Source organism: Salmo salar, chromosome ssa07 (genome assembly GCF_905237065.1).
Source record: "Salmo salar chromosome ssa07, Ssal_v3.1, whole genome shotgun sequence".
NCBI lineage: Eukaryota > Metazoa > Chordata > Actinopteri > Salmoniformes > Salmonidae > Salmo > Salmo salar.
Genome location: NC_059448.1, coordinates 28295619 through 28367707, shown reverse-complemented (window position 1 = coordinate 28367707; position 72089 = coordinate 28295619). Strand labels below are relative to the sequence as shown.

At 43.3% G+C, this 72089-nt stretch overlaps 2 protein-coding genes across 3 annotated transcripts; both read left to right on the top strand.

Moving 5' to 3' along the window:
* Window positions 1-6074: 6074 nt before the first annotated feature.
* On the top strand, window positions 6075-14714 carry LOC106608944 (uncharacterized). The gene is made up of 7 exons (XM_014207187.2): window positions 6075-6405; window positions 7928-8101; window positions 8290-8475; window positions 8808-8964; window positions 10725-10779; window positions 13198-13422; window positions 13640-14714. The coding sequence occupies exons 1-7, from the start codon at window positions 6339-6341 to the stop codon at window positions 13943-13945; spliced, it is 1170 nt and encodes a 389-aa protein (XP_014062662.2). The 5' UTR covers window positions 6075-6338; the 3' UTR covers window positions 13946-14714.
* A 6888-nt stretch (window positions 14715-21602) lies between these two features.
* nat16l (N-acetyltransferase 16, like) lies at window positions 21603-42619 on the top strand. 2 transcript variants are annotated; one of them, XM_014207188.2, is made up of 5 exons: window positions 21603-21697; window positions 27253-27451; window positions 27625-27734; window positions 27899-28022; window positions 41540-42619. In XM_014207188.2, exons 2-5 carry the CDS (start codon window positions 27263-27265, stop codon window positions 42119-42121), a joined length of 1005 nt encoding a protein of 334 aa, XP_014062663.1. In that variant the 5' UTR covers window positions 21603-21697; window positions 27253-27262; the 3' UTR covers window positions 42122-42619. The 2 variants fall into 2 exon arrangements, with proteins under 2 accessions (XP_014062663.1, XP_045577803.1); XM_045721847.1 differs by lacking the exon at window positions 21603-21697 and adding an exon at window positions 23645-23693.
* Window positions 42620-72089: the final 29470 nt, after the last annotated feature.

Here is a 72089-nt window from a genome sequence, read left to right as displayed (position 1 = left end):
CGTGCGTTTGGTAAAGTAGTAGACACTGCAGTAAATAAAACCTAACATAAACATCTGTCTTGTTCAGGACCAGAGTCTACGCAGACCGGCGCGCCATAGAAAATCAGAGCTACAGTAAGCCTATATGCTACTAAGCTATTTGCCACACTGGCCTGCCACCATTCACTTTGAACAGAACTGTGTGTTTACAGGCAGTAGCAACAGCGCGACTTTAGATCATTAGAACGCATTCGCCAAAAGCCACGAAATGGATTTCTGCAAATATGTTAATACCACGGGAGTCATCTTACATTTGGGAACTTCAGAGTCCTATTGATCAAATAACCATGAAAAGGTAGACTATCTCTCCCTCAATTGCCTATGCACATCGACAACAAGGTCAACAACTAATGCTAGCCAGAGTGAGATGAGCTAAAAATCTAACGAGGGAACATTAGATAAACCCTAGATAAACTTTTCCAGCTAGTTGGATATTAAAATTGCACTGATAAACAATGGGGAATGGTAGCCTGCGTGTCCTTCTGCAGCTTGCCTGCCAATGCATGCTTTTCCCAACCCACGTTTCGACAACTGAAGGGGAACAAGCTAGCTAGCAAAATGATTGACATTTCTTGCTAGCTAACCAAATGACACCTGCATCTCTAGCTGTAGCTACCGAAAAAACGATGTGAGGGTAAAAAGTCCGTAAAAAGTTAGAAAAAATATGGCCCTTCATAATGTACACTTATGTACATAGGATGCTGTATATTAACATGTTAACATATTAAAACAAAAGAAGAGATAAACAATGTGTCCAGCCTTTGCTGCTCGCAGATGTGCATAATATGCTGCGACCCTAATTAAAAAGTATTTAATAACTCGAAATAACAAAGACGTAGCTACGTGTTGTTGTAATACTGAACCTCTTAAACTTTTTTTGCACTGATGCAGGTGAACGCAGTATTTCTGTATGGTGTACTCAAAATGCATTGTAGTTGAGTAGCCAGCCTAGGCCACTGCTCAAATATGACTTTGATAGGCCTACATGTTTCTCCTTTACATGGTGTTTTGTTGCAGGTTTAGTTTTTTGGTTATTCATTGTCAAGCTTTAAAAATCGAAGCCAGACTGCAACATTTTAGTAGCCTAGCTAGGACTGTGGCATGTGTCTATACACTTTCCCTCCACTGCCGCGGGAACACGGAAGCAGTGCAATTGAAGTTGAATTCACAGATGCCAGCGCATCAGGCTGTAATTTCATGAATTAGATGACTCAACTGTTGACTCATTTATACTCTTTTGTGTGTCCTGTAATAGACCAATAAGAAAGAGAGTTCCGAGCAATAACAACTAATTCTCATTTTCCCCCTCCCCACTCAGACCATTCTAAGACAGTCCTAGCAGAATTCTTGCTTGAGAAATTGCTCTTTGCAAAGAAGCTATTTTTGTTTATTTTTTGTCATTTTTTGAATACCGACTGGGCACGTGCCCGGTCGGTATTCAACCATGATTACTAAAAGTTTAGAAAGCTGGATAGACTAGCTACCGAATGAAATTTGAATGAATGAATGAACTTATATTTTCGTGTCAAATTGACAATTGGCAACCCATCCCTTATGGGATTAATTGACTCATTAACAAACATTACAATAATTCACTATGGTAATTAAATGATAATAATTCTTCCGGCGTTCTCTGCATTGCGCATCACATAAAGAGTGAAAAAAATTCAATACATCATTACATAATAGTCAATAAGGTTATCCAAACAATAATTACATCCCTAAAGCAGTACAATAATACACATACATGTATACATACATACACACTGCATATATACACATACATACACACTGCATATATACAAATACATACATACACTACCGTTCAAAAGTTTGCGGTCACTGAGAAATGTCCTTGTTTTCCATGAAAACATACATGAAATGAGTTGCAAAATGAATAGGAAACATAGTCAAGACCTTGACAAGGTTATAAATATTGATTTATAATTGAAATAACAATTGTGTCCTTCAAACTTTGCTTTCGTCAAAGAATCCTCCATTTGCAGAAATTACAGCCTTGCAGACCTTTGGCATTCTAGTTGGCAATTTGTTGAGGTAACCTGAAGAGATTTCACCCCATGCTTCCTGAAGCACCTCCCACAAGTTGGATTGGCTTGATGGGCACGTCTTACGTACCATACAGTCAAGCTGCTCCCACAACAGCTCAATAGGGTTGAGATCCAGTGACTGTGCTGGCCACACCATTATAGACAAAATGCCAGCTGACTGTTTCTTCCCTAAATAGTTCTTGCATAGTTTGGAGCTGTTCTTAGGGTCATTGTCCTGTTGTAGGAGAAAATTAGCTCCAATTAAGCGTCGTCCACAGGGTATGGAATGACGTTGCAAAATGGAGTGATAGTCTTCCTTCTTCAAGATCCCTTTCACCTTGTATAAATCTCCCACTTTACCACCACCAAAGCACCCCGAGACCATCACATTGTCTCCACCATGCTTGACAGATGGCATCATACACTCCTCCAGCATCTTTTCATTTTTTCTGCGACTCATGATGTTCTTCTTTGTGATCCGAACACCACAAACTTAGATTTGTCTGTCCATAACACTTTTTTCCAATTTCCTCTGTCCAGTGTCTGTGTTCCTTAGCCCATCTTAATCTTTTATTTTTATTGACCAGTCTGAGATATGGCTTTTTCTTTGCAACTCTACCAAGTAGGCCAGCAGAGTCGCCTCTTCACTGTTGACGTTGAGACTGGTGTTTTAATGAATTTAATGAAGCTGCCAGTTGAGGACTTGTGAGGCATCTGTTTCTCAAACTAGACACTCTACTGTACTTGTCCTCTTTCTCAGTTGTGCACCGGGGCCTCCCACTCCTCTTTCTATTCTGGTTAGAGCCAGTTTGTGCTGTTCTGTGAAGGGAGTAGTACACAGCGTTGTACAAGATCTTCAGTTTCTTGGCAATTTCTCGCATGGAATAGCCATCATTTCTCAGAACAAGAATAGACTGATGAGTTTCAGAAAAATATCTTTGTTTCTGGCCATTTTGAGCCTGTAATCGAACCCACAAATGCTGATGCTCCAGATACTCAACTAGTCTAAAGAAGGCCAGTTTTACTGCTTCTTTAATCAGAACAACAGTTTTCAGCTGTGCTAACATAATTGCAAAAGGTTTTTCTAATGATCAATTAGCCTTTTCAAATTATAAACTTGGATTAGCTAACACAACGTGCCATTGGAACACAGGAGTGATGGTTGCTGATAAGGGCATCTGTACGCCTATGTAGATACTCCATAAAAAATCAGCCATTTCCAGCTACAATAGTCATTTACAACATTACAACATTAACAATGTCTGTATTTCTGATCAATTTGATATTATTTTAATGGACACAATTTATTTATTATTTTCTTTTCTTTCAAAAACAAGGACCTTTCTAAGTGACCCCAAACTTTTGAACGGTAGTATACATACGTACATACGTACACACGTACACACGTACATACGTACATACATACATACCATAATGTCACGACTTCTGCCGAAGTCGGTCCCTCTCCTTGTTCGGGCGCAGTTCGGCGGGCGACGTCACCGGCCTTCTAGCCATCGCCGATCCACTTTTTATTTTCCATTTGTTTTGTCTTTGTCTTACACACCTGGTTTCAATCCCCCAATTACTTGTTCATTATTTAACCCTCTGTTCCCCCATGTTTGTTTGTGAGTAATTGTTTATTGTATTGCGGTCCGTATGTGAGGCCTTGTATTTATACAACGTGTATTGTGAATTATTTGAGGCCCTGTTCACTCACGTATTCTGGCACTACGGGGTGTCTGAGAACATAGTCTCTGATCGGGGTCCCCAGTTCACGTCCAGGGTCTGGGGAGCGTTCATGGAACGTCTGGGGGTCTCGGTCAGCCTCACCTCAGGTTTTCACCCCAAGAGTAACGGGCAGGTGGAGAGAGTAAAACAGGATGTGGGTAGGTTTCTGCAGTCATATTGCCAGGACCGGCCGAGGGAGTGGGCGGCGTTCATCCCCTGGGCAGAGATGGCCCAAAACTCACTCCGCCACTCCTCCACTAACCTCTCTCCCTTCCAGTGCGTACTGGGGTATCAGCCGGTTCTGGCACCTTGGCATCAGAGCCAGATCAAAGCTCCTGCGGTGGACGAATGGTTTAAGCGCTCGGAGGAGACCTGGGACGCTGCCCATGTGCACCTGAGGCAGCAGAAGGCGAGCGCCGACCGCCACCGCAATGAGGCCCCGGTGTTCGCACCGGGGGACTGGCTCTGGCTCTCGACCCGAAACCTGCCCCTCCGCCTGCCCTGCCGGAAGCTGGGTCCACGGTTTGTGGGGCCATTCAAAGTCCTGAGGAGACTGAACGAGGTATGCTACAGGTTACAGCTTCCCCCAGATTACCGTATTAATCCCTCGTTCCATGTGTCTCTCCTCAGGCCGGTGGTGGCTGGTCCACTCCAGGAGTCTGAGGTGCGGGAGGTTCCTCCGCCCCCTCTGGATATCGACGGGGCCCCGGCATATGCTGTTCGAGCCATCCTGGACTCGAGGTGTCGGGCGAGGGGCCTTCAGTACCTCGTGGAGTGGGAGGGGTACGGTCCGGAGGAGAGATGCTTGGTGCCGGTGGAGGACGTCTTGGACCCTTCGTTGCTGCGGGAGTTCCACCGTCTCCATCCGCATCGCCCTGCGCCTCGTCCTCCGGGTCATCCCCGAGGTCGGTGTCGTCAAGGCGGGGGTACTGTCACGACTTCCTCCGAAGTCAGTCCCTCTCCTTGTTCGGGCGGCGTTCGGCGGTCGACGTCACCGGCCTTCTAGCCATCGCCGATCCACTTTTCATTTTCCATTTGTTTTGTCTTTGTCTTACACACCTGGTTTCAATCCCCCAATTACTTGTTCATTATTTAACCCTCTGTTCCCCCATGTTTGTTTGTGAGTAATTGTTTATTGTATTGCGGTCCGTATGTGAGGCCTTGTATTTATACGACGTGTATTGTGAATTATTTGAGTAAAATTGCTTTCATTACCCATATCTGCTGTCCTGCGCCTGACTCATCTCACCAGCTACACACAGACGCTTTACACATAAACAGACAAATAAATACAGAAAAAAATGTATAAATACAAATTAAATAAATAAAGACACAAGAAAATAATAAATGATTTTTTTTTTTTTTTGACAGAAGTCATTTGAGCCCAGTCTGACACAATTGTGTGCAGACAAGCCTGCACACAATCTATATACACACACCATTTACCAGAAAGAAGATAAATATTTTTACTATTTAATTATAGGAAGCCCTTTTTCTTTTATTCCATGCTTTATGTAAATATTCCGCAAACGTAAATATACAATGGACAAAAAAACATTTCAACTTCTCCTCATCACTAAGCCACATAATGCCAGGGTATATCTGGTGTGCTCTCTGGAATAAGAGCAAGCGTATATCGCGGTAGAAAGGGCAATAGAGGATAAAATGAGTTTCGTTCTCTATTTCTTCGAGGTCACAATATAAAAATGATTAGCTGGCCTGTTTTATTGAGTGACTGTCAGTGACAGACATAACAAGAGAAAAACTGCTGATGCACAACCCAATTTCAAAATTGTACCTGGTGAATTCTAATATTCTTACTCTGAATAGAAAGTTGAAACCCCGACTGAGTTCCCCCCCCAAAATGATGTTGTTTATGCTTGGAACTGGCCCTGTATGTATCATAATTGAAATGACCATGAACAGGAAATATCCCAGATTGGGCCTTATAACTGCTGTCCAAACCACATCAAGAGATCCCAAGCTGCATCCTAATATTAGTGATAGGATATGTTATTGGTTTCGTTTTTTTTTAGGATACTGTCTTTTTAGCCACACAAACCTCATGGTTCTATAATGTCTGTGTTTCAGGCTTCATTGAGTCAGTGTGTGCGAGTGTGCACGTGTGTGTGTGTAGTTAAAATGAAAGCAGAATGGGAAAACCGAACCCATGAACATGTCAGAAGCTGTATCGTGACTCTGTTCACTTCACTTCCTCTTCCTTTCAAGTGAGTGAGTGAGTGAGAGAGATACAGAGATACATACAGTGAAATCATATGAAAGGTGCTAAGGCCGGAAGTGTTCGGAAAGAGGAAGTTGAGAGTTGGGGGTCAGAGACAAAAAATTGGTGTGAAGACAGAGATACACTCAGAGAAACAAGGAATGAACAAATTAGAATAAGTATGGTGGAGTGGAAAAAAGGACGTCGGTAAAAAACAAAAAAACACGGATGACGCTGAACTGGAAAACACAACAAAAAGACAGCAAGTGAAGAGGAAAAGAGAAGACTGAACATTGTGACAGATGACAGAGTCAGATATGAGAAAACGCTGTGTCTGCACTCTTCTGGTCCTCATGCTGATACAGACAGGTTGGTTAGACTAACTCATCTAGAATAAGATTCAAGTTTTAGTTTAGCGAAAACTGAATTAATATAATAATTGAGGATGTAAAAAAAAATACATATTTCCGTTGTGGTCTTCAAAAACCCAAGGTTTCATTACATTGCATTGTTATGGTTATGCAGTACTAAAACCTATTTTAACAGTTGAATGTAGGGTAATACACATCCAGCTGATTTAAAAAAGTGCAAGGTTTCGACAAAAAGAAAAGTATGTTGCAGGTTTTGACCTTTGTGTGTGTGCGTTTGTGTGTGTGTGTGCATGCATGTCTGAATGCAGTTGTGGAAAAAGCACTCAATTGTCATACTTGAGTAAAAGTAAAGATACCTTAATAGAAAATGACTCAAGTAAAAATGAAAGTCACCCAATAAAATACTACTTGAGTAAAAGTCTAAAAGTATCTAGTTTTAAATGTAGTTAAGTACAGAGGTGGAGAAAGTACTCAACTGTCATAATTGAGTAAAAGTACAAAGTAAAAGTAAATGCTATACATCAAATTCCTTATATTACGCTAACCAGACGGCACACTTTTCTACAAATGTTTTATTTTATTTACAGACACACCAACACTCAGACATAATTTACAAACGCAGCATTTGTGTTTATTGAGTCCGCCAGATCAGTGGCATTATGGATAACAACGCGTTAAACTGATAGGTGTGTGAATTGGGCCATATTGCTGTCCTGCCTGAGCATTCGAAATGTAACAAGTACTTTTGGGTGCCAAGGAAAATGTATGGAAGTAAAAAGTACATACACTGAGTGTACAAAACATTATGGATACATACTCTTTACATGACATACTGTAGACTGGCCAGGCAAATCCAGGTGAAAGCTATGATCCCTTATTTATGTCACTTGTTAAATCCACTTCAATCAGTGTAGATGAAGGGGAGGAGACAGGTTAAAGAAGGATTTTTAAGCCTTGAGACAATTGAGACATGAATTGTGTATGTGTGCCATTCAGAGGGTGAATGGGCAAGACAAAAGATTGAAGTGCCTTTGAACAGGATATTGTAGTAGGTGGTAGGCACACCGGTTTGTGTCAACAACTGCAACACTGCAGTTCAACAGTTTCCCGTGTGTATCAAGAACGGTCCACCACCCAAAGGACATCCAGCCAACTTGACACAACCATGGAAAGCATTGGAATCAACATGGGCTAGCCTCCCTGTGGCACGCTTTCAATATTATGAAGGTGTTCTTAATGTTTTGTATACTCAGTGTATTTTTGGGAAAGTAGTGGAGTAAAGGTAAAAGTTGTCAAAAATATAAATAGTAAAGTACAGATACCCCAAAAAACGACTTAAGCAGTACTTAAGTATTTTTACCTAAGTACTTTACACCACTGTCTGAATACGTGTTCTAGTGTCTTTGGTGTACGATCCACAAAAACATGGTTTCAGCATTATTTCACTGGAAGTGGCTGTCGTTTTTACTAGCACCTACACAACTTTGCCGCCAAAACGTCTACTTTGTTACTTCCCACAGGCATGACAGACAGTGGGATTTCTGTATCTCACAAATGGGATGGAGATCACCTATCTATCACCTGTCGTCTCATGGGGGACAACAACACTGTTTCTCAGATCAACTGGGAGATGACCAGCAGTTCAAACCACACCACCACCAGATTGAAGCTGGGCACCTTCCATCCCGTGTTCGGTACTTAATATAATAATACATATTAATACATTATAATACATATTTTTTACTTTGACTATTGATTATTGGTCCCAGTTTATAAAAAAAACTGAAGAAAGGCAGAATTTACATAACACAAAATGCCGTAAGAATAACACACTTAGATATATAATATAATATATATGAATAATATAACATATGCCATTAAGGTACGTACGTGGTCCCGGAGTACAACGATACTGTGGAGATCCAGGGTAACGCCTCCAGCGGTAATTACACGCTCAGGCTGAGACGTAGCACTGTGTTGGAGGAGAGTCAGTTCTGCTGTAAATTCATTACCTTTCCCTCTGGAGTGCTGGAGCAGTGTACATATACCAGGATTAATGAAAGCCCAGGTACTCCCTCTCTCTCTCTCTCTCTCTCTCTCTCTCTCTCTCTACCTTTATCTTGTTTGTCTGTCTCTCTCTGTTTCTCTCTCTCCTATCCCACACATCCTGGTATTTCCCCTCTTTCATTTCCTCTCCCCTCTCTGCTTCCTGTTCTTTATTGATCACAACTATCCACAAAAAAAAAACATTAAAATAATGTTATTTCACAACATTCACCAAAACACAAGTTCAAACTTGCCATTACAACCCACTTGGGTTAGGTAGTGCTTGTATGCACAATTGTGTGTGAATTTATGTGAGTATGTTTAAATGTGTGTCTATCTATGGTCTACTCACAGAGGAGGCCCAGGAGTCAGAAGGCCCACAGGGTTTACTAGGGGAGAGACAAGTGGAACAGTGGGCTCTGCTAGTAGTGGGGTCTACCATCTGTCTCCTCAGTGTCGCCATCTCTCTCTACTACTGCTGGAAGTATTGCTGCAGACACTGCTGCCGCAGGTACCTACTCGTCAACCAAACCCATTCTCTCTCTCTCTCTCTCTCTCTCTCTCTCTCTCTCTCTCTCTCTCTCTCTCTCTCTCTCTCTCTCTCCCCATCTCTGTCACTCTCTCTCTCTAGCTCTCTCTCTCTCTCTCTCTCTCTCTCTCTCTCTCTCTCTCTCTCTCTCTCTCTCTCTCTCTCTCTCTCTAGCTCTCTCTCTCTCTCTCAAAAGTTTGGACACACCTACTCATTCCAGGCGTGCCTTGTTAAAAGGTAATTTGCGGAATTTCTTTCCTTCTTAATGCGTTTGAGTCTATCATTTGTGTTGTGACAAGGTAGGGGTGGTATACAGAAGACAGCCATATTTGGTAAAAGACCCAAGTCCACATTATGGCAAGAACAGCTCAAATAAGCAATGAGAAACAGCAGTCCATCATTACTTTAAGACATGAAGGTCAGTCAATACTGAACATTTCAAGAACTTTGAAAGTGTCTTTAAGTGCAGTCGCAAAAACCATCAAGCGCTATGATGAAACTGGCTCTCATGAGGACCGCCACAGGAAACTGAAGACCCAGAGTTTCCTCTGCACACCTCTAGGCTGTGTAAGGGCTATTTGACCAAGAAGGAGAGTGATGGAGCGCTGCATCAGATGACCTGGCCTCCACAATCATCCGACCTCAACTCAATTGAGATGGTTTGGGATGAGTTGGACTACAGAGTGAAGGAAAAGCAGCCAAAAAGTGCTCAGCAGATGTGGGAACTCCTTCAAGGCTGTTGGAAAAGCATTCCAGGTGAAGCTGGTTGAGAGAATGCCAAGAGTGTGCAAAGCTGTCATCAAGGCAAAGGGTGGCTACTTTTCAGAATATAAAATATATTTTGATTTGCTTAACACTTTTTTGGTTACTTTATGATTGCATATGTGCTATTTCATCGTTTTGATGTCTTCACTATTATTCCACAATGTAGCAAATAGTACCAATAAAGAAAAACCCTTATATAAGTAGGTGTGACCAAACTTTTGATTGGTATATAAATATATACACTGAGTGTACAAAACATTAGGTGAAAAACATACTATTTTCATGACACAGAATGACCAGGTGAATCCAGGTGAAAGCTATGATCCCTTATTGCTTGAAGTGGCTTTGAATGGGGTATGGTAGTAAGTGCCAGGCGCACAGGTTTGAGTGCGTCAAGAACTGCAACCCTGCTGGGTTTTTCACACTCAACAGTTTCCTGTGTGTATCAAGAATGGTCCACCACCCAAAGGACATCCTGTCAACTTGACACAACTGTGGGAAGCATTGGAGTCAGCATGGGCCAGCATTCCTGTGGAACGCTTTTGACACCTTGTAGAGTCCATGCCTTAACGAATTGAGGCTGTTCTGAGGGCAAAAGGGGGCGGCAACTCAATATTAGTTTTGTACACTCAGTGTGTATATATATATATATATATATATATATATATATATATATATATATATATATATCTCAATATCGTTCATCTCTGTATCTCTCTCCTCTTTGTGTCTCTTTATCATTATAACTCTCTCGCAATCCATCTCTCTCTTTTCCTTTCAAAAAAATCTCTATCTCACTCCCTCTTTCTACACTCTTTGCTTTATCTTCCTCTCTATCTTCTTTTTCGCTTTCATTTCTCTCACACTCACATGGAAAGACGGGCCTCTCTCTCTCTATCAGTAAAGTTTCCAGTAGCACTGACTATAACACCAAAAGTCATCAGCTCTCAGCTATCTGCTGTTATATATCTTTCCAGGAGGCGAGTGTTCGAGGTGGAGACTTATCTGACAGATCAACACACAGACTCGGAGGTAAAGTTATTCTGTCAGCTATTCTTCCAGCACAACATCCCCTACATACATTTTTGACACAATGGAAAATAAATGAAGTATTGCAAGGCAATTCTAACCTAAAGCCCACTGAAAACGTCATTGATGTCACTGAAAGTAGGCTACCTTGGACCATTGCCAAAATACATTGGCCTAACTTCATCTAATGTAGGCTCCCTAATCACAAGCCTTTCCAGAGTCATAGAGATAAGAGAAGCATTTCCTCTCTCTATGGCTAGAGTGACCTCTGTAACTATAGCAACCTACGTTACCATGAAAACCCACAGGGCACTGTCACCACGGTTATCGCCATGGTTTCCTGTTGTTCACTGTGAATGACGTACATGTGGTTAGACGTCTCGGTCATCGCTCAGCCGTTTCTCTCTCTCACACACACACATACAAATACACACTGGTAAATGCGGTTTGATGTCTCAGCCATTGCTCATAAGTTTCTCACACTTTCTATTTTTTCACCTTTATTTAACAAGGCAAGCCAGTTGAGAACAAGTTCTCATTTACAACTGCGACCTGGTCAAGATAAAGCAAAGCAGTGCGACACAAACAACAACACAGAGTTACACATGGTATAAACAAACATACAGTCAATAACACAATAGAAAAGTCTATATACAGTGTGTGCAAAGGAAGTAAGATTAGGGAGGTAGGCAATAAATAGGCCGTAGTGGCAAAATAATTACAATTTAGCAAATAAACACTGGAGTGATAGATGTGCAGAAGATGAATGTGCAAGTAGAGATACTGGGGTCCAAAGGAGAAAATAAAATATATCTAAATAAAATAAATAACAATATGGGGATGAGGTAGTTAGATTGGCTATTTACAGATGGGCTATGTACAGGTGCAATGATCTGTAAGCTGCTCTGATAGCTGATGCTTAAAGTTAGTGAGGGAGATATGAGTCTCCAGCTTCAGTGATTTTTGCAAATGGTTCCAGTCATTGGCAGCAGAGAACTGGAAGGAAAGTCGGCAAAAGGACGAATTGGCTTTGGGGGTGACCAGTGAAATATACCTGCTGGAGCGCGTGCTACGGGTGGGTGCTGCTATCGTGACCAGTGAGCTGAGATAAGGCGGGGCTTTACCTAGCAAAGACTTATAGATGACCTGGAGCCAGTAGGTTTGGCGATGAATATGAAGCGAGGGCCAGCCAATGAGAGCATACAGGTCGCAGTGGTGGGTAGTATATGGGGCTTTCGTGACGAAACGGATGGCACTGTGATAGACTGCATCCAATTTTCTGAGTAGAGTGTTGGAGGCTATTTTGTAAATGGCATCGCCGAAGTCAAGGATCGGTAGGATAGTCAGTTTTACGAGGGTATGTATGGCAGCATGAGTGAAGGATGCTTTGTTGTGAAATAGGAAGCCAATTCTAGATTTAATTTTGGATTGGAGATGCTTAATATGAGTCTGGAAGGAGAGTTTACAGTCTAACCAGACACCTAGGTATTTGTAGTTGTCCACATATTCTAAGTCAGAACCGTCCAGAGTATTGATGCTAGGTAGGCGGGCATGTGCGGGCAGCGATCGGTTGAAGAGCGTGCATTTAGTTTTACTTGCATTTAAGAGCAGTTGGAGGCCATGGAAGGAGTGTTGTATGGCATTGAAGCTCGTCTGGAGTTTAGTTAATTAACACAGTGTCCAAAGAAGGGCCAGAAGTATACAGAACGGTGTCGTCTGCGTAGAGGTGGATCAGAGAATCACCAGCCGCAAGAGCGACATCATTGATGTATACAGAGAAAAGAGTCGGCCCGAGAATTGAACCCTGTGGCACCCCCATAGAGACTGCCAGAGGTCCGGACAACAGGCCCCCCGATTTGACACACTGAACTCTGTCTGAGAAGTAGTTGGTGAATCAAGCGAGGCAGTCATTTGAGAAACCAAGACTGTTGAGTCTGCCGATAAGAATGCGGTGATTGACAGAGTCGAAAGCCTTGGCCAGTATTGTATTGTCTTTTGTCGATGGAGGTTATGATATCGTTTAAGGCCTTGAGCATGGCTGAGGTGCACCCATGACCAGCTCGGAAACCAGATTGCATAGTGGAGAAGGTACGGTGGGATTCGAAATGTTCGGTGATCTGTTTGATAAATTGACTTATCGAGAGAGTTGTACGGTTGAGAGATTTGCATTAATTACACTTCTATTACATTGAAATGATATTTATATGATAGAACATGATTCGGCCTACATGATGATCCAACAACTGATACAAGCTCCATTACATAGAGTATCATTTAGTTACCAATTATTTTGAATAGTGTTTACACATGATAGAATAGGATAAAAGGACAACTGAAACATTAGTTACCAATTATTTTCAAAACAACATGCATATCACCTAGTCTCTCTTGCCCCACCTCCTCTCTCTCTATACCATCCAGGGGGTCACAGAGGAGCCACCCCATCAACCCACCCTTCCCTCACCCCCAAACCACCAGCTCCAGGGTTTTGACCCCTCTAAGCTGTACACTAAGATCAAGCAGGACCTGCTGTATGGACGGCTGTGGAAGGCCTACCAGGGGACGGCTAAGGCCTGGGGCCCCACAACACAGCAGGGACCACAGCAGCAAGGGCCACAACAAGGGGCAGAACTAGGGCCACAAAAGGTATGTCTTTCTTTAGATATATTTTTTTTATTAGTATGTCTATGCATAAGGAAACCTTGCCTTACAAAACAGTCAATTGAAAAGAAAGAAATTGAAAAAGATGATACAACGTGAATACAAAGCAAAAATAATGTTTGTTGAAGCCTGTGGGTCATGCGAAATAACACAGAACTCACACATACTGTAGAGTATTTGATAAAGTCATTATCGTCATCAGGTCTATTTTCTTCTGGGGGATCATCGGGCGTCACAGAGAGAGGAACCAGAAGAACCGGAACTAGAACCTAATCTAGAACAAGAACAAGACCCTCAACCAACCCTTGAAGGAACCGTGGAACCACAGACTGAGCTTGAACCTATCCATCCATTAGCCCTGGAACCTGGAACACAGATGGAGGTTCAAGAACCAGAATGTCATTTAGAACTAGAACCCAACTTCCCATTAACCCTTCCTGCACAGAGGAAGGAACTGGAACCAGACATGGGAACAGAGAAGGAGGAAACTGAAGAAACCAGAGACTAACCCTTCAGCGAGGAGGTTCATGAAGGGAGGGTGTGTTGTGTTGTTGTGTGTGTCTGTGTGTGTGCGGACCGTGCGTGTGTACGTGTGTGTTGGGAGGAATAATGTACTGTTGACATTGGGTGAATAACCCTGACCTCCTAAGGTTAGCTGTCAATCAATACGATTAATACTTATTGCCCCAGTGGGAAATTTAGAGTGAAATTTAAACTCACAGGTAATCGCCATGGTTTTTTGTTCACTGTGAACAACGTACATGTGGTTAGACGTCTCGGCCATCACTCAGACGTTTCTCTCTCTCACACACAGACAGACAGACAGACAGACAGACAGACAGACAGACAGACAGACAGACAGACAGACAGACAGACAGACAGACTGGTAAATGGGGTTTGACGTCTCGGCCATCGCTCAGCTGTTTCTCACATTTGAGCTCACAACAGTGTGGCATACAGTTACTGGTATACTGTTAACAGACAGAAGAAGCAGGGGAATGTCTTTCAAGCAGAGCTTTTTTATAACATTTCCTGTATGGTCAAATTTAGTGTGAGATGTGAATAGAACACTTTGCGTTTAAATATAGTAATGGGTTGCATGACCTTTAGATTCTAAGAAGAGCTGTTATAGCCAACTGATCTGTTATTGTAAGGAGCAAGACAGTGAGGGATTTTTATTTTGTGTATCTGGTTTTGTGATTGCAATTTCTGTATATAATATAGGTCTATAATAATGTTTATACTTTTGTTTCAATTAAAAATCGGACTTGCAAAAGTGTTTGAGTCCTTCACTTGACATCTAGAATATGCCAGCTTTTTTTTTGGCCACTGGGGGACGACACAAGACCATTTATTCACTAACCTCGTTCCCAGGAAATTTAGCACAGTGCGCACATCAATGATTCAAAGTTGGCCTTAGTGGGAGTGACCATAGAATTCTATGGGAGTGACCTAATCAAATGTATTTATATAGCCCTTCTTACATCAACTGATATCCCTAACTGGGTAAAGTTTGGATAGTTCTTACCACAGGGGGTTAGTGGTACCTTAATTGGGGAGAACAGGCTTGTGGTAATGGCTGGAGCGGAATCAGTGGAATGGTATCAAATACATCAAACATTGTCTCCAGGTGTTTGATACCATTCCATTCGCACTGTTCCAGACATTATTATACGTTTTTCTCCCCTCAGCAGGCTCATGTAGTTCTAACAGACTAATGAATGTAAAATAATGTGCTATGAGGCAAAGAATATTAATTATGGATACTAGATACAGTAGCTCTTCCACAAACCGTTTGAAAATAAGTCAAACAAATAGGCTAGCCTAAATTGGGAATAGCAGTAGGCTACAATGGCATATGTGGCGCTTGTTACAATGACCTATATTGCAGTACAGGTTTCTGACATTTCCAGTCCAAGTCCAGGTGAAAAGTCAACTTTTATAACTGTTACACAGAAGGCCCCAAATGGGACTAAAGTTCAATCTCTTCCTGGTGTTATTAGGCAGCCTGGTCTCACAGACAAGACATAACATACTAAATGAAAAGCTGGGACACTCAAACTACTAGGGGCCGATGAGATGTTACATTTGGTATGGTTACATAAGACAGATGGTTACTTAAGGCAAGTAACGCGAATGTCAAGCAACCCAAATGTTGGGTGTTCAACTCTCTTCACGGAAAACTTGAGCATTTTAGCTAATTAGCAACTTTGCAATTACTTACTACTTTTTAGCTACTTTGCAATAATTTTGCATGTTAGCTAACCCTTCCCCTAACCCTAACCTTAACCCTTTAACCTAACTCATAACCTTAACCTTAACCCCAATGCCTAGTTTAGCTAACCCCCTAACCCTAACCATAAATCCCTTTAACCCAGAGTTCCAAAACTGGTGGCCTGCCAAAGGCTTAAAAACACCAGCAAAGATGTAAAAACACCAGCAAATCAGCTCCAAGTGATTTCAAATTAGGAAGCATTCCCACGCATAGAGAGCTATACAGTACAAGTCAAAAGTTTGGACACACCTACTCATTCAATGTTTTTTTTTTATTTGTACTATTTTCTACATTGTAGAATAATAGTGAAGACATCACAAATATCAAATAACACATGGAATCATGTATCAACCAAAAAAGTGTTAAACAAATCAAAGTATATTTTATATTTTATATTCTTCAAAGTAGCCAATCTTTGCCTTGATGACAGCTTTGCACACTCTTGGCATTCTCTCAACCAGCTTTACGAGGTAATCACCTGGAAAACATTTCAATTAACAGGTGGGCCTTCACTATTATTATACAATGTAGAAAATAGTAAAAATAGAAAAGAATCCTGGAATGAGTCGGTATCCAAACTTTTGACTTGTACTGTATGTGATTGTACACAAATGTAAGCAAGGTTGGAAATGATTATGTTTTAGTCAAATATTATGCCTGTTTGGGCTCATTGCGGTAAATTTGCAGTTTATTTATTATTTGTAATAACGGTCCGGCACCCTGACCATCCACTCAAGAAAAAAATCAGCCGGCGGCTGTATCTAGTTAACCTAACTCCTAAGCTTAACATTAACCCTAACCTCAGCCCTAACCTTAACCCCTAACCCTAACCTAACCCTAACTTCAAACCCTAACCCATAGCCCAGCTTACGTTAGTACTTAGCTAACGTTAGTGTTAGGCACCTAGCCACCTAGCTAACATTAGCAACAACAAATTGGAATTTGTAACATATCATATGAATGGCAAATTCGTAACGTATTGTACGAATTGCTATTCGTAACATATTATACGAATCATAATTCAGAACAAATCATATAAATTGTTATTCGTAACATACAGTTGAAGTCTGAAGTTTACATACACTTAGGTTGGAGTCATTAAAACTCGTTTTTCAACCACCCCACAAATTTCTTGTTAACAAACTATAGTTTTGGAAAGTCGGTTAGGACATCTACTTTGTGCATGACACAAGTCATTTTCCCAACAATTGTTTACAGACAGATTATTTCATTAATAATTCACTGTATCTCAATTCCAGTGGGTCAGAAGTTTACATACACTAAGTTGACTGTGCCTTTAAACAGCTTGGAAAATTCCAGAAAATTCTGTCATGGCTTTAGAACCTTCTGATAGGCTAATTGACATTATTTGAGTCAATTGGAGGTGTAACCGTGGATGTATTTCAAGGCCTACCTTCAAACTCAGTGCCTCTTTTCTTGACATCATGGGAAAATCAAAAGAAATCAGCAAAGACCTCTCAAAAAAAAGTCTGGTTCATCCTTGGGAGCAATTTCCAAACGCCTGAAGGTACCACGTTCATCTGTACAAACAATAGTACGCAAGTATAAACACCATGGGACCACGCAGCCGGCCTACCACTCAGGAAGGATATGCGTTCTGTCTCCTAGGGATTAACGTACTTTGGTGCGAAAAGAGCAAATCAATCCCAGAACAACAGCAAAGGACCTTGTGAAGATGCTGGAGGAAACAGGTACAAAAGTATCTTCATCCACAGTAAAACGAGTCCTATATCGACATAACCTGAAAGGCCGCTCAGCAAGGAAGAAGCCACTGCTCCAAAACCGCCATAAAAAGCCAGACTACGGTTTGCAACTGCACATGGGGACAAATATCATATTTTTGGAGAAATGTCCTCTGGTCTGATAAAACAAAAATAGAACTGTTTGGCCATAATGACCATCGTTATGTTTGGAGGAAAAAGGGGGATGCTTGCAAGCTGAAGAACACCATCCCAACCGTGAACCACGGGGGTGTCAGCATCATGTTGTGGGGGTGCTTTGCTGCAGGAGGGACTGGTGCACTTCACAAAAGAGATGGCATCATGAGAGAGGAACATTATGTGGATATATTGAAGCAACATCTCAAGACATTTGTCAGGAAGTTAAAGCTTGGTTGCAAATGGGTCTTCCAAATGGACAATGACCCCAAGCATACTTCCAAAGTTGTGGCAAAATGTCTTAAGGACAACAAAGTCAAGGTATTGGTGTGGCCATCACAAAGCCCTGACCTCAATCCTATGGAAAATTTGTCGGCAGAACTGAAAAAGTGTGTGCGAGCAAGGAGGCCTACAAACCTGACTCAGTTACACCAGTTCTGTCAGGAGGAATGGGCCAAAATTCACCCAACTTATTGCGGGAAGCTTGTGGAAGGCTACCCAAAACGTTTGACCCAAGTTAAACAATTTAAAGGCAATGCTACCAAATACTAATTGAATGTATGTAAACTTCTGACCCACTGGGAATGTGATGAAAGAAATAAAAGTTGAAAACAATCATTCTCTCTACTATTATTCTGACATTTCACATTCATAAAATAAAGTTGTGATCCTAACTGACCAAAGACAGGGAATTTTTACTAGGATTTGTGAAAAACTGAGTTTAAATGTATTTGGCTAAGGTCTATGTAAACTTCCGACTTCAACTGTATCACACGTAATGGATGATGGACTTCCACAAATTAAAACATACCATTACAAATGTAAAATACCGTACTCATTGAGTTCCTATGGTTGCTTATATTATGTTACATCTACCCCTGAGTCCAGGTTGCAGCAGGGGAAAGGGAAAGGCTTCAAACTCACAATTACTGTTCTCTTAGCAGCAGGACATTATGCTGGCAGCAGGGGAGTGCAGTTAAAAAAATAAATAATAGTCCTCCTGCAAAGATGTGTTAAACTTTGGAGAAAAAAATAAAAATAAAATATATATATATATATACACTGCTCAAAAAAATAAAGGGAACACTTAAACAACACAATGTAACTCCAAGTCAATCACACTTCTGTGAAATCAAACTGTCCACTTAGGAAGCAACACTGATTGACAATAAATTTCACATGCTGTTGTGCAAATGGAATAGGCAAAAGGTGGAAATGATAGGCAATTAGCAAGACACCCCCAATAAAGGAGTGGTTCTGCAGGTGGGGACCACAGACCACTTCTGAGTTCCTATGCTTCCTGGCTGATGTTTTGGTCACTTTTAAATGCTGGCGGTGCTTTCACTCTAGTGGTAGCATGAGACGGAGTCTACAACCCACACAAGTGGCTCAGGTAGTGCAGCTCATTCAGGATGGCACATCAATGCGAGCTGTGGCAAGAAGGTTTGCTGTGTCTGTCAGCGTAGTGTCCAGAGCATGGATGCGCTACCAGGAGACAGGCCAGTACATCAGGAGACGTGGAGGAGGCCGTAGGAGGGCAACAACCCAGCAGCAGGATCGCTACCTCTGCCTTTGTGCAAGGAGGAGCAGGAGAAGCACTGCCAGAGCCCTGCAAAATGACCTCCAGCAGGCCACAAATGTGCATGTGTCTGCTCAAACGGTCAGAAACAGACTCCATGAGGGTGGTATGAGGGCCCGACGTCCACAGGTGGGGGTTGTGCTTACAGCCCAACACCGTGCAGGACGTTTGGCATTTGCCAGAGAACACCAAGATTGGCAAATTCGCCACTGGTGCCCTGTGCTCTTCACAGATGAAAGCAGGTTCACACTGAGCACGTGACAGACGTGACAGAGTCTGGAGACGCCATGGAGAACGTTCTGCTGCCTGCAACATCCTCCAGCATGACCGGTTTGGCGGTGGGTCAGTCATGGTGTGGGGTGGCATTTCTTTGGGGGGCCGCACAGCCCTCCATGTGCTCGCCAGAGGTAGCCTGACTGCCATTAGGTACCGAGATGAGATCCTCAGACCCCTTGTGAGACCATATGCTGGTGCGGTTGGCCCTAGGTTCCTCCTAATGCAAGACAATGCTAGACCTCATGTGGCTGGAGTGTGTCAGCAGTTCCTGCAAGAGGAAGGCATTGATGCTATGGACCGGCCCGCCCGTTCCCCAGACCTGAATCCAATTGAGCACATCTGGGACATCATGTCTCGCTCCATCCACCAACGCCACGTTGCACCACAGACTGTCCAGGAGTTGGCGGATGCTTTAGTCCAGGTCTGGGAGGAGATCCCTCAGGAGACCATCCATCACCTCATCAGGAGCATGCCCAGGCATTGTAGGGAGGTCATACAGGCATGTGGAGGCCACACACACTACTGAGCCTCATTTTGACTTGTTTTAAGGACATGACATCAAAGTTGGATCAGCCTGTAGTGTGGTTTTCCACTTTAATTTTGAGTGTGACTCCAAATCCAGACCTCCATGGGTTGATAAATTGGATTTCCATTGATTATTTTTGTGTGATTTTGTTGTCAGCACATTCAACTATGTAAAGAAAAAAGTATTTAATAAGATTATTTCTTTCATTCAGATCTAGGATGTGTTGTTTAAGTGTTCCCTTTATTTTTTTGAGCAGTATATATATATATATATATATATATTCGGACTATGGTGCAGTACAACTCTTTTACAAAGCATACAAATTATTGTTACTTGGCCTTATTAGAAGTCCTGTCTTATGGCCTCCTGAGTGACCCAGCGGTCTAAGGCACTACAGTCCCGGGTTCGATCCCAGGCTGTGTCACAGCCGGCCATGACCGGAAGACCCATGAGGCAGCGTACAATTGGCCCTGCCAGGATTTCCTTGTCCCATCGTGCTCTAGTGACTCATTGTGGCTGGCCAGGCGCCTGCATGCTGACTTCGATCGCCAGTTGGACGGTGTTGCCTCTGACACATTGGTGCGGCTGGCTTCCAGGTTAAGCAAGTAGTGTGTCAAGAAGCAGTGCGGCTTGGCAGGGTCGTGTTTCGGAGGACGCATGGCTCTCGTCCTTCACCTCCCCCGAGTCCGTAGGGGAGTTGCAGCGATGGGACAAGACTGTAACTATCAATTGGATATCGTGGGGTAAAAAGTATAAAAAATGATACTGTCTCCTAATAGCCTGGTTAATATTCATTACATTTAACTTGTAAATAAATTCAATTTTCATTTTGATAAAAAAACCATTTAGCTTTTGTGATTCTTTTTGTTGTTGTTGAGTGGGTATTGAGTTCAGGACCATGGATAGTGCTACGTCATTTGAAGCTGTGTTGCTGGATATGTATGACACGATCCCCATCCAGAACTAACCATATCGGGTTAGTAGAGACCCTACTAAGTATTTTTCACCTCACTTTAGCTGAGACAGGTAGAAAAGTTATCTCTTACAAGCCAATATGTATCCCATGTACAGTCTATAACTGTAAGGGCTGTCGGGAGAGAGAGTAGACCAAGGCGCAGCGGAGTTAGTGTTCATCATGATTTTAATTAGATCAAAAGAGAACACTACACAAAAATAAGAAAACTGACAGCCAATCAGTCCTGTCAGGTGCAAAACACTCAACAGAAACATAAAAAACTAAACTAGACAGAACGTAGAAATACATACAAAACACAAACCCTCTGCCACGTCCTGACCAAAACTAATACAATTACTCCCTCTGCTGGTCAGGACGTGACAATAACAGTGTTTTGCATTGGAGGCTATAGAGGGGATAGAGTGAAAAGCCAGCAGCAGGCCGTGTGACATAATCCCCCTCAAAAACTAACCATATTTGGTTAGTAGAGACTCTACTGAATATTTTCCACCCCACATTATCTGAGACAAATTGCCTTTTATTGTTGGGACAATAAAAGTGGCCATTGATGAAAATTAAACATCTTTTGAACGATTTAACGATATTGCGGGCTTTTATTTGAAATGCGGGCTTTTATTTTGAAGGTTTCTCATTACGATATAAATATGACGTTGTTTTTGGTGCTGCTAGCAGAATTCTTGTAAACTCACGGAACTGACGGATTTCCAGGCGACTCAAAGCAAGTCACGGGGTATGAAACGTTGTTCAGTCTCTGTATATAGATTCTTTACACATAAAGTTAATATTTTTTTATCATATTATTTTTCGGATAAAGTTGCAATGAGAAAACGAATGCTATTGTGATAATGTTCAGTGTTTGCAAGTCTAGCCCTATGTTTAACAACTTCTTATTGGAACATTGCAACAACAATTGGGGTGCATTGATAACGGATCCCTATATAGCCTAAAATTGATTAGTTTTCGATATTGGCTGACATAGCCTTGCGTGTATTGTCCTGTGTTGAATGTCTAACTACACCTGTCTGTCTGTCTGTCTCTCTGTCTGTCTGTCTGTCTGTCTGTCTGGCTGTCTGTCTGTCTGATTACAAGCCTACAGTAAATTAGCAAACCCTTGGCTTGTTGAGGATGGTGATGTTGCAATGTAACAGCTAGGACACTGAATGGCTTTAGAACCGACGTGGGACACTGATCAGTGTTAGGGAAGCTACTCTGAAAATACAGTTTACCAAGTTAGCAATTACTTCACACTGGAAGAAGTTAAACTACACTAAATCTACCTATAAGAAAAATACTGTTGACTTACATTTACATTTACATTTAAGTCATTTAGCAGACGCTTTTATCCAGAGCGACTTACAAAATTGTGCATTCACCTTATGATATCCAACTTAACTATGACTTAACTTAAGTTACTTTGAAAAAGTAGTTCACTACATTGTAATTTAGCCTATTAACTATTAAACACAAAAACGATGTTTCAAGTGAGAAATAGGCCAGTGTGAAGCTGAAAAAGAAAGGAAATGATTGCCTAATTCACCAATACTTTGTTTTATTACATTTTTTTTTTTTATTCACTACTGAAAACACTTCCTAGATTTTAATTTAGTTCAACTACCACCAACCCCCTGGGCACAGGTTTACATGTGGTTGAGTTGTCAACTAATGTGAATTCAACATGAAAGCAACAACAAAAAAATCACTATGCCACTGGATTTAGGCTAAAAGTTGGGTGTAAAAAGACGAAATGCCCTTATGTTGATAACTTTTTGCAAATCGAATACGTTTTCTACGTTGATTCAACGTCATCACATATTTTTTGGGGGGTTGAAATGATGTGGAAACAATGTTGATTCAACCAGTTTTTGCCCAGTGGGAAGCTACTGCAAAATGTTGTTAAATTACCAGTTGAACTATATGTAGTTCACTACTCCTCAACACTTTCACTGACACATAAGCATAAAGTCAGAAATCGACAAGCATACAGATGCCGGAAATACGTTTATTTAACTAGATCATAACAAGCGGCAATACTTAACATTCTCATTTCATTTTTTTTTTACTTTAAATTAATGATATATAGCAGTGGTCACCAACCTTTTCTGAGTCAAGATCACTTTCTGAGTCAAAATGCAAGCCGAGATCTATTGCTCAGATTTTTTTGTAAATGACTTAAAAAATGTAAGCCTATGCAACATTACCCTAAAAACAGTACTGTAGCAGTGATGTTTGTGCAGTAGACTATAGGCCCAATATATTATCACCGCATATTGGCTTTGCTTGAATTGCCCTGCCAATGCATTGTTGTTCAGACCATTTTTCTATTCATTATTCAAATTGGATTAAATATGTTTTTATCTCACTCATCCTACACACAATACCCATAACGACAAAGTGAAAACATGTTTTTAGACATTTTTACAAATTTATTGAAAATGAAAAACAGAAACATCTAATTTACATAAGTTTTCACACCTCTGAGTCAATACATGTTAGAATCACTGTTGGCAGGAATTACAGCTATGAGTCTTTCTGTGTAAGTTTCTAAGACCTTTGCACATCTGGATTGTACAATATTTGCCCATTATTCTTTTCAAAATTCTTCAAGCTCTGTCAAATTGATTGTTGATCATTGCTCGACAACCATTTTCATGTCTTGTCATAGATTTTCAAGAAGATTTAAGTCAAAACTGTAACTCGGCCACTCAGGAACATTCACTGTCTTCTTGGTAAGCAACTCCAGTGTAGATTTGGCCTTGTGTTTTAGGTTATTGTCCTGCTGAAAGGTGAATTCAGCTCCCAGTGTCTGGTGGAAAGCAGACTGAACTGAGTTTTCCTCTAGGATTTTGCCTGTGCTTAGCTCTATTCCATTACATTTTTATCTTGAAAAAATCCCCATCTCTTAACGATAACAAGCATACCCATAACATGATGCAGCCACCTCTATGCTTGAAAATATGGAGAGTGGTACTTAGTAATGTGTTGTATTGGATTTGCACCAAACATAATGCTTTCTATTCAGGACCATAAGTTAATTGCTTGGCCACATTTTTTTTTTTGCATTATAACTTTAGTGCCTTGTTGCAAACAGGATGCATTTTTAGGAATATTTGAATTCTGTACAAGCTTCCTTCTTTTCACTCTGTCAATTAGGTTGATATTATTGTGGCGTAATTACAATGTTGTTGATCCATCCTCAGTTTTCTCCTATCACAGCAAATAAACTGTAAGTGTTTTAAAGGCATCATTGGCCTCATGGTGAAATCCCTGAGCGGTTTCCTTCCTCTCCGGCAACTGAATTAGGAAGGACAGCTGTATCATTGTAGAGACTGGGTGTTTTGATAAACCATCCAAAGAGTAATTAATTACTTCACCATGGTCAAAGGGATATTCAATGTCTTCAGTTGTTTTACCAATATACCAATAGGTGCCCTTCTTTGCGAGGCATTGGCAAACCTCCTTGGTCTTTGTGGTTGAATCTGTGTTTAAAATTCACTCCTCGATTGAGGGACCTTACAGATAATTGCATGTGTGGGGTACAGAGATGAGGTAGTCATTCAAAAATCATGTTAAACACTAATTTTGCACACAGTGAGTCCATGTGTCCATGTCCATGAGTCCGCTGTGTGACTTGTTAAGCAAATTTTTACTCTAGAACTTATTTAGGGGTATTATGTGTAGGCCAGTGACAAAAACATCTACATTTCGTCCATTTTAAATTGAGGCTGTAACACAACAAAATGTGGAAAAAGTAATGGGGTGTGAATACTTTGTTGATTGCTAGGCATACCAACACGATTATTTCTTGATACATTTGAAATGAGGTCTAGTTGTGGCCGTAACTAGACTAGATTATGAATGACTCTTGGCGGAATGCATTGTTTGACTGCCGTGAGGATGATAATTAGCCTGACGACACACAAAATGATTCCGCTGCTCTGTTATTCGCTACATACTTCTCATTGTGGAGAAGAAACTAACATCCGTGGGCGTTGGCCAGAGCAAGGAGTATGGGTAGCCAGGCAAGATGATAAGCACAGTCATTCGCGAACTGCAACCCCAAAACAATTCGTTCTCGAGTTTGAGTTTGTTGAGCAGAGGCTGTGTAATGTATGTTTTGGTTCTACAAAACATTCAATAATCAATTAATTGCAGTCATTCTTGCACCATGCGATCAATTATCAGTTCTAAACATGTGTTTTTCTTCTATCTTCATGATCTATTTTCCTGCTCGCATATGACAGACAGTTGGTGGTCGGAGCACGTCTCTGGAGCCAGAGGAGGGTGCATTAATCCTGCTGAAGGACTCATTGCGGCCAGCACTAACAGGCCAAAATAACGACTAAAATGAACGAGTCACTAGCAGGTCAAAAGCGTTGTTCAAAAAGAATGAATCGTTTGCGAACTGCACACCTCTACCGTCTTCCAGCTGATGGCAAAACTCAAGTGGCACCGCATTATTTCTGCCTCGTGCACAAATTAAATCAAATCAAATGTATTTATATAGCCCTTCTTACATCAGCTGATATATCAAAGTGCTGTACAGAAACCCAGCCTAAAACCCCAAACAGCAAGCAATGCAGGTGTAGAAGCATGGTGGCTAGGAAAAACTCCCTAGAAAGGCCAAAACCTAGGAAGAAACCTAGAGAGGAACCAGGCTATGAGGGGTGGCCAGTCTTCTTCTGGCTGTGCCAGGTGGAGATTATAACAGAACATGGCCAAGATGTTCAAATGTTCATAAATGACCAGCATGGTCAAATAATAATAGTCACAGTAGTTGTCGAGGGTGCAACAGGTCAGCACCTCAGGAGTACATGTCAGTTGGCTTTTCATAGCCGATCATTGAGACTATCTCTACCGCTCCTGCTGTCTCTAGAGAGTTGAAAACGGCAGGTCTGGGACAGGTAGCACGTCCGGTGAACAGGTCAGGGTTCCATAGCCGCAGGCAGAACAGTTTAAACTGGAGCAGCAGCACGGCCAGGTGTACTGGGGACAGCAAGGAGTCATCATGCCAGGTAGTCCTGAGGCATGGTCCTAGGGCTCAGGTCCTTCGAGAGAGAGAAAGAAAGAAAGAGAGAGTATACTTAAATTCACACAGGACACCGAATAAGACAGGAGAAATACTCCAGATATAACAGACTGACCCTAGCCCTCCGACACATAAACTACTGCAGCATAAATACTGGAGGCTGAGACAGGAGGGGTCAGGAGACACTGTGGCCCCATCCGATGATACCCCCGGACAGGGCCAAACAGGCAGGATATAACCCCACCCACTTTGCCAAAGCACAGCCCCCACACCAATAGAGGGATACCTTCAACCACCAACTTACCATCCTGAGACAAGACCGAGTATAGCCCACAAAGATCTCCGCCACGGCACAACCGAAGGGGGGGGCGCCAACCCACACAGGAAGACCACGTCAGCGACTCAACCCACTCAAGTGACGCACCCCTCCTCGGGACGGCAAGGAAGAGCACCAGTAAGCCAGTGACTCAGCCCCTGTAATAGGGTTAGAGGCAGAGAATCCCAGTGGAGAGAGGGGAACAGGCCAGGCAGAGACAGCAAGGGCTGTAATGTTGTTACTCCTATGAACAGAGAGTGAAATATTCCTCGATATTAAAAAAGACCCCTGCCACTAATAATAACAACGCAAGCCTATCGATACAGTTTCCTACTCATTCATTACAGCTGCAGTGCTGGCTGTAGCGCAAGTGGAATTAGGAAGAGCTTGCCTTTTATTGCTCATAAAAGTGTTGAATAAAAAGTGTTGACAGTGCTGAGCTGGATGTTAAACATGAACTCACTCATAAAAACAGCAGCTCTTTGCTGTATTCATTGATAGTCTCTCTCTAGTCATGGTTTTAAACGTTTTGAAATCTCACAATATCAACTTTGCTGTACCTTTCTTTTACACCTGCTGCGTTACTGCAGACACGGTAATCTGAGCCATCCGATTGGCCAGCAGTAGGCCTGTAGTGCAGTTGAGTTGCTCGCTGGACCCTCCGGGGGAAAAAATGGGAACACTTGGCCTATCCAGTGCGCAGGGCAGCTGAATCGGCTGCACTTACCACCAACACCCCCTAAAAACAACAACAACAACAACAAAGCAAAAACAAATAAAAACAAATGCAAGGCTTCATTTTTTATTTTTTTACAGAAATGTTTGCCGATTGACTAGGAATGCCTTGGAGATCAACCAGTCGATCACGATTGACCAGTTGGTGACCACTGATATATTGCCAATAATTCTTTACTCCATTCTTTGTAAACAACAACTTTTACAGGACAGAAACCATGGCAGGTAGCTGTGTTGGGGAGAGCGACGGCCTGACATTCTGGGTGGCTGAACAAAAGGACTACGATGACGTCATGTCCATTTCTGTTCAAATCTACGGAGGGAACGACTACCTGCCTCATCGATATGCCAGTTGGATGACTGAGCCTGACAGAGTGGTTATACTGGGACGCAGAGACGGCAAATTGGTCAGTGTGCAGTGCTCTCGCTCTCTCTCACTCTCTCTCTCTACTTCCATCCATCCGTATTTCTTCCTTCTTTATCTCTCCCTCCATCCCTCCCTCTCTACCATCCATCCCTCCCTCCCTCTGCCTCCTCCATCCATCCCTAAATCCATCGTCATCCCTCCCCTCTCCCCCAGGTGGCACTGGAGTCTGGTCTAATCGTTGACGAGGGGTGCACAGTGGTGGTGGAGGGGTTGAGGGTGTGCCCCAGCGAGAGGGGTCGCGGCGTGGCTGGGGTTATCCAGAGGTTCGCTGATCTTTTTTAGGATTTATTTGTTTATTGATTTTTTTTTTTACACACAACAGCAAAAAAGAACAGCAACAAACATAGTAAACACCAAATAACGTCACATACACAGCTCAAGTCCATTGTAAATTATATTCAAATGTACGGAATGTATACATATACAGATTTGCTGACCAGTACATCCAGCAGCTGTATCCCAGCGTCAGGACCAAGAGACAAACCAAAGCTGACGACCCTTCAGCTGGGCCCACACAGACATTATCCAAGTTCACAGAGCTAGGGAGACGGGTGAGTTATAATTCATACTATACTAATATATACTATACTTCTGTATAATTTACTATACTATACAAACCTTCAACTTTTTTATCTGAGTGGTGTAGAAAACTGTTTGAAGGGTTTTGTTTACCGTAACCCTCAACCACAACCCTAACCCATACCCTCAACCACAACCCAACACAGGGACCCAACCCAATACACCCCAAGACCTCTCTGAGGTGGTGACTATGGAGAAAGGAGTAAAGGTGGAGAAAGTTGTGATGATCGGACAAAACAAAGGGAAAACCAAACAGTTTCCCTTCTGAACCCTCCCCAATACTAACCTCTCCACCTACCTCCTACCCACCCCACTCAGTCTGTTTCCCAGAGCCCATTGTGAGACTCCTGCTTACCTTCACCAAGACAATCCACCACAACATCCCCAGCCTGAGATAAACCTGACACGGAACCCAAACCGGATGTGCGCATGCACCATCGTGCGCCATTGTGCATACATTTATTTTGTCCCCCTACACCAAACGCGATCACGACATGCAGGTTAAAATATCAAAACAAACTCTGAACCAATGACATTAATTTGGGGACAGGTCGAAAAGCATTAAACATGTATGGCAATTTAGCTACTTAGCTTGCACTTGCTAGCTAATTTGTCCTGGGATATAAACATTGAGTTGTTATTTTACCTGAAATGCACAAGGTCCTCTACTCCGACATTTAACCCACACATAAAACGGTCAACCGAATCGTTTCTAGTCATTTCTCCTCCTTCCAGGCTTTTTCATCTTTGAACTTATATGGTGATTGGCATCTTAACTTTCATAGTATTACCACGACGACCGGCAACACAGTTCGTCTTCTATAAACCAATGAGGAGATGGGAGAGGCAGAACTTGCAGCGCGATCTGCGTCAGAAATAGAACTGATTTCTATTTTAGCCCTTGGCAACACAGACGCTCGTTGACGCAATAATTGAATAACATAGATTTCGACATTTATTTTGCAACGTTCGCGTCGCGAGTGCGAGCGGTGTGGTCAGGGTATAAGACTTACTCATACGTGTTCATAGCATGTTTTTCTTGAACAGAAGTCAGTTTCACAATCTCTAACATGATATGCGTAGCCTGTAGGTACACAACACTCCTTGTGTAAAAGTGCATACATTCATGTTACGGCAAAATGTCCGTTATACTTATTTTATGACATAGGAGGATAAGAAGAGAAATATTACATTATATTTGAAGTTATAACAACATGTCATGAGTCCTTCAGTTTAATACAGTGTTTATAAAACGTGTTTACATGTAATTTGCGCTATTGGTGCCATTTTCTCTTTGTGACAAAGAGTAGGAATAAAAAGTCCCTGACTTCTCTCCCTTGCAATCTCTTAGTACTCAAATCCTGATTGTTCGTTTATCCAGTAACACATACAGATCATAAGATGGTCTGCTGACTTGCCAAAGGCATCTGTCTTCTATCTCCTGACCTCCTCAGGGCCATTCAGAGTCGTAAAGGGAGATCCGTTTATTGGTCTTGTGATAGGTTGAAAGGGGGCGCTGTCAATAACAGAACTGTTATTAACAGAACTCGTGGGCTCTCGTTACAAACTATGTAACACAAGGGTTACATAGTTTAATAACACAACAAAAATACTTGAATTCAGCCACAGAACAGATTACTTGATCCCCCTAACCCAGTGGTCACCAACCTTTTCTGAGTCAAGATCAAATCGCAGATTTCCCACTCCGGAAAAAAACATGACTTAAAAAATGTAACATTAACCAAATGAAAACAGTTCTGTAGGAATGAGGTTTGTGAAGTAGGCCTAATACATTATCACAGCATATTGGCTATATGACAATATTGTTATTCTCAGACCATATTATATTTCAAAACTCGAGTTTTGATAACAAAATAGATCAGTTTGAATAACACTTGCAAGGCATAGCTGGGAAAAAATTTGAATAATTTGTTAATCATTTGCTTTTTAATTTTACTGGACTGATGATACCTGCATCTGATGGTCATGTTGCTTTCAAGATAACTGGGAACTTGGTTAGAGTTTACGAGTTGAATAACCGTTCAAAACGATTTTTCCCAGTCTAATCCAGTTCCCAGTTGTCTTGAATGCACTGAAGTCGGAAGTCAAAGATTTCTGACTTCCGAGTTCCCAGTTTTTTTTAACACGGCATTAGTTTCATGGGAGGGAGGGAGAGAGCAGCAGAGAGGTCCACCTCTCACGGTCTCTACTCTCTCCTTCCTTTCCTCCGGTGAGACTGACCAGAGAGAGAGGACACAGTCTTCCACCTGATGGCGAAACTCGAGTCGCACACGACGGGCTGCAAATAATAATAAAAATGCAGGGCTATCGATACACATGGCTACTCATTCATTGCAGCTGCAACGCAAGTGGACGTAGAAAGAAGCGCGTTTTATGTTTTGTAGTAGTGTTGAATAAAAACTTACCGCCCCATGTTCCCCCACCCTCTCCAGACTGAATTTCCATATACACATGCAGACCGAGGAGGAAGTTGCAATAGGCCCGTGCAACCCAAGTTTTGATATCAGCACAAACAGAAACCCTCTTAAACCTAATCCTATAGCTTCATGTCCACATCCTGATTCAAACCTTACCCTAACCTCAACCACAACCCAAACCCTATCTTCTTCATGTCCACATCCTGGTTCAACCCTAACCCTAATGTTAGCAATTTATGTTATTCTTGAATAACACAAACTCCAAAGCAAATCAGGGGGAGACAAATAGATTTATTCAGAGAGGACAAATCAAGGTGTTATGCTGGGAGGTAGATGTTCAGATGTTCAGTGTCCCCTGTCCTCAGCTTTTCCCCACCGAACAAAGGAACAGGATGCCATTTATAACCCCCCACCCTAGCCTGGGCTTGACCAATCAGAAGTCCTTGCAGGACAACTGAGCCAATAATCAAATAACAAGAATCCTGCCCCCGGCTCAATGTACAGAACATAGCACACATAGCTCTGAGTTCAAGACTGACATCCCAGAGATCCTAAACAGATGTTGAACTGAAAACCAAAAATTCCTCTCGTCCTCTGCCTTGTGTATTTATCTTCAAAATATTCTTATATTTCCCCCCTAGACCATTTAAAAAGTACATCTAGATAAAATGTATTTTTAGAAAACATAGAAAACATGAAAAAATAGACAGAATAAAAAACATTAGCAGTAAACATAAAATCATTGACGTTAAAACACAAAGGGCATATTGTACTTGCCGTTGCAATAAGAAATAGATTTCACACAAAGTTGTAGAAGACAGGTATGAACAGTTGTGATACCACAGCTGAGAGGTGCATGGTTCACTACAGCACCGAGGATAGTTACCACAGGCACGTTGACCACAATCATGAGGCTTGGTGTGATGATGAAGACCCTTATGATCCCCACCACATTCCTGTGAACACCGCTGACACCCATCTCCAAAAGGACACGGTTGATGAATCTTATGATATCCCCTATCACGTAACCGTCGGATTTTAGCAGCCAAACATCGGGCAATAGCACACTTGATAATCTGGATGAGGATAAGAGAAATAACCACAACTCCCACTATTAGAAATATCATGCTCACCTAAAAACTTCCCCATGTACCAAATGTGGAAGACAACCACATGACTAAGCCTAAATCATCTGGAATTGTAATCATGGTATTTTAGCGCCCTCAGTCCTGATCTTTTGGATTAGGTTAGTTATTTCCTCAGAATTATCAGGAATGTAAGTACAGCATTCAACACCAATAACGGCACATGTAACCCCTTGTGCGGACAGAAGATAGCCCAGGGCCAAACGATTTTGCATCACCACAGTCCGAATGGCAACCATCTCAGCTGTAATTAACGCAAGACTCTCAACTGTACTATTAGCTAGGATTTCCAAAGAGCTAGCCATATTTAATAACTTCCCGTGCTATTTCAGAAATACCATAAGATGGAAAAGCAATCGCAAAGAATCTCTCCGTTTCCTGAATCACACGTTTATGACGGTGTGAAAAAGGAGAATTCGCTGAATGTCTTACATGCAGTACAACATATCCCAAATAACATGACCCTTGCCACAACTTTGGTAACCAGGAATAGGCATAGGATCCACAGATAAAGTAAGTCCCATTAGGAGCTATCATACCATTATTGATGATATTACCCAAGGTATTGGCATAAAAAGTAGTCATAGTGCCATTACTGAGCCTTAGTACTGTCACAGGCAGATAGGTAGATCTGTTGTCTGATCACACTTACTCTGTCTTACTTTGACGAAGGCGTCCTGAGAGAGTGACCTATTAAAACATATCCCCCAACAGGGGCATGTGTAATAACTAGGTAAGGTGGTCGAGGATTAGTGTCATTGGTAATCTCAAATGAAGGAAGGTACTGCAGAACTAGGTACTCTCGCATGTTGATACTCGACATTCTCACCCAAATTAGTACAAACAATCGCCTTATACCAATCAACATCTCGCCATATACCCAACGTTTCACTCTGGTTAAAAGGAATAACCCTTAATGGAATACCTGCCCTTGATGTGAATGGAGCATACGTACAAACCCAACAACTACTTTGATTGACTACTGTGGCATAGTGTAGAGAGAGAGCTAGAAACGTATTGACGCCCGAGTGTCCCTCATCCTGCTGATGCATCTCTGTGTTAGAAATGGAAACATCCTGTATTAGGAGAAAACTCACAAGAAAAATGATTTCAAACATCTTTCACTTGTCTGCAAGACGATAATATTTAATCGTCCTATTGTCCCGGTAATCATTCACAAAGTCTTTTAAAAGTGACCAGCGCTTCCACACGGGTATCAGTCCCACATAGATAACTATTAAAAATGATGTTCTGACAGTCTGCCGGTAATGAGGAATTCTTCTTCCGTTCCACTGGCTGCACTTCACCGGTGATCTTGTATCGTTTCAGGTACAGTCCTTGAATCGAAGGATATTGCTTCAGACTGTAGATTCTCATAACCTGTAACGAAGGAAACAAAAAAGTGAAAGTAACATGTCCTGGTTTTATTAAGAGAAATTGATATTTCACATAGATTTCCCAAAGTAAGCATGTCCCAATTTTCGGGAAAAACGTTGGACATTTCACCTAGATATCCCTAATATGACGACTGCGGTGTACAACATAGAAGCTTATCAGGTTCTGATCATCTTACAATGCTTCTTCACCCGAGATTGGCCCCCGATTGCTAATCAATCAGTTCTTTATTCTCCAGGCTCCGCTTTGTCATCAAAATGGACAACCTTGCAATGAATATGGACAACCTTGCAATGAATGACATGTATCCATCGTGATTTTCCCTGAACTTTTACTGCTGACCTCGTTACGAGCAAAACTTAATAAGGACCTTCCCATTTTGGCCCTAATGTGTCTGTCACGTATTTCTTTACCATCACCCACTGTCCTGGCACTACGTTATGTCCCCCCTCGGGAGTTATTCCCCATTAGACAGTTGTTTATTTTGTATTTATTTTATTTCACCTTTATTTAACCAGGTAGGTTAGTTGAGAACAAGTTCTCATTTACAACTGCGACCTGGCCAAGATAAACAAAAGCAGTTCGACACATACAACAACACAGAGTTACACATGGAATAAACAAGCATACCGCCAATAATACAGTAGAAAAAGTCTAGATACAGTGTGTGCAAATGAGGTAGGATAAGGGAGGTAAGGCAATAAATAGGCCATGGTGGTGAAGTAATTACAATGTGGCAATTACAGCTTTTCTCGATTGTTTACACACATTTTCTGAAAGCATGCCTCATATTCTCAGAACTCTACACACAAAATCAAAAAACACACACACACAATGGGCAAAACCCCTCAATTCTCCAGCAAAATGAAACTTTACATTTAAAACAATGTTATTTCTTATCAAAATGGTATTTTGTTTTCAAATGACACACACAAACCATCATATGAATAGACATAAGAACCAGTTGAACACTGATGTGCTCAATGTAAAACACTATGATGAATGGAAAACACTTCTTCTCCATTCATCATAATGACTTAGGCCTTGTTTTGGTTCAGTGTTGCCATTACTACAGACAGTACATACATAAGTGTGTTGTAAAATATTTGAGAATATTGTTTTTAATACTCAGAACACACAAATACACGGTAACAAATATATATTATTTTTCCCACAAAAACAATGTACACAGTGTACATCCCATTCCCAACCAATACAAGTTGCACATACAGTGGTCTACATACAAAACAGAAGAATGTAATGTATACAGTTACAGTAAAAAAATTAAAAAAAATTAAAAATATGCTGCATCCTCTCTTCTGTTGCGGTCTGGCCACAGCACCTCATCCACATCACAAGCAATGTTTTCCCTGGCCAAGCAGCGGGGGAAATATCGCCTAGCATGGCGATTCCAGCCATGAAAAGCATCAGCTGCTATATCTCCACATGCGTCTTCCATAGCTTGGAGAAGAGGTATACGCGTTTGTGGATTTCGGTCATACACTTTCCATCTCCAGGCAGAAAAAAATTCCTCAATAGGATTGAGGAATGGAGAATATGGAGGGAGGTAAACAACTAAAAAGCGTGGGTGGGCAGTGAACCAGTTACGAACCAGAGCAGCCCTGTGGAAACTTACCTTGTCCCAAATGACAACGTACCTGAGCTGCTCTGGGCCATCTACCTGATCTGGTGGAATGAGTGTGTTGTGTAGGGTGTCCAGGAATGTGATCAGATGGGCGGTGTTGTAGGGGCCAAGGGTAGCATGGTGATGGATGACGCCGTGGTGGGTAATCGCTGCACACATTGTGATGTTCCCTCCGCGCTGTTCAGGGACTTGAACAATGGCACGCTGGCCGATGATATTCCTTCCCCTCTTTCGTCTTTTTGTGAGGTTGAATCCAACCTCATCAATGAAGATGAACTGTTGCTCCACTGCAGCCACCTCTAGCTCAAGGACTCTCTGAAACACACATGACAATATCAGAAATAGACATGGAGTGGTCACTATTGTGAAGCACGATCATTATGATTACAATACTGAAATATGTATAATTTATACAGTGTTGAGAGTATGCATCAATTGTGGGATTGTATAGGACTCACTTGCACATAGTTATATCGCAATTCTTTGACTCTTTCTGAATTGCGTTGAAATGGCACCCTGTAGACCTGCTTCATCCTGAGATTATTTCTGCGCAAGACACGGTCCAGTGTTGATAAGCTTACCCTATCAATATTTTGAAATATATCATTGTTTTCTATTATTTTTCTTTGTATTTGCCGTAATGTTATGGCGTTATTTTCTAGGACCATGTTCATGATTTCAGTTTCCTGTTCAGGAGACAGAACACGTTCCCGACCACCTTGTGTTGGTAATCTTTCAGTTCTGCCAAACAAATAGTAAAATACTGTAAATACAAAGTAGGAATACATTTCCCAAATACTTGAAACATACTTTATTTTTACAGTCCTACAGAACAGTCTACAGGCAATACTGTACTACTGTACTCATTGAGTACTGTATTGATATGCAGTACTGCAATTTTCTAGTGAGAGTAGATTTCTTACCTATTCTCATTTCGGAATGTCCGGATGATGGATGCTACAGTGTACCTGCTCAAATTTGGCTGTACTCTTTGCCCAGCCTCCCTCATTGTTAGACCATGGTTGACCACATGATCAACCAAAGTGGCTCGGATCTCATCAGAGATTACGGTCCTTGGCCTTCCTCGTCCTTGTCCTCCCCGTCCTCCTCCTCTTACTCTCACTCCTCTGGCTCTGCCTCTGTTTCCAATGTTGGCATCCATTGCTCCAAAACAGAAGAGCTCACCTGTTGCCCTTTTATGCTAAGGCTCTGATTGCTAATTGTAAAACTGTGTGACAGGTGTTTGCCCATGTGATGAGTCAGTGTGCATATTTGAATGGCAGTGTGTTCATTGTGAAAACAAGAGATTTTCTGCATGAAAATTGTGCCAAATGCAAAGAATTGTGTGTAGTGTTTAGAAAAAAGTGTGTTTTAGAACTGCAATTTGAGTATAAAGCAGGAATTGTGCTTGTAGTTTAGCAGAATTGGTTCAGGGGGTTGGTGCATGAGTTACATGTTGTGGTCATTGTGTCTCAAGTACCAGTATTTGTGTGTAAACAATTGAGAAAAACTGTAAACAATGGAATGGTAGATGTGCAGAAGATGAATGTGCAAGTAGAGATACTGTGGTGCAAAGGAGCAAGATAAATAAATAAATGCAGTATGGGGATGAGGTAGTTGGATGGGCTATATTACAGATGAGCTATGTACAGGTGCAGTGATCTGTGATCTATGAGTTGTATGCAATAGGTAAGCATTGTGTCACTCATAAAGTGAACATCTGCTATTCTCAAATCTAACGTGCCTTGTATTATCACATTGTCCATTGTAGTAACTACCTATGCCCAGCCTGCCTCACACCTCCCCCCACAATGCTTGAACCGTCTGTGTATAAGATAAACTCAGGGTTTTCCAACGAATGACTCTATAAACCCATCAGAGAGCTGATCCAAAATGACTCACAACAGTCGTGTTCAAGTAATGTGGTATCTGGAGGAAGCATCAGAGTAGCTGGATTACATGGTGTCTTATCAACTATACCCATGTCCCATAGTTCTTTACTCACTACTTTAGTAGCGTCCATAGCTTCCTTGCTAATGGGATATTGTTTTGTGCAAGGTGGGGCAACACCTGTCAAGCACACTGATTCGATATCCAAAGTTCCACACTCATTTTTCTTCATAGTCCAAATAGCATGGTTCTGAACTGTAGATTCCTGCATCAATCTTCATTGGACCAATAGAAATTGATAATGGTTTGGTCTGTTTCATATCTGTCTCACTGGCTGTGTGTTTCGGATCGTTGTCATGCTGGAAGACCCAGCCACGACCCACCTTCAATGCTCTTACTGAGGGAAGGAGGTTGTTGGCCAAGATTTCGCGATACATGGCCCCATCCATCCTCCCCTCAATACGGTGCAGTCGTCTTGTCCCCTTTGCAGAAAAGAATGATGTTTCCACCTCCATGCTTCACGGTTGGGATGGTGTTCTTGGGGTTGTACTCATCCTTCTTCTTCCTCCAAACACGGCGAGTGGAGTTTAGACCAAAAAGCTCTATTTTTGTCTCATCAGACCACATGACCTTCTCCCATTCCTCCTCTGGATCATCCAGATGGTCATTGGCAAACTTCTGACGGGCCTGGACATGTGCTGGCTTGAGCAGGGGGACCTTGCGTGCGCTGCAGGATTTTAATCCATGACGGCGTTGTGTGTTACTAATGGTTTTCTTTGAGACTATGGTCCCAGCTCTCTTCAGGTCATTGACCAGGTCCTGCCGTGTAGTTCTGGGCTGATCCCTCACCTTCCTCATGATCATTGATGCCCCACGAGGTGAGATCTTGCATGGAGCCCCAGACCGAGGGTGATTGACCGTCATCCTGAACTTCTTCCATTTTCTAATAATTGCGCCAACAGTTGTTGCCTTCTCACCAAGCTGCTTGCCTATTGTCCTGTAGCCCATCCCAGCCTTGTGCAGGTCTACAATTTTATCCCTGATGTCCTTACACAGCTCTCTGGTCTTGGCCATTGTGGAGAGGTTGGAGTCTGTTTGATTGAGTGTGTGGACAGGTGTCTTTTATACAGGTAACGAGTTCAAACAGGTGCAGTTAATACAGGTAATGAGTGGAGAACAGGAGGGCTTCTTAAAGAAAAACTAACAGGTCTGTGAGAGCCGGAATTCTTACTGGTTGGTAGGTGATCAAATACTTATGTCATGCAATAAAATGCAAATTAATTACTTAAAAATCATACAATGTGATTTTCTGGATTTTTGTTTTAGATTCTGTCTCTCACAGTTGAAGTGTACCTATGATAACAATTACAGACCTCTACATGCTTTGTAAGTAGGAAAACCTGCCAAATCGGCAGTGTATCAAGTACTTGTTCTCCCCACTGTATGTTTTGCATAAGATATGGGAAATACAGTGGCTTCAGCACCCTTATCTACAAAAAAATCTACTGCAAAGTTGCAAAGTACACCATCGTGTTCATATATATTCCATCCTATTTCATATACCAGCTGAGATGGGACATAAGAAGGAGTCTATTAGTTTACCTCCACAGCATCTAGCAAACTGTGCTGCTGAGCCAGAGAGAGCTTCTTACATTTCTGCACAAGTATTGTGTTATTGGGGCTGTTGTCTTGATTCCATTTTCCCTAAGACGGACCCTTCTTCTCCTGGCCACTTCTCATAAAATCACATTTTCTTTTCCGACATTCTCATTGCCAGTGACCAAAAATCCCGCAACAATGACATACACCAGCTTTCTCTTTTACTGAACGAATAATGTTGTTGGTTTCACTCGGAACCTGCACAACTCTGATAACCACGTCTCGTGGATGCTTAAAAGTTTTCGACCATTCATCCAACTGTTTTGGAGATGCTGATTCATGTGTGATTACTGTCTCTAGAAGTTTGTCTTTACTTCCTTTTACAGCCTGTGTCCTGGTTGGCCTAAGACATCGTTTGTCACTGCTGTCAGAATCTGTTGACTCAAAGACAGGCAGTGCTGACCAGTTGCTTGAAACCTGATCTGCCTTGCCCAATTCAGTGCGAGAATAGATAGAGGGGACAGAGGTCACGTCGGACTTTTTCCACCCGTGTCTCCTGCTCTACTTTGAAATGGCTAGACAGTGAATTTAAAATCTCTTTCATGCTCAAGAGAAAGAGTTGTTACACCCTTTTCCAGAGTGGTTTTCTCAATTAACAATAACATTACATTAACTTCAAAAGTTGTATAATATATATCTCTATTTTTATATATTTATTTAACCCATGTGGGTCCCCTTTTGAGGACCCAAACCTCTTCTAGAACACAAATTGTTTCTGTAGGGCCTGGCTACCCATAACCTATGTTCACTCAAACCTTGTTGAATGCTTACAAGGCTTACATTTACCACATGTGTAAAAATTGCTACTTCACTAGCAACTCACTTCTGTACAACAAGAAGGTTTCACAAAAACAGAGGCCTCAAACCTTTTATAGAGTAAGACCTCAAACCTTTTAATAGTAAGGCCTCAAACCTTTTAATAGAGTAAGGCCTCAAACCTTTTAATAGAGTACGGCCTCAAACCTTTTAATAGAGTAAACAAAGGACTAAACTCAGATACATATTACTTATTGCATGCACTATTTTAACCTGATTTTGTTCTTTTAAAATGATATTGGTCTAGACTCAACCAGCATCTCTGCCATCAATCAGGAGATTAAGAGTTGACTCCCCAAAGTGGGTTGCACACTGTCTTTTCTCTTTCCTCTGGATCAACACACAGTTGATACGTTTTTCTTGTTGTTGTTCAGACCAATTCATCCGGGTCACGGCACCAAGTGTTAGCAATTTATGTTGTTCTTCAATAACACAAACTCCAAAGCAAATCAGGGGGAGAAAAATAGGTTTATTCAGAGAGGACAAATCAAGATGTTGCTGGGGTTGACCAATCAGAAGTCCTTGCAGGACAATTGAGCCAATGACCAAATATCAAGCATCCTGCCTCTGACTCAATTTACAGAATGTAGCACACATAGCTCTGAGTTCAAGACTGACATCCCACAGATCCTAAACCGATGTTAAACTGAAAACCAACTCCTATTGATCGTTAATCCTAGTCCTCTCATTCTCTGCGTTGTGCATTTATCTTCAAAATATTCTTATACTAACATTAACCACAACCCTAACCTTAGTGTCCACCTTCTGGCTCAACCCTAACCCTAGTGTCCACCTTCTGGCTCAACCCTAACCCTAGTGTCCACCTTCTGGCTCAACCCTAACCCTAGTGTCCACCTTCTGGCTCAACCCTAACCCTAGTGTCCACCTTCTGGCTCAACCCTAACCCTAGTGTCCACCTTCTGGCTCAACCCTAACCCTAGTGTCCACCTTCTGGCTCAACCCTAACCCTAGTGTCCACCTTCTGGCTCAACCCTAACCCTAGTGTCCACCTTCTGGCTCAACCCTAACCCTAGTGTCCACCTTCTGGCTCAAGCCTAACCCTAGTGTCCACCTTCTGGCACAACCCTAACCCTAGTGTCCACCTTCTGGCTCAACCCTAACCCTAGTGTCCACCTTCTGGCACAACCCTAACCCTAGTGTCCACCTTCTGGCACAACCCTAACCCTAGTGTCCACCTTCTGGCACAACCCTAACCCTAGTGTCCACCTTCTGGCTCAACCCTAACCCTAGTGTCCACCTTCTGGCACAACCCTAACCCTAGTGTCCACCTTCTGGCACAACCCTAACCCTAGTGTCCACCTTCTGGCACAACCCTAACCTTAGTGACATTAATTAATCGACGAAATGCACCTTTGGGATAATAATCTTCTAGCAACCTTCTGCTGAGTTCACCCAGTCAAAAAATGTGTACATTACACAGTGTGTACATTGCCTTACATAATCTCAAAGTGGATTCACAGTACTTCTCTGAATTGTATTTGAATACCTGCTGCTCCTCCTTCTGTGCAGACAATATTATTCTATTGATAAAAGTGGTTGAAATAGTCAGTACTTCTGTAAATTGTATTTCTCTGAATTCTTTTAGAATTTTTACTTCTGTGTCAAAGCCTTTTGAAAGGCAAATGTGCAGACGGTCTGTCTGCATTTCCTATTTCTTCCTAGAAACCAGCCCAAATGTCATACCTGGAAACACAGTGGTTAAAAGTCTGTCTCAGCGTGTGGCTGTGTGGTGCTCTATACAACTGCCTTTCAAAGAACACCTGACTAATGGAAGAAACAGCATGTGTCTCTGTCCTAAATGGCACCCTATCCCCTATATAGTGCACTACTTTTGACCTAGGCCCATAGGGCTCCAGTGCACTACAGTGCGAATAGGGTGCCATTTGGGATGTAGCCTGTGACATGGGTACTGGTGTGGTGAATACAATACGAAACAGTGCTGTGTACTAATGGAAACACTTAGACTGGTTTATTGCAGCAGTAGTCCCATTGAGGGCCGCGGACCACATGGAGACAGGTTATATCTAATGAGTCAAAGTGTGCGTCCCAAATGGAACCTGTTCCATATAGTGCTCTACTTTTGACCTCAGGCCTATGGGCCAATAAAGTTGAATGGATGATTTATTCATTGAGTTTCTGAGGGAGCTTGTTTGGGATAGGCTGTGCTTCTATTGCTAAGAGACTTGCACGCACACACAGATACACACACACACACACACACAACTATTGCTGCACCTTTCACAAGGTGACAAACACCACAATGGACTCGTAATTCAGGTATCAAACCACCCCTCTTTTTCTTCTTTTTACATCTACCTCCGCTTCATCCCCCTCGTCTATAGTGCTGTGCACTGTTTTCACCCACTCTTTTTCTTTCTCTCTCTTAATTTCTCTCTCCCACTCCCTCATTATCTCCCTCCCCCCCTCTCTCTCCACCCCATCCCCTCTCAATCTCCCTCTGTCTCTCTCTCTCTCTCTAGGCTGCTCTCTCATTCATCGGGGAGGCCGACAGTTTCGAGGGTTTCATCTCACACCTGAGGAACAAACTACATTCCACCACAGGAAGTGAGCCAGGTGTGTCCGTCCCTCAAATGGTTCTGATAGAGGATGAGCAACAACTGAAGAACATCCTCCTTGATCCTGAACTCCCCTCCAGGGTTCAACTTCCTGGTGGTGCCATTATCCAAGACTGGCAGCCCTTACAACCAATCAAAGGAAACCTTGAGATCTTAGCAAGGCGAAACCTCACCTGGTTGGCCGACAAGCCGGAAAGACCTGCCTTCCTCAGCTTTTACACTCCGCCTTATCCAATCCCGTACAAGGGAGGATCGCTGAGATTCAATATCGATATGTTTGGAACTGATCTAGTTTCAGCAAAGAGGGCACTTGCCGGCCATTTTGAGAAAGTGAGTGAGAGGAGGGAGGTGAAGGGGAGGGTGATGGTTCATGTGTATCTGAATAAGTCGCTATGGGAGGGGTTGAGGGAGTTCTGTGAGGGATACACAGGGGTGAGGAGGTGTAGAGAGTACTGGGAACAACTGTTTCTGGAGAGAGGGATGTGAGGAGATGTGGAGAGGATGAGAAAGAGAGGGAGAGAAAGATGGAGGGAGAGAGATAGATGAACAGAGGATAGCAAAAGAGAGGACAGTGAGAAAGTGCGCACACGAGACTTAGAGAAGGGTTTTCCACATTATCTTGCTTAGATTATTTGAATCAGCTGTGTAGTGCTAGGGACAAGACTAAACATACCCCCCTAAACATACCATGTAATCAATATACATAATATATCATACAGTATGTAACATACTTTTTATATTGATTTAATTGATTGATTGGCACAAAGCCAGCACTTTAGAAGTTAATATGATTTTTAAAAAACGATTGGGATGATGCAAGAATTTATAATGGGGCATTACAGGAATAAATGTTTTCTTATTTAATCATTATACATTTTTGTAAAGACAAGTCTACCAAATCACTGTGATTCATCATGACTATGAAATGCAAATCAGTATCAATAAGAATAAATGAATAGAATGTCACTGATCATTCTCTTTCTCTCTCTGTCTCTCTCTCATTACTGTATCCATTTATAACTGTGTGTGTGTGTGTGTTTTTGTGCTTGCGTGTGCGTGTGTCAGCTGCAATGAAAGGGCCATGGAAAACATGAATAAAAGCACTTCTATGTGTCCCAGTTGCTGTCTAATCGATACAGTATGTCTGTTATTCAGTACTGTAGGTAAAAGTTGATTCAGATAATTGAACTCAATGAACTGAATGAAGACTACCGTACAGTGGCTCTCACAAAACATGGTTACTGACTCACTACATCTCACAGAGAAAAGAGCTGGATATTGGGGCTCCAGTAAACTCAATGATCTTTCTCTGTAAGACAATGAATGCATGGTTACTGACTCTTCATTATCTTATAATACAATTGTATCCAGTGGCTTTAGTTTATGATACATTATCAGCCAGTAACTTCTGTAGCATATCAATATGTGTGAAATCATAATTGACGTCACACCAGACCAGACAAGCATTTCGCTACACTCGCAATAACATCTGCTAAGCATGTGTATGTGACTGTAAGGCTCTGGGTGTAGTGGGTGCGAAGTCAGGCGCAGGAAGCAGAGAGTACCGGGTAGTGCTTTAATAGGCTCACAAAACAAATGCCCCAAACACTGGGGACTGAAACAGTCCGGAGAAAAGCCCACGACCGAACACATGAAAAACTGAAGCGTGCACAGTAGCCACACCCAAACAATCCCGCACACAGAGCAGGGGGGCCAACTGGCTAAAATAACCCAACTAATCAGCAAAACAGGTGAGACCAATAAACAGAAAGGGGGAAAGGAATCAGTGGCAGCTAGTAGGCCGGTGACGACGACCGCCGAGTGCCACCCGAACAGGAAGGGAAGCCACCTTCGGTAGGAGTCGTGACTGTGACCAATAACATTTGATTTGATTTGAGATGTACTGTACAGTACCTGTATATCTTAATGGCAGTTGTTATCTGACAGTTACCAATGAAACAGGATGGTGTATAGTATAGTAAAGTAAAGTATATATTGTAGTTAAAAGGAAGGTCCTTGGTTGGAGGACAGAGCTTTCAGCGTTTAGGTGTCTGTCTGTTCAATCAGAAACACACTCCATTCCCTCCTTCTCAACCAGGGTAAAACGTGTGTGTTTGTGTGTGTGTGTGTGTGTGTGTGTGTGTGTGTGTGTGTGTGTGTGTTGAGTGCTTGTTCCTGAATACTAAAACACTTTACATATGTATTTACCGAATTAGAAGGGCTAATTGGATCCCAAAGAGAATTAAAGAACATTACTATCCAAAATAGCTCTGTGAGTAACATAGCGTTCATACATTTAGTTACATTGTTGTTCAATTAGGCGCAACCTAGGCAGTGTAGCTCTCAACGGGCTGTGTGGTGTTTTCATGTGGTTTTATTTGGAACAAAATAAAGTACTGGCAGGGGTAACATAAACAGTAGCAAAGGATAAAACAGAATAAAGTATATAAGGAAAGGAGGAACAATAATATTAGACTTACCTCTTCAATTATACCTGGTGTATTGTAAAAGCCTTGCTAAGGCAATATAGGAAAGGATAGAGCTTTATCATTTCTAATACATGTCTACAGAATAAGCTTGGTGTGTCAGATCCTCTACCTGCACGTCTTAACTTATGACTATCGCTATCAAACTCTCACAGACAATACTGATATGGTTCGACACAGGCAGCCCAATTCGGATCTTTTTTTCGTTCGTTGGTCTTTTGACCGTCAGATCAGCTCTGAGAAAGATCTGATTTGAAAAGATCTGATGTGATTGGTCAAAAGACTAATTAGTGGAAAAAAGATCAGAATTGGGCTGCCTGTGTAAACACAGCAATAGATTCCATCCTCACATCCTCGATCACTGTCTGGTTAGGGAATACGTCTGCCCGGTCCAAGGGCAAACTGCAAAGGATTGTCCGGTCTGCTGAGAGGGTTATCAGCTACCACCTGCCCTCCGTTTAGGTCCTGGACAGCTCTAGGGAAAGGTCAATGTGCAGGAAAGATCATTGCTGTTCCATTCTACCCTGGTCTCTTCCAAAGACTCCCCGCTGGCAAAATTGTTCAGGTCAATCACGACCAAACCCCCAGCTCTTTTGTTGTTGCTGACGTTGAGGGAGTGGTTGTTTACCTGGCACCACGCCGTCAGAGTGTCTACCTCCTTGTCGGCCTTTTCATCATTGTTGGCAATCAGGCCTACTACTGTTGTGTCGTCAGCAAACTTGATGATGGAGTTGGTACTGTGTGATGCCACGCAGTCATGGGTATACAGAGAGTACAAGAGGGGACTGAGGACGCACCATTGTGGGGCCCCCGTGTTGAGAATCAGTGTCGAGGAGGTAACGTTGCCTACCTTAACCGCCTGGGGGCAGCCCATCAGGATGTCCAAGACCTAAGTTCAGTCCCAGGGCTGTGAGCTTTGCAGTGAGCTTCAAGGACACTGTGGTATTGAAGGCCGAGCTGTAGTCGATGAACAGCATCCTCACATGTGCATTCCTTTTGTCCAGGTGGGTGAGGGCAGTGTGCAGTGCAATGGCGATTGCATAGTCCGTGGATTTGTCAGCGTGGTGGGCGAGGTGATATGGTCTTTTTTATTTTATTTCGTGAATATTCGAAACATACAATATACTTGCAGTGAAGCCGCTCAACAACTACATCCTACCAGTCATCCAACAGATTCCCATTCAGAGCGACACACAGAAGCATCCAGGTCAATGACCTGCTCAATGGCACGTTGACCGATCTACCACCAGGCCAAAAAACATGAACCCAAAGCCTCCAAGATCCCCCCCACAGCTCCCCAATAGCTGTCCCTCAACCATTCGAGACCCCTCCCACAGCCCCCACCCAAGAAGAAAAATAAAAAATACAATTAATTCCATTCCCCCCCGAGAACCCCCCAATGCACCAACAACCAAGAGAATGAACTAAAGAGAAAAAAGGAAAAGACAGAAGAAAACAGCAAACAACAACGCAAGAAAATAATAAAACAAAATAATACATTTAAAACAAAGGACATCAAGGACAACTAAAATCATAACAGCAATGCCTACTGTATATGTTTGTGTGCATGTCTGGCACTATTACATGTATGTGTGTGTTCTTGTATGTGTTTATTTGAATGAGAGTGTGTGTATATGTGTACATATCACCTGCACGGCATCAGCCTCAGGCAAACCGGCATTAGTTGTAAAAACACTGCCCCTCAGTGTCATTCAAATGTACTTTTTATTATGTTTTATTTAGACTTTAAAAAAAAAACTTGTATCTTTCTATCTCCCACACAGCAACTCCACACCCGCTTGTCTCCAATTCCGCCTACCAAGGTGATATGGTCTTTGACTAGCCTCTCGAAGCAGTTCATGATGACGGAGGTGAGTGCTACGGGACGGTTGTCAGTTCAGTTGCTTTGCACTTCTTGGGCACAGGGATGACAGTGGACACCTTGAAGCAGGTGGGGATAGCGGCCTGAGCTAGAGATGCCGTCTGGCTCGGCAGCCTTGCGAGGGTTGACACGTTTGAATGACTTACTGAAGTACATAGCCCTCGTTTTCCTCGGGGGCTCTCGGCAGCTCAGAGTCGTCGTTGTCCTCGAAGCGTGAGGAGAAAGTGTTAAGCTCGTCCGGTAGGATGTCTGCGACGTGGACGGCTTTCTTTTTTGCAATCCGTGATCGTTAGGAGACCCTGCCACGTACGCCTCGTGTCTGAACCGTTGAATTGCTCCTCTACTTTTTTCCCTGTACTTGTGTTCCGCCATCTTTATCGATCTGCGCACGTCGTAATTGTACTGTTTAACCATACTATTGTCCCCAGGTCACCTTGCCGTGTTTATAAGTAGCAGTTTCCCTACAAGGCTGCTATCAATCCATGGGTTTTGATCTGGGTCTGTTTTGAAAGACACTATCAGTATCACATCATCTATTCTGATTGGTCGGACCAACGGTGTACAGACCTGACCCCCGGAGCTTCCCTCTTGAGTCTTTGTTTGTAGACAGGGATCAGCAAATTGTCATCATGGTCATTTACTGAAAGGAGGGTGGGAGACGGCCTTATACCCGTGTCTAAAAGGCGTGTAGCAGTGGTCAAGCGTAGAATTTCCACGAGTAGGAAGCCTGCATTGTTTAATAGGGGCTCGGAGCGAGGCCTCATCTTATGTATGACATACACACACATATTTATTGTCTGTCTGTGTATTCTGTTTATTGTGGCAGCACCATTTCACAGAGTCAAATTCTTGCACATTCAAATGTATTTGGTGAATTTAGGTGATTCTGATTATTTTCTTCCCTCCCCCCATCTGTTTTTATGAATGGACTGCAGTCCCCACCTCTAGTGGGCAGTAGAGTCAGTCAGTAAAGCTGTCAGGGTGGTATTGGTGTGTGTGTGTGTGTGTGTGTGTGTGTGTGTGTGTGTGTGTGTGTGTGTGTGTGCGTGTGTGTGCGTGTGTGCGTGCGTGCGTCTGTGTGTGTGCGTCTGTGTGTGTGCGTGTGTGTGTGTGTGTGTGTGTGTGTGTGTGTGTGTGTGTGCGTGTGTGCGTGCGTGCGTCTGTGTGTGTGCGTCTGTGTGTGTGCGTGTGCGTGTGTGCGTGCGTGTGTGTGTGTGTGTGTGCGTGTGTGCGTGCGTGCGTCTGTGTGTGTGCGCGTCTGTGTGTGTGCGTGTGTGTGCGTGCATGCGTGTGTGTGTGTGCGCGTGTGTGTGTGTGTGTGAGTGCATGCTTGTGTGTGTGTGCGTGTGCATGCGTGTGCGTGTGTGCGTGCGTGTGTGCGTCTGTGTGTGTGAGTGTGCGTGTGCATGTGTGTGCGTGTGTGTGTGTGTGTGTGTGCGTGCGTGTGTGTTTGTGTGTGCACGCGTGCGTGCGTGTGTGTGTGTGTGTGTGTGCGTGCGTGTGTGCGTGCGTGTGTGCGTCTGTGTGTGTGCGTGTGTGCATGCTTGTGTGTGTGTGCATGTGCGTGTGTGTGCGTGTGTGTGTGTGTGTGTGCCTCTAGTGGGCAGCAGAGAGTCTGACAGTAATTTGTCAGGGCGGTATTGGTGTGGTGGTGTTGCAGTGTAGTGAGTCATAGAAATAATAGCTGGTGGGGAGAGATAATGTAAGCTGCCAGAATGGATGGATGGAGGTAGGGTGGAAGGGACGGAGGGGGCGTAGGAGTCGAGGGGGAGAGGTAGGCGAGGGGGGAGTAATGAAAGGGAAAGGGTTTTCAACGGTAAAGTGAGACAGAAAGGAAGAGGGGGTGGGGGGGGAGTGAGGCGGAGGTGAGGAAGGTAGGGAGGGAGGTATAGTGGAGTAATGAAAGAGAAAGGGAATAGTTTTAGATGGAGAGTGAGAGTGAAAGGAAGTGAGCAGAAGCAGGTTCTTCAGATTCATTCTTCTGGCCTTTCAGAGGGTTGATGGTGCAGCGTGAGCATGTAAAGGGGTAGCAGGAGGTGGGCTGATTTGTTTTTACTGTCTCTCTCTCTCTCCCCCCTCTCTCTACCTCTCTCTATCTCCCCATCTCCCCTTCTCTCTCTCTTGTTTCTTTCTCAACTCTTCATCTCTTCCTTTCTTTCGCTGTCTCCTCTCTCTCTCTCTATCGCTCTCTCTTTCATTCTCAATTCTTCAACTCTTTCTCTCCCTCCCCATCTCCCTTTCTTTCTCTTCATCAACTCTCTGTCCTCTCTCCAATCTTCCTGTCTTTTCCCCTTATTCTCTCTGCTATAATTTTACACTGGTTTCCCACTTGACCCGGCAGTTTGAGAATGACGCATCCCTTAGATGGAGAGAGAAAGCGAGAGAGGAGGAGGGGGGGATGGGGAGAGAAGGCGAGAGAGAGAGAGAGTTAGAGAGCGGGGGAGAGAAAGACGGGGAGAGAGAGACAGGTCCTCAGCTAATCATGATACTTAGGATGGTGATGAACGTAATGACACACTTCCGTTGCTGCTCACACACTAACACACACAGACACCACACACACTGCTCTCTGTGGCAAATTATCATCAATTTGGACGGCGAGGAAGCTCAAACACGCCTACTTACACTCTCATATTATCTTCTCCTTATCTATCTTCTAACACACACACACACACACACACACACACACACACACACACACACACACACACACACACACACACACACACACACACACACACACACACACACACACACACACACACACACACACACACATTATCTTCTAGCTCCCATCCTCTCTCTGAGTCAACTCGCCCGAAAAACAGTTTAAAGTTTCTGGTACACTAAAGTGGCTCTATGATGACTCGGAGTCTGTGTCCCAAATTCCATAGTGCACTACTTTTGATCATAAGGGTCCATAAGGCTATGGTCAAAAGTAGTGCACGATGAAGGGAAAAGGGTGCCATTTGGGATGCAGACCGAAATGTATCACTTGTGTGCGTCATAGGAGATGAAAGGTGGAGGGCGATGAGAGGAGAAAAAAGAAGGAAAAAAGGAGGTTAGAGGAGAGATTTAAGGAGAGTAGGTATGGAGGGTGAGCAAGGTGAAATGTGCGTCACAGGAAAGGAGAGATGGATGGAGAAGAAGATGGAGAGAGCGTAGAGAGAAGGGTGGGGACATTTTGGGTGAGGAGGGGTGATGGAGGGAAGAGTGGTCAAATTAAGGAGAGGAGAAAATGATAGAGGGAAGCGAGGGAGAAAGAGAGAGAGAATGGTGAAAATGAAGAGGAGAAAGATGAGATTGAGGTGATAGAGGAGAGATGGAGAGGACAGCAGGAGAGGGCAAACAGGTCAACACTTCAATTCAGAATCTACAGAACCAAGGTTATAGGACGGGAAAGAGTTTACCTTCAAATGTAACTCAGTTCACATCACGTCTTTATTTGGAAGGAAACAGCTGTGAGATGGGGACTCTTTCCATTGCACCCCTTCCCTGTGTTGACCAGGCCCTCTTTCCAACGCACAGTCAGTCAGAAGCCTAAAGTACCTGTTTTTGTTTTGTTGAGAGGTTAGACAGATGTTTAAACTATGATTGTATAGATTTCCTATTAAATGTATTCTTTGCATTGATTCTGTATCCTAATCTCTATTTTCTTCTTCTCTCGCTGCTCTCTGTTTTGCATTCTCCATTCATTATTTTCCCTTGGACTTTTAAAGCCCTAAAACAGGCTATTGCAGCTAGAGGTCGACCGATTAATGGCCGATTAATTAGGGCCAATTTCAAGTTTTCATAACAATCGGTAATCAACATGGCCGATTACATTGCATTCCACGAGGAAACTGCGCGCCAGGCTGATCACCTGTTACACGAGTGCACAAAGGAGCCAAGGTAAGTTGCTAGCTAGCATTAAACTTATCTTATAAAAAACATTAAATCTTCACATAGTCACTAGTTAACTACACATGGTTGATGATATTACTAGGTTAACTAGCTTGTCCTGCGTTGCATATAATCAATGCGTGGCTGTTAATTTATCATTGAATCACAGCCTACTTCGCCAAACGGGGGATGATTTAACAAAAGCGCATTCGCGAAAAAAGCACAATCGTTGCACGAATGTACCTAATCATAAACATCAATGCATTTCTTAAAATCAATACACAAAACCTGCATATTTAGTTAAAAGAAATTCATGTTAGCAAGGCAATATTAACTAGGGAAATTGTCACTTCTCTTGCGTTCATTGCACGCAGAGTCAGGGTATATGCAACAGTTTGGGCCGCCTGGCTCGTTGCGAACTAATTTGCAAGCATTTTACAGAATTCTGACATAACATTGAAGGTTGTGCAATGTAACAGCAATATTTAGACTTAGGGTTGCCGCCGTTTGATAAAATACGGAACGGTTCCGTATTTCACTGAAAAAATAAATGTTTTGTTTTCGAAATTATAGTTTCCGGATTTGACCATATTAATGACCAACACCTCGTATATCTGTGTTTATTATATTATAATTAAGTCTATGATTTGATAGAGCAGTCTGACTGAGCGGTGGTAGGCGGCAGCAGGATCGTAAGCATTAATTCAAAGTTTACTGCGTTTGCCAGCAGCTCTTCGCAATGCTTGCTTCACAGCGTTGTTTATGACTTCAAGCCTATCAACTCCTGAGATTAGGCTGGCAATACTAAAGTACCTATTAGAGGTATATGAAATACAAATGTTATAGAGAGAAATAGTCGACGCGTCATAATTCCTATAATAACTACAACCTAAAACTTCTTAACTGGGAATATTGAAGAACTGGGAATATTGAACCACCAGCTTTCATATGTTCTCATGTTCTGAGCAAGGAACTTAAACATTAGCTTTTTTACATGGCACATATTGCACTTCTACTTTCTTCTCCAACACTGTGTTTTTGAGCATGTTTCATTATTTATTTGAGACTAAATAGATTTTATTTATGTTTTATAGTAAGTTAAAACATAAGTGTTCATTGTTCATTCAGTATTGTTGTAATTGTCATCATTACAAATATATATACAGTTGAAGTTGGAATTTACATACACTTAGGTTGGAGTCATTAAAACTCGTTTTTCAACCAATCCACAAATTTCTTGTTAACAAACAATAGTTTTGGCAAGTCGGTAAGGACATCTACTTTGTGCATGACACAAGTCCTTTTTCTAACAATTATTTACAGACAGATTATTTCACTTATAATTCACTGTATCACAATTCCAGTGGGTCAGAAGTTTACATACACTCAGTTTACTGTGCCTTTAAACAGCTTGGAAAATTCCAGAAAATGATGTCATGGCTTTAGAACCTTCTGTTAGGCTAATTGACATAATTTGAGTCAATTGGAGGTGTACCTGTGGATGTATTTCAAGGCCTACCTTCAAACTCAGTGCCTCTTTGCTTGACATCATGGGAAAATCAAAAGAAATCGACCTCAGAAAAGACCTCAGAAAAACAATTGTAGACCTCCACAAGTCTGGTTCATCCTTGGGAGCAATTTCCAAACGCCTGAAGGTACCACGTTCATCTGTACAAACAATAGTATGCAAGTATAAACACTATGGGTGTTAGGGGTGTGTACGGGAGGCGAAGTCAGATACAGGAGAGCAGAGTGTAGTAAACAGGCGCACTTTAATTCCGGTCCATAAACGACAGCACATAAAAACATAAACGTGCCAAAAACACTGAACAAAACAAAAGTATGGCGCCTGACAATATCCACATAACAATAAACAATTACACACAAAGACATGGAGGGGAACAGAGGACTAAATACATGCAGTGATTATGGAATGAAAACCAGGTGTGTATGGAACAAGACAAAACAAATGGATAAATGAGAAATGGAGCGGCGATGGCTAGAAAGCCGGTGACGTCGATTGCCGAACGCCGCCCGAACAAGGAGAGGATCCGACTTCAGCGGAAGTCGTGACAATGGGACCACGCAGCCGTCATACCGCTCAGGAAGGAGACGCGTTCTGTCTCCTAGAGATTAACGTATTTTGGTGCGAGAAGTGCAAATCAATCCCAGAACAACAGCAAAGGACCTTGTGAAAATGCTGGAGGAAACAGATACAAAAGTATCTATATCCACAGTAAAACAAGTCCTATATCGACATAACATGAAAGGCCGCTCAGCAAGGAAGAAGCCACTGGTCCAAAACCGCCATAATAAAGCCAGACTACGGTTTGCAACTGCACATGGGGACAAAGATCGTACTTTTTGGAGAAATGTCCTCTGGTCTGATGAAACAAAAATAGAACTGTTTGGCCATAATGACCATCGTTATGTTTGGAGGAAAAAGGGGGACGCTTGTAAGCCAAAGAACACCATCAAAACCGTGAATCACGGGGATGGCAGCATCATGTTCTGGGGGTGCTTTGCTGTGGGGGTGCACTTAACAAAATAGATGGCATCATGAGGAGGTAAAATTATGTGGATATATTGAAGCAACATCTCAAGACATCATCAGGAAGTTAAAACTTGGTCGCAAATGGGTCTTCCAAATGGACAATGACCCCAAAGAATACTTCCAAAGTTGTGGCAAAATGGCTTAAGGACAACAAAGTCAAGGTATTGGAGTGGCCATCACAAAGCCCTGACCTCAATCCTATAGAACATTTGTGGGCAGAACCAAAAAAGCATGTGCGAGCAAGGAGGCCTACAAACCTGACTCAGTTACACCAGCTCTGTCAGGAGGATTGGGCCAAAATTCACCCAACTTATTGTGGGAAGCTTGTGGAAGGCTACCCGAAACATTTGACCCAAGCTAAACAATTTAAAGGCAATGCTACCAAATACTAATTGAGTGTATGTAAACTTCTGACCCACTGGGAATGTGATGAAAGAAATAAAAGCTGAAATAAATCATTCTCTCTACTATTGTTCTAACATTTCACATTCTTAAAATATAGTGGTGATCCTAACTGATCCAAGACAGGGGAGTTTTACTAGGATTAAATGTCAGGAATTGTGAAAAACTGAGTTTAAATGTATTTGGCTAAGGTGTATGTAAACTTCCGACTTCAACTGTATATGGATGCAAGCAAGAACTGACCATCCATTATATCAAATGTTTGTTTTAACCATGTTTTGAGGCTAGATAGTGCTTGTTCACATTTGCTTTGTTTATAAACATTGGAGTAAATAAGCTTATATTTTGGGTTCTGATGGGGTAAGACAGTTGAACTAAACTCATGAGGCATTTCTAAGTTCTATTCTTCAAGAATCAGGGTACATATCATTCATTTATCATGAAGTCCAGTAATAGATGCAGCAACTGCAGATTGCCCCTTTTCAATTGAATTGAATTGTTTCAGATGAATTTTGAAATGGGAACACAGACTTTATCCACATGAAGAGTGCAGACTGATTGAACCAGACTGATGATTGAACCAGACTGATTGAGTTGACATGGACAACAGCTGTGCACCCCTGGTCTGGCTCTGTAGCTGCTGTCACATCCACCATCATGTTTTCCTTTTCTATTCCTCTTGAAAGTAAATAAACTCTGCATCTTCCTCTCCTTTTCTCTCGCCCAGCTGGTGTGCATGCGTGCGCTTGCTTGCAGACAGGCTGGAAGTGGGAAAAGAGTTGCTTTCGTGAACACGCTTTCCACTCAGTGGTTTTCAGTCTTATTCAATGGGTTCTAGAGTAAGGAGACAGGTGCAGGGAACTTATCCTACTTCAGTGCAAATCATTATTTTATATAGGCTGCTTAGTTTCCCACACGTACCAAAGGCAGGGTAGTGACTCATAGCCGGGAGAGGATTTATATTTATCTACAGTATGTGTATCAAATGGTGATTTCCCCAACCGGTGTCTATTCAAGTGTTTACTTAAAATAACCAGTCAGCACGGGAATACCAGTAAAGTGCATTCACAAAGTATTCAGACCCCCTTGACTTTTTCCGCATTTTGTTACGTTATACAGCCTTATTCTAAAATTGATTAAATATTTTTTTCCCCCCTCGTTAATCTAAAACCCCTAAACTTTTGTTTCAACAAATCAAAATACATTTCTATTTACTCCTCAGATACCCTAAAATGTAATCAAACTATAATATTTAGTACGGAAAGAAGTATGTTCGATAGGAAACCGATTTTAGCAGGTGCGTCCTGTCATCTTAACCATTATAGCTTATTATGTTAATATACTGGGGATACCCCCCAGCAGAGTGTAAAGGTCTGCTTGAAGCTAGCCAGGGGCAGGGAATCCCAGTCTTTAGTGAGACATGGTGTTAGTAATGGAGATGGAGAGCTAGTCTCTGGGGAACAGGGATATCCTACAGGCACCCACCCACATACAGTGCACAGACACTAAAACACACACAGTGTTAAAGTTTATGATCACTATGTTGTATGTGCAGTTGCAAGATGACATGGGTTGTCCTGAACAGAATGAGTCTATGTTTATTGTATTGTGAAGGCAATTTTCCGCAGTCCACACATCTGAATGCACTCATGACATTCTATGCATTCCCAAATTACAATCTGCTTCTTTGAATTGCCTTATGAAAGCCTAACACTGTAAAATCGTATTATATTATTTAGCTAGTCATTTTGGCAATAGAACCAGCTTTCAAATGATGCCCACCTGACCCAGATTGCGATTTATAATGGACCGTTTTTTGGATTGCGTAAACAACAACAGTAATTGTGTAAAGGCGGGGATGCAGGGCTGTGTTCCAAACAAAACAACTACAAGTTTGTTTGCTCTAGTTCTTCAATGGCACAGCTCGGAGAGATCAAAAGAGCCCCTTATAGTTGCAGATGCTTCTTTGAGTCATAAAAGTGCATTAAAATGACTTAGGAGAGATGTGTGGCCACAAGGAAACACCAGTTAGACCTCTCACACAAACCCTTCTCATTTTTTTGTTTTATGTTGCATCTACCTCACATTTTCCAAGAAAATTATTATGATGTTACTGAATATATCCAGGGTATTTTCAAATTTCGTTATCAACAAATGTGGCAAAAAGTATAGTAAATATAAAATGCACAGAAAAACAACAGTGTTATATTTGGATTCAGAATTGTGTCAGTTGAACTGTTGTGTCTTCACCTTTATTATTTTAATTGCTACCATGGTTATGCATATTGAAGTGCAGGACTTGTCGGACGGTGTATTCTTAGGGTTTTCTTAGCAGTTAATGTGTTCAAATCAAATCAAATCAAATTTATTTATATAGCCCTTCGTACATTAGCTGATATCTCAAAGTGCTGTACAGAAACCCAGCCTAAAACCCCAAACAGCATGCAAAGCATGTGAAAGAAGCACGGTGGCTAGGAAAAACTCCCTAGGAAAAACTCCCTAGAAAGGCCAAAAACCTAGGAAGAAACCGAGAGAGGAACCAGGCTATGAGGGGTGGCCAGTCCTCTTCTGGCTGTGCAGGGTGGATATTATAACAGAACATGGTCAAGATGTTAAAATGTTCATAAATGACCAGCATGGTCAAATAATAATAATCATAGTAGTTGTCGAGGGTGCAACAAGCACGTCCGGTGAACAGGTCAGGGTTCCATAGCCGCAGGCAGAACAGTTGAAACTGGAGCAGCAGCACGGCCAGGTGGACTGGGGACAGCAAGGAGTCATCATACCAGGTAGTCCTGAGGCATGGTCCTAGGGCTCAGGTCCTCCGAGAGAAAGACAGAAAGAGAGAAAGAGAGAATTAGAGAGAGCATATTTAAATTCACACAGGACACCGGATAAGACAAGAGAAATACTCCAGATGTAACAGACTGACCCTAGCCCCCCGACACATAAACTACTGCAGCATAAATACTGGAGGCTGAGACAGGAGGGATCAGAAGACACTGTGGCCCCATCCGATGATACCCCCGGACAGGACCAAACAGGCAGGATATAACCCCACCCACTTTGCCAAAGCACAGCCCCCACACCACTAGAGGGATGTCTCCAACCACCAACTTACCGTCCTAAGACAAGGCCGAGTATAGCCCACAACGATCACCGCCATGGCACAACCCAAGGGGGGGTGCCAACCCAGACAGGAAGACCACGTCAGTGACTCAACCCACTCAAGTGACGCACCCCTCCCATGGACGGCATGGAAGAACACCAGTAAGCCAGTGACTCAGCCCCTGTAAAAGGGTTAGAGGCAGAGAATCCCAGTGGAAAGAGGGGAACCGGCAAGGCAGAGACAGCAAGGGCGGTTCGTTGCTCCAGCCTTTCCGTTCACCTTCACACTCCTGGGCCAGACTATACTTAATCATAGGACCTACTGAAGAGATAAGTCTTCAGTAAAGACTTAAAGGTTGAGACTGAGTCTGCGTCTCTCACATTGGTAGGCAGACCATTCCATAAAAATGGAGCTCTATAGGAGAAAGCCCTACCTCCAGCCGTTTGCTTAGAAATTCTAGGGACAATTAGGAGGCCTGCGTCTTGTGACCGTAGCGTACGTGTAGGTATGTACGGCAGGACCAAATCGGAAAGATAGGTAGGAGCAAGCCCATGTAATGCTTTGTAGGTTAGCAGTAAAACCTTGAAATCAGCCCTTGCCTTAACAGGAAGCCAGAGTAGGGAGGCTAGCACTGGAGTAATATGATCAAATTTTTTGGTTCTAGTCAGGATTCTAGCAGCCGTATTTAGCACTAACTGAAGTTTGTTTAGTGCTTTATCCGGGTAGCCGGAAAGTAGAGCATTGCAGTAGTCCAGCCTAGAAGTAACAAAAGCATGGATTAATTTTTCTGCGTCATTTTTGGACAGAAAGTTTCTGATTTTTGCAATGTTACGTAGATGGAAAAAACCTGTCCTTGAAACAGTCTTGATATGTTCTTCAAAAGAGAGATCAGGGTCCAGAGTAACGCCGAGGTCCTTCACAGTTTTATTTGAGACGACTGTACAACCATCCAGATTAATTGTCAGATTCAACAGAAGATCTCTTTGTTTCTTGGGACCTAGAACAAGCATCTCTGTTTTGTCCGAGTTTAAAAGTAGAAAGTTTGCAGCCATCCAATTCTTTATATCTGAAACATAGGCTTCTAGCGAGGGCAATTTTGGGGCTTCACCATGTTTCATTGAAATGTACAGCTGTGTGTCGTCCGCATAGCAGTGAAATTTAACATTATGTTTTCGAATGACATCCCCAAGAGGTAAAATATATAGTGAAAACAATAGTGGTCCTAAAACGGAACCTTGAGGAACACCGAAATTTACAATTGATTTGTCAGAGGACAAACCATTCACAGAGACAAACTGCTATCTTTCCGACAGATAAGATCTAAACCAGGCCAGAACTTGTCCATGTAGACCAATTTGGGTTTCCAATCTCTCCAAAAGAATGTGGTGATCGATGGTATCAAAAGCGGCACTAAGATCTAGGAGCACGAGGACAGATGCAGAGCCTCGGTCTGACGTCATTAAAAGGTCATTTACCACCTTCACAAGTGCAGTCTCAGTGCTATGATGGGGTCTAAAACCAGACTGAAGCGTTTCGTATACATTGTTTGTCTTCAGGAAGGCAGTGAGTTGCTGTGCAACAGCTTTTTCAAAAATTTTTGAGAGGAATGGAAGATTCGATATAGGCCGATAGTTTTTTATAATTTCTGGATCAAGATTCGGCTTTTTCAAGAGAGGCTTTATTACTGCCACTTTTAGTGAGCTTGGTACACATCCGGTGGATAGAGAGCCATTTATTATGTTCAACATAGGGGGGCCAAGCACAGGAAGCAGCTCTTTCAGTAGTTTAGTTGGAATAGGGTCCAGTATGCAGCTTGAGGGTTTGGAGGCCATGATTATTTTCATCATTGTGTCAAGAGATATAGTACTAAAACACTTTAGTATCTCCCTTGATCCTAGGTCCTGGCACAGTTGTGTAGACTCAGGACAATGGAGCTTTGGAGGAATACCCAGATTTAAAGAGGAGTCTGTAATTTGCTTTCTAATGATCATGATCTTTTCCTCAAAGAAGTTCATAAATGTATTACTGCTGAAGTGAAAGCCATCCTCCATTTGCGAAGGCTGCTTTTTAGTTAGCTTTGCGACAGTATCAAAAAGAAATTTCGGATTGTTCTTATTTTCCTCAATTAAGTTGGAAAAATAGGATGATTGAGCAGCAGTGAGGGCTCTTCGATACTGCACGGTACTGTCTTTCCAAGCTAGTCGGAAGACTTCCAGTTTGGTGTGGCGCCATTTCCATTCCAATTTTCGGAAGCTTGCTTCAGAGCTTGTGTATTTTCTGTATACCAGGGAGCGAGTTTCTTATGACAGATGTTTTTAGTTTTTAGGGGTGCAACTGCATCTAGGGTATTGCGCAAGGTTAAATTGAGTTCCTCGGTTAGGTGGTTAACTGATTTTTGTCCTCTGACGTCCTTGGGTAGGCAGAGGCAGTCTGGAAGGGCATCAAGGAATCTTTGGGTTGTCTGAGAATTTATAGCACGACTTTTAATGCTCCTTGGTTGGGGTCTGAGCAGATTATTTGTTGCGATTGCAAACGTAATAAAATGGTGGTCCGATAGTCCAGGATTATGAGGAAAAACATTAAGATCCACAACATTTATTCCATGGGACAAAACTAGGTCCAGAGTATGACTGTGGCAGTGAGTAGGTCCAGAGACATGTTGGACAAAACCCACTGAGTCGATGATGGCTCCGAAAGCCTTTTGGAGTGGGTCTGTGGACTTTTCCATGTGAATGTTAAAGTCACCAAAAATTAGAATATTATCTGCTATGACTACAAGATCCGATAGGAATTCAGGGAACTCATTGAGGAACACTGCATATGGCCCAGGAGGGCCATATGTGTTCTCTCCCAGGTACACAGATGACAGAGAGATAGGATTCCAGTTGAGGTGGTTTGATAACGCTGATTCACTTAGAGCAGGAATGGTACAGCACAGCACAATGTATGGGCTAAGCAGTGGCGATTTTAGCATGTAAATCTTGGTGGGGCAATCTCCCCCCCAAAAATGTTAGATGCAAAACATAGCTGACTTGCTTTAACAAATGTGGTTTCTACTGACAATTGAGATATACAAACTACGGCATATGGAGACGACGAGCAGATAAGACGCAATCTGTAATTTCGATTAAGACATTAACGAGCGAGCATGGACGGACGTAGTCAATACAACTATTTGTTCAGCACCTTTGAAATGTACAGCGACAGAATTCAGAAAACGGGCCGTTCTTACAGTATTCTCCCTGTACACCAAGTCAGAACCGTACGATAAATAAAGGGGGCATATAAGCAGACAATGAAAGCTCTTACAATATCCGATGATTACATTTCTCTAAAATAGGCCACAGGCTACATGTGCACCAAGTCAGAACGGTAGGAAAAATTATGAGGGGAAAAGGGACCAAATTATTTGGGTGAGGCACATGGGCTACTAACAGCTTACTACACAACATACACTTAGTATTACTTTCTTAGCTTCAGTATACAAATTTCCCTGGCATATGACATCATTTATGCAGCAGCATACAAAACATTTTTGGATTCACCTTGTGCTGTGCTCACTTGAACAGGAAAGTGGCGCGGCAGTCCTTCATGGGAAAATTTTGTCATCAAACTGTCATCAAATTCTGGAATTCTATGGTGCTTTCAAGACAACTGGGAACTCTGGAAAAAAACAAAGTTGAATCATAACATCAGTGATCTTCAGGTCGGAGCTCTAGAAAGAGGCCAGAGCTCCTGACTTGGAATTTCAAGTTGGATGGCCATTCAAAACTTATTTTCACAGTTGTCTTGAACTCACTGGAGTCTGAGATTTCCCCGTTCTGAGTTTCCAGTTGTCTTGAGCGCAGATGAAGTCATGCTGGATTGACAGCATGGCCAATGTTGAATGTTTATCCCTTTAAGCTTGGAAAAGAGACCCTTAAACCCAGACTTGGACCACACACCCACTCCACTGAATAGCAGGCTAGTGGTGGCTTTGCAATGCTTGCAGTTAGCCACTAATTCCTTCCAAAACACTCATTGTTGAATTTGCGATTTCCAACTTGATGTGTAATGTTTATGGCCGATAAGCACTGACAGGTTTTATCTGTAATTTCTCTTCATTATTTCTCTTCATATGACAAGGATTGAAAAGGATTTGCCAGTAGATTGTCGACTTGATTCATGATGATGACTGCTAGCTTGTTAGCTAATATTTTGAAAGTATGATGTTGACATGATCAGTCCAATCAAAGCTACCGTAGATATAACGTGATTTGACGTCATTTTATTTGTGGCCAATGACCTTGAGCCTTCTAGAATGGGTACTTCTAATGTAACTCTATGGCAGCACCCAAAGGGCTTGAATTGTAGAGCTCTACCTATAGATTTTGTGGTACGTAATGTCCTCATGAGTGACAGAACACTGAGCCAATCACGGTGCTGCTAGAGAACTTTACCAACCCCTATGCTCCGTATTTTCCGCTGGCTGCCCCACCACCACAGAAAGCACTGAGCTAGGCTGTAATAATTTTGGAGCTGCCTTACTCAAGAAAGCAAAAAAGAGACCATGTTTGTATGTGACTTTATTAACTCAATGATTTTTTAAAATGTTTTATTACATTGTTTGAAAAATGATATGTGACACGTATTAATGCCAAAATAACATGCAAAAAAGGCATACCACAAACAAATCTCCAATTACATAGGCTATAAACAAAAAAATGGCTATGCTGCACAGGAGAATACAGCCTAACGACATGGCTGTGACTACAATAATGAAATATCAGAGGGGTGCAGCCACACAGCACTACAAAGTAGCACCATCATCCTCACACAACTGCATGAATTTGAATGCATCTCTACAGAAGCCACAATAAAATAACCACATAAACAATACTGCACACATATCTATAGCTACAAGTCACTAGTGGACATTACACTAACGCTAATTAGCATAAATAAGTTCATTACATAATTGTCGCCGAGGGCATCCACAACATAAACACATGAATAGTAAGAAATATGTACTCACATTTCTGAAGGACGCACACTGGCTAAAACAAAGATTGCTAACTAAAGGAAATCAGAGGAGATGCCTGGAACTTATCACTTGAATTCACTTTTCTCTACTTAGTTCTCTAGATCATCCAGCAGGCTCTACTCCACATCACCGGTGGGCGGAGTTACAGCGCTCCTATGATGAACTAATATTTATTTTCCATAGCCTTTCGTACAGCCGCCCCCAAATTGTGACTCCTGAGAAAGGCTAAGGGCTCTTGGGAGGGGCTACATCTTCTCTGTCCGGGTTAGCTGATAGGACAATTAACTGGACGATAGGACGGGTGTAGGTTCTGTACTTGATCTTGACCTCGGAAAACCTCACATGACCATCTGCGCTTGGGTAAACTTTAACGACCCGTCCGATGGGCCAGAGGGCTCCTGGAAGCTGGGGGTCCACCAACATAACCACCATGTCTTCTTTGAGGTCGGCAGAGATGGCATGCCACTTCTGGCGGACTTGCAAGCTGGGTAGGTAGTGCCTGATGTAGCTGATCTGTCAGGATCTGGCAGCGTCTTCATCGATGTCTGCTGAGGAACACCGGATTAGAGGTCTTCACGGATCCAGCTGTGCCTGAATACCCGAGACCCGATCCAGGACCCGAGCGAGTCCGGATCCAGAATTCTGAATAATGTCACAGGTCTGGGTTGGATGTATATGATTGTCACGGGTCTCAAGTATGTGTAATTTTAACTGATTTTAACTGTCTGGAAGGGCCTGTACAGATCTGAACAGTACAGAGAGAGAGAGACATGCAGTAGAGAGAGAGACATTTTATTTTTCATGATGCTGCTCTTACTTTTCACGAGAGTGGAGCATGGAGCGTGTAGCTTGTTGTTGCCAATCATAAGTGATCAAAGCAGCAATAGGCTACAGTCTATTTGTGTGTTCATGCAGGTAGATGGAAGGAGCGAGGAAGGGAAGGAGGGAGGGAAGGAGGAAAGGAGGAAAGGAGGTGAAGTGATGGAAGGGGAGGAGAGATTGAATGCAGAGAACGATATAAAATGAAAGGGGGATGAAAGCAGACACAATAAAAAGAAGGATGGGAGAAATAAAAGGAGTGATTGAATGAGAGAGAAAAGGAGGGAGAGCTAGCAGAGAGAAAGAGAAAGAGCGATTGAGAGAGTGAGAGAGAGAGACAGAGATGGATAGCGGAGAGAGAGAGACATAGTGGAGAGAGAGGGGGAGAGGGAGGGAGAAGGAGGAAGAGAATGAGGTGAGAGATTATCACCCATCTCTTCTCTACGTGCTGCCTCATTTTGACCTGGAAGGCCCCGAAGCAGTCCATGTCTGTGGAGTGGAAGGCTGGCTTGGATTGCCGCAGGCATGCAGCTGGCAGGTCAGCCATCTTGGGGACATTAGGTCTGGATTTCCATCGACGACATTCTGTGCAGGTGTGTTGGAAGCGAGGGATAGGTTCCCGCCCACGGAGGATCCAAAATGTGCGGCGGATCTCTGCGAACAACCTCTCAGGACCAGGAATGCACAGACGGCTGTCAAAATATTGGATCAGGAGTCTAGTGAATGGATGAACAGGATCGAGGACGTTGGGATGAACTGTAGTATGTTCTAGATCTTCGGCTCGACGTAGTCTTCCACCAACTTGGATGAGCTCTCAAGACTAATCAAGCTTGGGAGACAAGGTAAGTAGGCGACTGCTGGACGGGACAGGCTTACCAGCTTTCAGGAGAAGCAGCTCATCTGGGAAACTCTCTTCGCTGGGCTCTCTTGAAGATGACGGTCCCAGCTTCCTGGTAGTCTTTGGCAGAAGGGTCGCCACCCTGACCTGAAGCCCAGTGTAACGCTTGCATAGTGACTTCTAGCAGCTCCTTCCAAGTGTACACTGGCTCACATCTTGGTCTTGGGGACCAGCAACTGCATTGCCACCGCAGAAGGTAAGCTTCTGGAATTCGGACGCGTCATCCTCAGGATAAGTGTTTGGCTTAGCTGGCCACTCGTCTGGACTTTGAAGGAGGAACGGTAGTCCCTGGCTTCACCTGTTGGGTTTGCAAGGTCTTGCAGACTTTTGCCTCTCTTGATGTAATCTGTGGGATTCCTTGCCATGTCCACATAGCGCCATGCATGGAAGTCTGTAGGCTCTTGAATCTCGGGTACCCTGGTGTCCACGAAAACTTTGAAGCGGCAAGATTCCTACTGCAGCCACATCAGCACGGTTGTGGAATGTGTCCACAGGGTGGTCTGGTCGATTTTCAAGGTAAGCTCTAGTAGCTTGGCAAGCTCGGCTCCAGTGATGGCTGCACAGACCCCCAGTCTTGGCATGGAAGGTATCGCATAGGAACAACTCTGGACCTGGCTTGAGGAAGGACAGGTAAGTCTTGCCGTGACTATCTTCTGTTCTCAGGTACGCAACAGACACAGAACACATGGACCTCTCTGGTGACACTCGAATAGTCGACATCTGCAGGTATGTAGCAACTAGACAGGGTGATGCTTGACAGGACCTGTAGCTCTCTCTAAAAAATCCAAGTCCCAGAGGTGCTGCCCCAACACTTTGGCTCTAGTGGTATACAGCAGAATGAACCCAAGGGGCTCGTACTGGGTAGCGAGAACCTTGTACACATTCCGCATGGTCGGCACTCCGTCGTCCACGGCTCGATGCTTATTCCCCAAGGTGTCCGACTGGCAGTGCCAGCTGAGAGTAGACTCAGGTGAATCCTCTTTCTCTTGGGTGAGAAAAAGCTCAAGGCTGTCTGATCTGGCCTCCTTTGGCAGTTAACTTTATTCTTGTTACTTCTTCTCAGAGTTGGAGATTGCCTGGCTTGCTCTGCTCCATATCACCGGTGGGCGAACCTACACTTCTCCTATGATGAACTAATATTTATTCTCCATAGTCTATCATACACATATGCTTTCCATATTTCTTCTATAAGAAACATTTCAGTTTAGCCCTAGCCATATAGGCCAACTCCCACAAGCGGAAGGGGTTAAGGGATAAGGTTTGGGATAGGATAAAAAAAAAGTGGTATTAAACACGCAACCCTTTGAGCTGGAGCTCGCGGTTTAGCAAAACCCAAGTAAAACCCTAGCAAAACCTAAGCCGACTTGATGGTAGTAGTGCTCACCGCTGCCCCTAGTGGCAAATTCTGAAGTAATCTCCTGACATCCTGCTTCTTGAATGACCTGGCTGCATACACACTCACACACACACATACACAGACATGTTAGTACTAGTAATGGGGATCTGTAGAGCCTATTCTCAGGGGGAAGAGGGATATACTACCCTGAAGGAATAGCTTAGTTAATCCATCTGGAAAAGGTAGCTGTGTGTTCAAACTGGGAGATGGAGGGAGGGAGGGAGGTAGGGAGGGAGGGAGGGAAATGTTGGTAGGGGAGGAGAGAGAAAATGCAGAGAAGGATATAAAATGAAAGAGGGATGAAGGCAGACACAATAGAAATAAGGGAGGGAGAAACAAAAGGAGTGATTGAATGAGAGAGAAAAGGAGGGAGAGCTAGCAGAGAGAGAGTGAAAGAGAGATTGAGAGAGTGAGACACAGAGAGGGATAGCGGAGAGCGAGAGAGACAGTGGAAAGAGAGAGAGGGAGGGAGAAGGAAGGAGAGAATGAGAGAGAAAGGGAGAGTGAGAGAGAGGAGGGAGAGAGGGATGGGTGTAGCTGGCTGGTTGCTGGGGGCAATATGACTCACAGCTCTGCAGCTCTGTGTCGTGCGTCACCAGCGCTGGGCTGGAGGAGAAGATAACACACGGGGACACAGATGTGCGCGTGTACACACACACACACTCACACACACACTCATCAGATCAAATAGATACAGGGACACAGGTGGTCATCCACATAAATACTGGTTATTTACACAACTGCACAACAGACAGACATGCACACAAGCACAAATGTTAATGTAGAAATTACACACATATATTGATGGGCAATCAATCACGTTATATATTCTGGAACAAAACACTGACAGTGATATGGAAGCAAGATAATGAATCATTTTTTCATTCTGAGTATTGACGCACACACACACACAAACACAGTAGGCTACTGATAAATGTGTCAGAAGTGATAAGAGCTCTCTGTCTGACCCATCTGATTCTCTCTCCGTCTCCCTCCCTCTCCCACTCTCTCTCTCTCTCTCTCTCTCTCTCTCTCTTACCCTAGCTCCTTTCCCTCTCCTCTTCCTCTCCCACTTTCTCTCTTCCTCCCCTCTTTCTTTCTCTCTCCTCTCTCTCTCTCGCTCTCTTCACTTTCTCGCTCTCTCTATATATCTCCCTCTGTCTCCACTCTCTCTTTCTCCTCTCTCTCTTTCTTTCCTTCTCTCTCTCTCCATGTGAACTCACATGGACGTCCACAGCAGCTTGTCATATTGAGAGAGGGAGTGTTTGTGTGTGTGTTTGCGCATCTGTGTGTGTTTGCATGTGTGTGTTTGTGTGTGTTTAGCTCACAGGCTACAGCAGGAGTTGGCTAAAGCTACTACCCCCCCCCACTTCCCCTCTTGTGGATCAGTCTAGACCCTAATTTAATGTGTCTCTAATGCTGGCCACAGATCCTTCCCAGAATTCTGGGCCTAATGGGGCTATCTGCTCTCCTCTCTACTACGTCCATTTACAGTAATTATGTGTGTGCTTGTTTGTGTGTGTGTGTGTGTGTGTGTGTGTGTGTGTGTGTGTGTGTGTGTGTGTGTGTGTGTGTGTGTGTGTGTGTGTGTGTGTGTGTGTGTGTGTGTGTGTGTGTGTGTGTGTGTGTGTGTGTGTGTGTGTTTGCGTGTTTGTGTGTGTGTGTTTAGCCACTCAGAACCGTATTACACTGCTTATACTTCCATGATTAATTATGCTTGGTTTGCCTGTATTAGACTACGCAATTTTGAAACAGGAAGTTTGGTTGGTTTGGTGGCTCCATGGTTGGGAAATGTGTGTTTGTGCCATCCTCAATGCGGTATCACAGTCAATAAACACAGATCAGAAGAACAGCGGAAGTTGGTGTGACTCAGGTTCGCCACATTAAAAAAGACAGACAAAGCCTTTTAGTTTTTGATGGAAAATCTCTCATTTAACAACCTCCCAGCCCAGGTGCTACTTAACGTAGGTCTCTCATCTTCTCTCCAAACCCACTAAAATATGAATCATACACTCAACACCTCCCTTGGTTATAAGCAAAAACCTAAAGCAAGCAAAAAGTATTGTATCTGAGGGTCAGTGTTGGGAAATAATAAACATTTTCCCGGTAACAAGTAAAATAACAGAGTTACTGTTCCAATTTGAGTAAAAACTTTCCCCGCCCCAGATTCGAATTGTTTTCGTTCCTCTCACCAAGTTCCTGTTTACGCACGCACACACTGAAAATAACCACTTTAGTGAGGGAGATGAAAAATGGCAGAAGTGTCTTCCTGAATGAACTCAGATCACAATTAGTTAGAGTCAGTGATTGATGGTAAATGAAGGTCATTTGGTGGTTGACTGATTAAAGACTGCAGATGCTTTACCTTTTCTTGGTATCACTTAACATTGTCACACCCGGATCTGTTTCACCTGTCCATATGCTTGTCTCCACCTCCATCAAGGTGTCGCCCATCTTCCTCATTAACCCCAGTGTATTTATACCTGTGTTCTCTGTTTGTCTGTTGCCAGTTCGTCTTGTCCTGTCAGGTCTTACCAGAGTGTTTTCCGGTCTCCCTGCTTTCTCAAGTTCTGTTTCCTAGTTTCCCCGGTTCTGACCATTCTGCCTATCCTGACCCGGAGCCTGCCTGCCATTCTGTACCTGCCTGACTCTGACCCGTTTACAAACCTCTGCCTGTCCTGACCCTGAGCCTGCCTGCTGTTCGGTACCTTATTGACTCTGCCCTGGATTACGGACCTCTGCCTGCCTTTGACCTGTCTTTTGCCTGCCCCCTGTTTGGGTCAATAAACATATGTGACTCTAGTTGTCTGCATCTGTGTCTTATCCTGAGTTCTGATGGTACGAACTGGCCATGACTGACCCAGCAGACTCAGACCAGCTCCACAATGCTGTCTCCCTGCAAGGAGCCACCATTGGAAGACACAAAGATTTACTGCAATGTCTTATGGAGGGACTCCATATCCTGGAAGAACTCCATGACCAGGCGTTGGATACATTGCTGGAGCAATTCCGCAGATTCCCCACTGGGCAGCGGGTTACACCTGTAATATCCCAGCCTACCCCAGTGTCCCGAGAACCCTGCTTACCTCCTCCAGAGCGCTATGCTGGAGATTCTGGAACCTGCCGGGATTTTCTCTCCCAGTGCTCCCTCATTTCGAGCTGCAGCCTTCTTCGTTCCCCTCGGACCGCTCGGTGATAGCGTACATCATAATGCTGATATCTGGGAGGGCACTCGCCTGGACCACGGTGGTGTGGGAGCAACAGTTTTCCATCTGCTTCAGTCTGGAGAAGTTGGTGAAGGAAGTTCAGAAGTTGTTCGATTCTCCGTTGTCCGGGAGAGAGGCTGCTCTTAACTTCTATGGGCTACGTGGGACGCTAGCGTCCCACCTGCGGGACAGCCAGTGAAATATCAGGGCGGCAAATTCAAAAACGACAAAATGTCATAATTCAACTTTCTCAAACATACAACTATTTTACACCATTTTAAAGATACACTTCTCCTTGATGTAACCACATTGTCCGATTTCAAAAAGGCTTTACAGCGAAAGCAAAACATTAGATTATGTCAGGAGAGTACCCAGCCCAAAATAGTCACACAGCCATTTTCAAAGCAAACATATATGTCACAAAAACCCAAACCACAGCTAAACGCAGCACTAACCTTTGATGATCTTCATCAGATGACACTCCTAGGACATTATGTTATACAATACATGCATGTTTTGTTCAATCAAGTTCATATTTATATAAAAAAAACGCTTGCTGGTGCCATTATGGGCTGGAGCCCGTTCTGCCATGCCCATTGTCTGAAGTCAGCACAGCCTGCCCCGGGACGTCTTCCTGTGGGCTAAGACGTTGGCCCGGACCGCTCCGCCATTCCTGCGGAGTACCATGACCTCGGGGAGGTTTTCAGTAAGGTCCGGGCCACTTCACTTCCTCCGCACCGACCCTATGACTGTGGGATCTGTGCTCTCTGTCGGGTCCGGAGACCAAGGCTATGGAGACCTACATCGAGGACTCCTTAGCTGCAGGGTGTATCCGTCCTTCCCCGCCTTCCCCGCCCTCCCCTGCCTGTGCCCATGCATCGACTACCGGGGCCTCAATGACATCACGGTGAAGAACCGCTACCCGCTACCACTCATCACCTCGGCCTTCAAGACGCTCCAGTGAGCCACCGTTTTCTCCAAGTTGGACCTGCGGAACGCCTACCATCTGGTGCGGATACGGGAAGGGGACGAGTGGAAGACTGCCTTCAACACGGCAAGAGGCCACCACCAATACCTGGTCATGCCATATGGACATACCAACACCACTGCTTTGTTCCAGCCCCTGGTTAATGACGTTCTCCGCAACATGTTGAACCGGTTCATTTTTGTCTACCTCGATGACATCTGCGTTTTCTCCCACTCAGACCAAGAACACGTGCTCCATGTCCGACAGGTCCTCCAGCGCCTCCTGGAGAACCAGCTTTTCATGAAGGTGGAGAAATGCAAATGCCATCGCTCCACCATCCCCTTCCTTGGTTACATCATCACTGCAGGGAATGTACAGATAGATCCCGGGAAGGTGAGAGCGGTGGTGGATTGGCCCCAGCCTACGTCCAGAGTGCAGCTGCAATGTTTCTTGGGATTTGCCAACTTCTATCGCAGCTTTTTCTGGGGTTACAGCACCCTGGCTTCCCCCCTGTCTGCACTCACCTCTCCCAACGTTCCTTTCACATGGTCCCCAGCTGCTGACCGGGCACTTCACCACTGCTCCCATATTGGTTCATCCTGACCCGTCCCATCAGTTCGTGGTGGATGCCAATGCTTTGGATGTCGGAGTGGGGGCTTTCGTGTCCCAGCGTTCTGCCCTGGACCTCAAGCTACATCCCTGCACCTTCTTCTCCCATCGCCTCAATGCCACGGAAAGGAACTACGATGTGGGGAATCGTGAGCTTCTCGCGGTGAAGATCTCAGCACCGCCAAGCCTCTCAATTCCAGGCAAGCTAGGTGGGCCCTGCTTTTCACCCGGTTTAACTTCTCCCTCTCCTACCGACCAGGATCCAAGAACATCAAGCTGGATGCGATGTCACGTCGTTATAGCTCATCAGCTACACCCTCAGACCCCGAGACCATCCTTCCCACCACGTGTCTGGTGACAGCACTCAGCTGGGGAATATGGAAGCAGGTCCGTGAGGCGCAGCGTTCCCAGACAAACCTCAGGGAGGGCCCAGATAACAGGATGTTTGCGCCCGATGCTGTCCAATCCTTGGTCCTGGAGTGGGCCCACTCCTCCAGGCTTGCTTGCCACCCGGGCTCCCATCAGACTCTGGCCTTTGTGCCACAATGCTTTTGGTGGCCTACCATGATCCCGGACACCTCCCCGTTCGTCGCTGCCTGCAAGGTCTGTGCGCAGAACAAGACTCCTCTGCAAACTCCAGCTGATCTTCTTCAACCACTGCCTGTCCCTCACCGTCCCTGATCTCACATATCCCTGGACTTCGTCACGGGTCTTCCCCTGTCTGATGGCAACACCGCCATCCTGACAGTAGTGGACCGGTTTTCCAAAGCCGCCCACTTCATTCCTCTCCCCAAGCTACCCTCTGCCAAAGAGACGGCCCAGCTCATGGTGCAGCACGTCTTCCGGGTCCATGGACTCTCGGTAGACATGGTCTCCAACAGGGGCCATCAGTTCTCGTCCCAGTTCTGGAAGGCATTTTGCACCTCATTGGGTCGTTGGCGCTCCTGAAGGTTTGACCACGGGGCAGGGTATTCCAATACCTGGTTGACTGAGAGGGTTATGGCCAGGAGGAGAGGTGCTGGGTCCCCGCTAGAGACATCCTGGACCCAGGCCTCATTGCTGAGTTCCAACGCCGGCACCCTGGTCAACCAGGTAGGATGCCAGGTAGCGCCCCTAGAGGGGTGGGGTGGGGGAGGGGTACTGTTACAGACCTCTGCCTGCCTTTGACCTGTCTTTTGCCTGTCCCCTGTTTGGGTCAATTAACCTCTTACATCTAGACGTTCCGCTAGCGGAACACCTGCTCCAATATCCAATGATGGGCGTGGCGCGAAATACAAATTCCTCTAAAATCCGAAAACTTCAATTTTTCAAACATATGACTATTTTACAGCATTTTAAAGACAAGACTCTCGTTAATCTAACCACACTGTCCGATTTCAAAAAGGCTTTACAACGAAAGCAAAACATTAGATTATGTCAGCAGAGTACCCAGCCAGAAATAATCATACACCCATTTTTCAAGCTAGCATATAATGTCACAAAAAACAAAACCACAGCTAAATGCAGCACTAACCTTTGATGATCAGATGACAACCCTAGGACATTATGTTATACAATGCATGCATGTTTTGTTCAATCAAGTTCATATTTATATCAAAAAACAACTTTTTTTTACATTAGCATGTGACGTTCAGAACTAGCATACCCCCCGCAAACATCCGGTGAATTTACTAAATTACTCACGATAAACGTTCACAAAAAAACATAATTAAAAAAAAGAATTATAGATACAGAACTCCTCTCTGCACTCGATATGTCCGATTTTAAAATAGCTTTTCGGTGAAAGCACATTTTGCAATATTCTCAGTAGATAGCCCAGCCATCACGGCTAGCCATTTAGACACCGACCAAGTTTAGCCCTGATCAAACTCCGATTTACTATTACAAAAGTTTCATTACCTTTGTTGTCTTCGTCAGAATGCACTCCCAGGACTGCTACTTCAATAACAAATGTTGGTTTGGTCCAAAATAATCCATCGTTATATCCAAATTGCGGCGTTTTGTTCGTGCGTTCCAAGACACTATCCGAAATGGTAAATCAGGGTCGCGAGCATGGCGCAATTTGTGACAAAAGATTTCTAAATATTCCATTACCGTACTTCGAAGCATGTCAACCGCTGTTTAAAATCCATTTTTATGCAATTTTTCTCGTAAAAAAAGCGATAATATTCCGACCGGGAATCTCCGTTTAGCTAAACAGAGGAAAGAAAACAAAGCTTTCAGTCGACGCGGGCACGAGCCTGAGTCTCACAGTACTGTAACCAGCCACTATCCAAACGCGCTACTTTGTTTCAGCCAGAGCCTGCAAAGCCACGATTCAGCATTTTGCCGCCTTCTGAGAGTCCATGTGAGCCGTAGAAAGTGTCACGTAAGAGCAGCGATCCCCTGTAATAGATAGAGATAATCAACAAGGCCAAGAAATGGTCAGACAGGGTACTTCCTGTACAGAATCTTCTCAGGTTTTGGCCTGCCAAATGAGTTCTGTTATACACACAGACACCATTCAAACAGTTTTAGAAACTTCGGAGTGTTTTCTATCCAAAGCTAATAATTATATGCATATTCTAGTTTCTGGGCAGGAGTACTAATCAGATTAAATCGGGTACGTTTTTTATCCGTCCGTGAAAATACTGCCCCCTAGCCATAACAGGTTAACAACTGTGACTCTAGCTGTCTGCATCTAGGTCTTATCCTGAGTTCTGATGAACATGGTAGTGCCCTGCTCTGTGCATCCTTAACAATGAATCTACAGCAGCTTCAGATCACAATTCATAGTTAGAGTAAATGATTGATGGTAAATGAAGGTCATTTGGTGGTTGTCTGATTAGACTGCAGATTCTCTCTTTTCTTGCCTTATTCTGGATTTCACCTGAGACCTGAGAGGAAGAAAAAAGCATTGTTTTTATATTTTGAGAGAGAGAAAGAGAGTAAAAAAAGAGGGATGGAGAGAGTTGGAGGGAGATGTGGAAAGTGAGAAAAATGAAAGAACATGTCTGCTCATACTGTAGATATCTCACTTGGTATTTGGCCAATCATATTCTGCCTGATTCAAAGGTAGAGGAATAGGTGGATGAAAGAGCATGTTTGTGTGTGTGTCTGTGTCTGTGCGTGTGTGTGTGTGACGTCACAGAGCAGCTGTTGTACGGTCTGTGTGCTGGAGGACCAGCAGAGGCAACAAGAGGCAATGAAGTGTGACAAGACATTAAGGTGTGTGCGTGCAT

What these genes read in the sequence shown, in the direction of transcription:
- LOC106608944 (XM_014207187.2), top strand. Translation starts at nt 6,339, where the DNA reads ATGACAGAGTCAGATATGAGAAAACGCTGTGTCTGCACTCTTCTGGTC. An exon ending in CACCTTCCATCCCGTGTTCG is followed by an intron (nt 8,102 to 8,289) that starts GTACTTAATATA and finishes TATGCCATTAAG; the next exon opens with GTACGTACGTGGTCCCGGAG. An exon ending in CAGAACTAGGGCCACAAAAG is followed by an intron (nt 13,423 to 13,639) that starts GTATGTCTTTCT and finishes TATCGTCATCAG; the next exon opens with GTCTATTTTCTTCTGGGGGA.
- nat16l (XM_014207188.2), top strand. Translation starts at nt 27,263, where the DNA reads ATGGCAGGTAGCTGTGTTGGGGAGAGCGACGGCCTGACATTCTGGGTG. An exon ending in GACGCAGAGACGGCAAATTG is followed by an intron (nt 27,452 to 27,624) that starts GTCAGTGTGCAG and finishes CCTCTCCCCCAG; the next exon opens with GTGGCACTGGAGTCTGGTCT. An exon ending in GTGGCTGGGGTTATCCAGAG is followed by an intron (nt 27,735 to 27,898) that starts GTTCGCTGATCT and finishes ATACATATACAG; the next exon opens with ATTTGCTGACCAGTACATCC.